This window comes from Homarus americanus, unplaced genomic scaffold (genome assembly GCF_018991925.1).
Source record: "Homarus americanus isolate GMGI-L3 unplaced genomic scaffold, GMGI_Hamer_2.0 scaffold29263, whole genome shotgun sequence".
NCBI classification, from domain to species: domain Eukaryota; kingdom Metazoa; phylum Arthropoda; class Malacostraca; order Decapoda; family Nephropidae; genus Homarus; species Homarus americanus.
Genome location: NW_024716386.1, coordinates 4,124 through 76,212, shown reverse-complemented (window position 1 = coordinate 76,212; position 72,089 = coordinate 4,124). Strand labels below are relative to the sequence as shown.

Genomic DNA, 72,089 nt, shown 5'->3' with positions numbered 1-72,089 from the left:
ACAAACTTACATTTGATTTAGACATAATAATATGCGTTGAATACATTTACAGGGTTGTACAGTACATAAATCAGGAGTTGTTTATTATTTTAACAATAGATGGGATGGGTCTATTCTTATATCTATCAGTGCGGGCTCTTATGGGCTGAATTTTGTTGTAATGGCGGACTGCGCGAGGTGGGCGGGAGGTGGCAATGACGAGGATGGTGCAGTAGTCCACTGCCAAACCTTGCTAGTGCTTGGTGGTGGAGGTCACTGAGGGATGGCATTTCCAAGGTGGAGAGAGCGTTGATGTAGCCGGAGTAGTCTGTGCCGAGCATGATTCTGCAGGCCCTTTTCTGTACCTTCTCTAGCCGACGTTGTTGGGTGGAGTTGAGAGAAGACGACCAGGCTGGTGACGCATATCTTAGTTTGGGGAGAATAAAGGCGTTGTAGATGGTCCTCAGCTCTGGCATGGGTGTCACAAGTGACCTAAGTCGTCGTAGCATGTAGAGTTGGTACGAGGCTGCTTTGATTGTGTTGTTTACATGGGCCTTCCAGTCCAGTTTGTGGTCTATGGTAACACCCATAGACAGTTGAAGAGGCTGAACAAGTGACGAGGTTACACAGGTAACGAGCCTAGACAGGTGAAGAGGCTAGACAGGTGACGAGGCTAGACAGGTGAAGAGGCTAGACAGGTGACGAGGCTAGACAGGTGACGAGGCTAGACAGGTGACGAGGCTAGACAGGTGAAGAAGCTAGACAGGTGACGAGTTTGAACAAGTGATGAGGTTAGACAGATGTAGAAGCTAGAGAGTTGACGCGGCTGGACAGGTGAAGAAACTAGACAGTTGGCAAGGCTGAACAAGTAGCATGGCCAGACAGGTGACGAGGCCAGACAGGTAAATAACTAGACAGTTGGCGAGGATGGACAAGTGACAAGGCTAGACAGGTGACGAGGCTAGACAGTTGAAGAAGCTAAACTTTTGACGAGGCTTAACAAGTGACAAGGCTAGACAGGTGACGAGGCTAGAAAGTTGAAGAAGCTAAACAGTTGACGAGGCTTAACAAGTAACATGGCTGGACGGGTGACGAAACTAATAAAAGTAATGATGCTAGACAGTTAACGAGTCTAAACAGGTGACGAGGAGGACTAGTGACGAGAGGGATCAAATAAATGAAGAAGCAGGACAGGTGACGAGGAAGATTGGGGATAAAAGGGATAAATGACGAGGCAGGACAGGTGACGAGGAAGGAGAGATGACGAAGCACGACAGGTCATTTGGAAAGGTAAGTGACGTGGTAGGACAGGTAAGGACGACTCAGGCCACTGCTCCGTCTCCTTTAAGTGTCGGTCCCCGGCGTCCGCCAGCCATTGATCTATTGCCGCTCCCCACCCCATCCCAGCCGCCCCTCTCTTCTCCACACTACCCCTCCCTGTTGTCCCTCATCCCTCCGCGCCGCCCCTCCCAGTTGCCCCTTGTCCCTACCTGCCGTTTCACATCCCTGCCTCTCGTCCCCCGCCCTTCCCAGTTGTTTCTCACCCCTACCTGTCGCTCCCTGCCCCTTCCTGTTGTTTCTCACCCTTACCTGTCGCCCCCTGCCCCTCCCTGTTGTTCCACAGCCCTACCTGTCTCCCCCTGCCCCTCCCAGTTGTTTCTCACCCCTACCTGTCGCCCCCCTACCTGTCGCCCCTATCCCCTCCCAGTTGTTTCTCACCCTACATGTCGCCCCCCCGTCCCTGCTGTTTCTCACACCCTAGCTGTCGTCCCCTGCCCCTCCCTGTTGTTTTCACCCCTACCTGTCGCCCCCCTGCCCTCTCTGTTGTTTCTCACCCCTACCTGTCGCCCCCTGTTGTTTTTCACCCCTACCTGTCGCCCCTGACCCTCCCTGTTGTTTCTCACCCCTACCTGTCGCCCCCTGCCCCTCCCTGTTGTTTCTCACCCCTACCTGTCGCCACCGTTCCCCTCTCTGTTGTTTCACACTCTTACCTGACGCTCCCAGTTCCTCCTTATCGCTCCCAACCCCTCCCAGTCGCTTCCAGCCCCTCCCTGTTCCTACACACCTGTACCTGTCGCCTCCAACCCCTCCTTGTTGTTGACACGCCCTACCTGTCACCCCCTGCCCCTCCCTGCTTTTCTACACCCCTACCTGTTGCCTCCAGCCCCTCCCTGCTGCTTTCCACCCCAACCAGTTGCCTCCTGCCCTTGCCTGTTGCTCTACACCCCAACCTGTTGCCCCATTGCCCCTCGCTGTTGCTCTCCTCCCCTACTTGCCTTCATGATTACTCTCCCTTATTCTCTGATCCTCTCCGTCCCTCTCAAGCTTCCGATCCCATATGGCTGCCGCTCATATCCCTTTTTATTTATCCTTTAAATTGTCCCGCTTTCAACTTCTTCCACCCCCACTCCATTACCCTACCCTCCCAAGCCCACTCCATCACCCTACCCTTCCACCCCCACTCCATCATCCTACCCTCCCGAGCCTACTCCATCACCCTACCCTTCCACGCCCCTCCATCACCCAACCTTCCCAAGCCCCTCCATCACCCCCTACCCTTCCACGCCATCACCCTACCCTCCACGCCTACTCCATCACCCTACCCTCCCAAGCCCACTCCATCACCCTACCCTTCCACGCCCACTCCATCACCCAACCCTTCCCATGCCCACTCAATCACCCTACCCTCCCACGCCCCACCCATCACCCTACCCAACCATGCCCACTACATCACCCTTCCACCCTCCATCACCACACACCCACTCCATCACCCAACCCTCCCACGCCCACTCAATCACCCAACCCTCCCACGCCATCACCCTACACCTCCCACGCCCACTCCATCATCATACCCTCCCACGCCCACTCCATCACCTTACCCTCCCACGCCCACTCCATCACCTCAAGGGTTTCTCGTTTTTCCTCCTCCATGGCTAACTCATGTGCTCTCTTTTCCTCATATAACCTTAACTCATGTTGCACCTCCAGCTTACGTAATTCTAAACTATTCCCAGTGTCCACTCTAGTTCCAGTGTCAAATACACCGAATTGAATCCTCCGAAATAATTTCTTCCCGCACCAGCTCTGTAAGCACAGCATTTTGTATACCTGACTTATGCTGACGCTTTTGGACGTTAATTCCATAATAGCTAGCAATGCTAAACCAGTCTGTTTAACGTAACTGATCAGGGCAAAGAGTCTCTAGTGAGTGATCATTAACGAATTCTTCCAGGGAAAACATGATGACTGACCAAATCAAGTGACAAGTCATTAGGTTACACACAAAAAATCACAGTAGCAAAACAACAGAACACTAAATTAATATCAGTCACAGTCATTACACATTACACAGCAATGTCATATTATAATGGTGTTTGTTTCCAGCTTGTAACTTGACAAATTACCCTTAGGATCCCGATCAGACCCCCGTTATTTGTTACGACCTTAGAGTAGATCGTTACATAAATGCAAATCACTGAAATCTTTCAAATATATCAGTGTAGATCGTTACATAAATGCAAATCACTGAAATCTTTCAAATATATCCCTTATCCGAAATCCTTGGGGCCAGAGGCATTTCGGATTTCAGAATTTTTCCGTTTTCAGAATGGTTAGGTTTTTTTTTAATGTGCATTAGCCCACCCGAGCATAGATCACTGACCCACATCGGGGCCCTGGGGGAACTATAATAAAAATTATAATAATAATAATAATAATAGTAATAATTCATAGTTCTAGGTCGTGTTTCTCATTTTTTATAATTTTTTCATTCTTGTATTTATTATTATTATTATTATTATTATTATTATTATTATTATTTTATTATTACAGTATTATTGTTATTGTTATTATTATTAATTTTATTATTATATTTTATTATTATTATTGTTATCATTATAATTTTATTTTAGTGTATTTTTATTAAAAATTATATTTACTCTGAATAATTATTATTATTGTATTTATTATTACTATTTCATCCCCCAATTTCCCAGGCCCTGATGTGGGTCAGTGATCTATGCCTGCAATAATCCTGTTTAAAAAAATAAAAAAAATAAAAAATAAATAAATAAATAAATTGTCTCTACAAAAAACTTTTCGGTTTTCAGAGCTTGGTTTTCGGATAAAGGTTGTCAACCTGTATATTATTATTCCCAAGTTCCCCTAACAAAGGTCAAGTAAACAGGTCAAAACCTAAACAAGTCAATAAATATATGAACATTTAATAACTTAATCCCATCACCACATGTGCACACGAAATAAAATAAATAGCAATAATAATAAGATGTTTGGAAGTGACTGTGTAAGGACTGAAGGTGCAACAAAATCACTCAAAATCAATATCAAGCAATAACAAATCTCAATAGTCAAATGCCAACTCCCAAAACACCAGAGAGAGAGTATACTACTTAAGTTAAGACAGCTATGCCTAGACTGACTACAGTGTACCAGCCTGCCACCCATATCAAGCTATGTACCGCCAAATACTGACGTATCATAGCCGGATTGACCAAATCATAAACTTGCTCTAAATGACCCTACTGACATTAGTTCCACTATCTTACCTACATACAAACGTATTACACTCAATATCACATGAGAGACAACTGTTTCATTAATAAATACACAAAGTGATAATGTAATAAAAAATTAATACTGGGGCTCAGCTATGGGCGAGTATTGAACGAAGCTATCCAAGGCACACACCATCCAAACCAAGGTATTCTATACTCAGAACAAAAACTTATGGCGGACACTCGTAACAATTAGTAACTTAAATTTCGTATTTTAACAAGTCCAAATATGCCAGGTAACCTGAACCAGGGCGATTTTAATATACAGTACTGGTCATAGCCATTCTATATTTTGTCTACAAGCATGGTAAAATCAAGTGAAAATACATTGGCCTTTGTATGTCCATGATTCCAACAAAAATGAAAAATGCCTTCCAAAACAAAAGAAATTGATGGTATTACCGTTTAGGTCATCCAGCAAATTTTAGGATTTTAAGCTGACCGATTTTTACCAGTTGGGTTAGGTTAGGTTAACATTTTGATGTAGAACATTAACATTTTAAAGGGCTATATATATTTTGTTATGAATTATTTAAAAATGATCACAGTTTTGGAATCACCATACAAATCTACATTAAAAAACAGTTTTTTCTTTAAATTTTTGAGTGTTGTATATGAAACCGAAAAATCTGAGTTTCCATCAGACATTAATTTTTTTGGATTATTTTAACAGACAAAATTACCCATAATATGTAGGTGTTGAAAACTAATAAACATTAACCCTCATAAACAAAGATGTTTCAGAATTCGCAAATTTAACTTACACAATATTAATGCCTTAATTTTCACTTACAGGTGGAGATACAGCTGACTATTCACCTTTCACCGAAACTGAAGAAATAATTCTTGTTGTCATGGATGATGTGGAATTTTTCCAGTTACTGGGAAGATTCTGGAAATTGCCACCTACCCTAACCTCGGAATTGGTTCCCAGACCCGGAACAGAAAAATTTGGACACTTTCCATAAAATCCCAGAATTATTCATTATTTTATCTTCGGATTTTGCTCACAGACCGGAACAAATGCAGTTTTTGGAATTTTCAGAAAATACACCTTGGAGAAATCCGAGCCAATTTCAATCCCGGGCCTTGGAAAGTTCCGGCTAACGGAGATGGACTTAAAGTTTCCAAGATCCCCGACCCTAACGCTCTTAAATTGCTTTGTACAGACGGTCTTAGCTAAGGCAGATGACTTAAGTGCACTAGTAGAAGGTTAATAGCACCAGCAGAGATTTAAGATATTGTAAATAAATTCTTTTAGTGTATTCATTGACATGCAAGTTCTGTTTTTCGTTTGTTATCATTAAGAGGTATGTAATATTGTGGATTGTTATATGAAATTTAATTTCATATATAACCAAATTGGCAATCTGTTTCATTCCTATCAGTTCAAAATAAATATATAGATATACAGAGAAATAATCATTTAACCATATGCATTTTCTTATTCATATGCTTTATTATCAATTTGGTGAAAAAAGATATAAAAGATATAGCTTATCTTTAAAAAAATATTTGACTGTAGTATTTACAGGTATATAAAGAAATATAATTTGACTGCAATACAAGGATACAATGAAAATTTGATTTATGTCTGGTTTGGTGAAGATGTCAAAATCTCATTTACAGATCTTAGGTAATATAAGAAAAGCCTAACAGAACTTACAGAAAATTTAGTAATTCTCAGCAGCACTGAAATGAACTACCCACACTCAATGTTGGTTGATTTGTTCTTGTAATGAAAGACAGGTAATGTTAAGCTGTGGGTGGAATGATGAATCACTGCTGATAACTCCCTTAACCTAATCTAAACAAAATATAAGGATTGTTTCTTTGATGTTACTTCAGAATTCATAAGCCACTTACATTGGTGCCAAAAAGGGGTATGTTTTTTCATTAAGTTTATGTGAAAATCCCTGCAATCTGATATTTTCCACTGACAATGAATTAATTCCTAATAGTGGCAGAAACAAAGTACAGTACTGCACTGTACTCTCGTAACATATATATATATATATATATATATATATATATATATATATATATATATATATATATATATATATATATATATATATATATATATATATATATATATATATTTATGTAGATCCACAATGAAAACGTGGATAAGATAATTTTATCTTCAGAGGCAACTGTTCTTGAAGATGTCTTGAATAAAGATTTGTTAAGGTGCCCGTTGTTTCCCCTTTTCCCGTGATTTATCAATACGATATATATATATATATATATATATATATATATATATATATATATATATATATATATATATATATATATATATATATACTTCATTTTTAGTCCATATAACACGCGGTTAAAACTGAGGCACAGAAAATATCGTGAATGATAATTATTAGTCTCTTTGGTTGCTATACCATTACTGTGACATTTATTTAGTATTTAAAAGTCTATCAAATTCTGTATATGACTCAGATGATGGTTTTGCTTACCTTATGTTATTCGGTCTCGAGTTATGTATTCTGTCTTGATTAGTGCTGGTAAACGTCTTCTCGTCACAAAACACGTCCCTAGGCCAGAATGCCAAATCCTCGCCCTCATATTGGAGAGCAAAGGCGAACCTGCCAGCCAGGCGTTGTTCTGTCAGCCGCTCCTTGGCAGGAATCCTATGATGTAGGCCCGCCTCGCGCAATTGTCTCCACACTGTCTCCATTGACACATTCAGGTGTAGGCTTTCTCGAACAGTGACGGCGTTTGTGAAGGGGTCTTCTCGGGAGCTCGTCGGATATTCTCGTCGCTCACAATTTCTTATATTTTCGGGATATTTAACAGTACCGCGAAAGCGACCCTTCCCACACCCTTCTCCCAACTGGTAGCTCACTAAATGACCGATTATAGGAACCACCAGTGGGGAAGGGGGTGTGGGCAGGCCCGCTTTGGGGGCACCGTTAGGTTATCCTAAGTTTAGCTCCTAACTGACCGTTGGGTAGAATTGGTCCCGGTTTGGGAATTTTATTCTGGCTAACGCCAGACCATTTTATTCAGTAAAAGTAACCCCTGGAGCACCTAAAGAGTTGAGGAATAGCTAATAAAATACGTTTAATAAGATGCCGAGAGCAATTATTGCATAGTTAGAATATTTTTCAGGGATATAAGTATCAGTATTGTCAGATCTTAACTATAATTGTATTCATGCTAACCCAGGTCTCTCAAAACTTCAGTTTCCCCGTGTCTCCTTATACACTTGACAACTGTTGTGAGGGAGACGGCAAGCCGCTGATCTATCACACTTGTCCAGAGACCAATGTTGTGAAGAGCAACGATCCGTGCTCGCTTAGATAATTCTGTCTATTGCCTGTTCATTTAATGAACATTCGATAGGGGGAATACCCAATCTAACATCAGGGTGGATACAACACCTCGGTCTACCCATAACTGGCTGACTGGAAACTGCTGACTAATGTTTTGACTGGCTGCCGACACCCTCCTCTCATCATTATTCAGTACTGTGTATATCATTATCATCATCATCGATCGTGTCCAGACTACTATATGACGTAGGATATAGACTCACACTTGCCCATTCACATCTCAGTGGGTTTTTATTAGGTCTTTAAAGGACAGCAGACTTTCTAACCAATGTTGTAAACCACCGACAGCTGCACTTGCTGCCTGCTCAAACTAGTTTCAATCTACGTCCACAGAGTGACCCACAATGACACCACTCTTACAATATGTAAGATTTATAACATAACTCTATTGTACAGTATAGTATGCGTTATCACTGATTGAATGTTGCAAGATTTTTTCTTCTTTTTTTAATTCTCTAACCTCAGTGTTTATATATATATATATATATATATATATATATATATATATATATATATATATATATATATATATATATATATATATATCATAAATCTTACATATTGTAACAGTGGTGTCATTGTGGGTCACTCTGGACGTAGATTGAAACTAGTTAGAGCAGGCAGCAAGTGCAGCTGTCAGTGGTTTACAGCGTTCAAGTAATATGAGTCAGATTCATGTGGGTAATGTCACTGTTCACTGCCATGCAGGACAGAGGTTCATACACAAAGAAAGAAAGAAATACATCATATTCATTAGCAGTATATATAGGTCAGTGGTTCACATACATTGGACGTTAGGGGGCAGTGAAATTTTGCTCAAAGTTGCACTCTTCAGGCATTGTTCCTTATACATACCTAAGACTCCATGCCAAATTTGAAGCTGATATGTCGAGGTTTAGTCTGCCGCATTTTCTACCGAAATTTTTTAATTTACCTACAGTACTAGCCAAACAGCCGCTGTGGCGGTGCAATGTTCTGTTCAGTGTTTATCAACTTTTTTCATATCTCTTATTTCATTTAAGTTGTCTTGTTGCAGATGAGTATGGTGCTATGTCTATATTGATTATCAGCCTTTTCTCATTTCATTTCTCAATGTTGTGTTACTGTACTGTAATGTAGGGGAGACCTGGGTAAGTTGGCGCACTTGAAATTATTCAAATAGTTACCGTTAAGCAGTTCACACCGCAGGGCCGATACTTGATTAGTGATTATGCTGGAGCTGCCATTGCTACTGCCACCTTAACTGACTATGGCATTATCACAAAGGATGACAAGAGTCAGGTTATTGGACCACATAAGCTGCGGGATGCGAGACAAAAATACCGATTTAAGAGGCAAGAAATTGAGGTGGCTAGTTTAGATAATTTGACGTCACTCTATTTTGATGGTAAGAAGACCGCCACTCGTGTGATGATAAAGAATGAGAAGACCGAGAAATGGAGTTCGAGGATGATGGTGAAAGATCATTATGTCATCATGGTTGAGCCTGGCAATGAATATCTCACACATGTGACTCCCAAGACTGGACACGGAAAGCAGATTGCCAAAACTATTCACGAGTTTCTGGTGGAGAAAAATCTAACCCAGCAGCCCATTGTGTGTGTTGGTTGTGATGGAACCAATGTAAATGTAGGATCAGAAAATGGAGTCATTCATCATCTTGAAATGTTACTTGGTCACCCGCTCCATTATTTCATATGTCAGCTTCACGGAAATGAGCTGCCTTTCCGCGCAGTTTTTTATCACTATGATGGTAAACCAAGTGGTCCTGAGCATTGGCGTGGTCCCATTGGAAAGCAGATCAAGGAGTCTTTGTCTGAGCTTCCAGTTGTCGCCTTCCAGCCAGTCAGTTTCCCTGATTTCCCTGTGTTTAATGATGAAGTGGAGAAAGATCTGTCCTGGGATCAGAAATACCTGTATAGGATTTGCAAAGGAGTTATCACAGGTGTTGTTGAAGATGACTTGGCTGCTATTGAGCCAGGTCCTCCCTGTGTGTCAAGGTGGAACACCTTATGGAGTAGAATCCTCAGGCTGTATGTAGCAACATCAAGACCCAGCCATGAGTTGAAAAGAATTGTCATTACAATAATAAAGTTCAGTGCTCCAATGTGGTTTTACATCAAGATACACCCTTACGTAACACACGGCTCAAGGAACGTATTCCAGTCCCTGCTATATATGAAACACCTGAATAGTGAGGAGGAGACGATAGTGAAGAAGGCTGTCCAGAGAAATGCATACTTCGCCCACACAGATCAACTTCTTCTTGGTATGTGTGCAGATGAGGACATGACTGTTAGAGAAAAAGCTGTCTCAATGATAAGAAAAATTAGAGAGGAGAATCAGCAAAAGGAAGAATGCACTGGCAGATCTGAAGAGGAGGAGGAAGATTCTGATGCTGCTGTTGACGAGAATTTGTTAAACTATACTGATGAGGAGGGTAAAGATGGAGATGGGAATGAGGATGTGCCTCCTGTAGTCAACATGAGAAAGGTGGTGACTCCGAAACTAAAGTGGCAAGCAAAAAACTATCATTCCATGATTAAATGGAGGAATGAACTCAAGACTGAGCCTCCTTACGTTGCTTCTCTGTCAAATCTACAGGTTAATGACATTCTTGAGACACCATTAGTGGTGCCCAAGTGGCCAAACAGCACTCAGGCGGTCGAGAGAGGCATAAAAGTGATGACTGAAGCTTGCACTGAAGTGACGGGATACGAATCGAGAGATGGATATATTAGGCAAAGATTATTGTCTAGGAAAATGATGCCAAGGTTCCGCACAAAAAAGAATTTCAATATGAACTTGTAATGATTTTCTATACGGTGTACCTGTAAAATAACATGTGAATTAAATCGATGTCACCCATGTAAAATTTATCATTATCCTGGAAAACATTAAATGACACCTAATTTTTGGTATACACTAAAAGTTGACAAAAAGTCGTTCGCGATGCGGCAGGGTAAGTATGCATGAAATGGCATGAAATTTTGCACAGGTGTTTGTTACAGCCATACAAACGATGCCTGAAAAGTGCAGCCTGCAACTCAAATAAAAGTGTTTTTTCCCTGCCCCCTATTGGACGTCATATTCTAATTGAAGACAAACCAGTGTGGCCTAGCAAATTTGGGATAAACAGCAAGAATGTCCTCAAACACCCCCGATTCAATGTTGTAATTACAAAGGTCAACCACGGAAAAATCAGAGAGGGAGACGGAGACAAAGAAACAACTATATAACGACACAATTCCTACAATATGTAATGGTCCGATCACAGCTGTCCGATCCGGCTCTTGAAGGCACCTAACCTAACCTAACCTAACCTAACCTAACGTCAGCGTTATATTTATGTTTATTATGCATTTATAAAAAATAAACGAATGAATAGATAAATAAGATACAAATTTATAATACACCATACACATTTTTGGAAAAAAAATTGAATTTTGTTTTTTAAAGACACCAGACTAAACGTGACGTAATCGACACAAGTCAGAAACAAGGATTTGGGGGGGGGGGGGGGGGGGGCAAAGAGTCACTCAACGAAAGAAATGCCATTTGCTGTTTACAATATTCATAGTCTTGGAATGACAATGATATTGCTAGATAATGGCTTGTAAAAGTATTAGGTATATGCTACAGTACTAATTCACACCATCAGACGGATGGTTCGTAAGATTAATTACCATCACCTTCAATTGAACAACGATCATTATTAAATACAGACGCAGACTGACACACACACACACACACACACTAGACATGCGCGCACGCACACACAGGAAAGTAAAACAGCATTTTGAGTTGCAAGAAATCAGCGTCTTTAGAAAGAAGTTTTGTTTAGCATCGGTTAGATACAACTGGATTAATTACCCGAAAGGGATTAAACGTTTGAAGACAATATTAGTATTAATTAATGATAAACAGGCAACCTCATAAGCAGCCTGCACACAGCTCTGCCCGATGCATGATGTTCTTTAACATACTTACCGATTTTTACTTATGTATATTTATCTAAATATAAATTCATATAGGTTGGCTCATTGCTCTATCCATTTTAAAATCAAGTTAACAGTATATACTAGCAGAAAGGCATAATATAATGCGAAACAACAAAGCCAAACCATTAATTAAGCAACGGGGAACTAAGTAACCAATCACCGATCACGTTTACATTCATTCATAAATTTTACTCCGTAGTATAGTAAACAAACGGCCTTGAGTTGCCAGCTGTCTCCAGCAGTGTTCGAAGAATCTTGAATGTGACTGTACATTATCCACTCAGCAATAATTCATACCACTTAGAGATTGGAAAATTCCACAAAAATCAGCTAAAAACTTAATTTCCTATAATACGCAATTCAGACTGAACATGTCCATGAGATACAGTGTTAAATGTACCAACTCGTTGGTCCCTGCTACTTGCCAGTGTCTGTATGTAAGAGTTTTCTTTGAAAACTCTCCGTCTCAGCAATTATATCTGGGAATTGTTTACTGTGAGGTTCAACAGTATAGTGTTAGTAATTCTTGAGGAATAACAGGTGTCGGGAGGGGTGGGGAGGCAAGAGGAGAGGGGAAGTGGTGCTGGTGGTGAATGTAAGGCAGTTGCACGAGGTGCATAGTATGTAGTACTATTAGGTTAAACCGACTCAGTAGCGTGTAGCAGCGAGTGAATCGTTGATGACAGGATAAAGAGCATAGACGGCAAAAAAACGGGTGGTGGACGGTTTGGGACATGTGCTGAGATGACAGCTGGGTAGGCCAAAGTTTTCTGGAGGTGACACACCACAAAGGGACGAAAATAGCTATGCCCTCCTTGTGTCTGATTTCCCTGGCGTCCAGCAGGCTATGAATATACGACCTTAGTGGTGATGGCAGGCACGGCGGCTTCCTTCCCTGAGGAGGAAGAGTGAGACCTAACGAGAGACCTGGGACTGTCATGGGTGACATGAAAATATGGATTCAGCTTTTTTTCTTATGTGATATTTGAATGTTAAACTGGCAAAGCCGTAGGCGGTGAGCATTTACAGTATAGTTATCTCATAAATTCGTGTCACTTTTTTTTAAATTCTTTCAACCAACTCCGAATCGTGGAATAACTGGTTGGTATATATATATATATATATATATATATATATATATATATATATATATATATATATATATATATATATATATATATATATATATATATATATATACAACTTCAGATAACACAATACTTCCTATATCAACACTTGTCAGTATTATAAGAGAATTCGACTTTAAAATAGTAGTCTCTGGTGAGAAAGGAATTTCAGCACAGGTACAGTACAAAGCGGGATTGGCAAAGAGTAAACACGTAGATTTTCTATGAGTTGTTGGTGATTTTTACAATAGTTGGAATGAGGTTGTTCTTGTAGTAATTAGGACGCTGTTGAATGTGTGAGTAGTTGTACTCTATATTGTATATTTAATGTGTGCATTACAAGAATATTTTTATAAAATTATGTTTGTAATTCCTCCTCATTAATTCCAGGGCCTAAGTTGGTCTTGCACTACAAACCAACATGAATCCGAGGCCTTGCAGTGCGGTACTTCACTCTGAAAATATGAAGACCAACTCTACAGACTCGTACTATGAATGCTGGTTGTGCACTGACAGCATGAAATAAATATGTGGCTCTCCACGGACAGACTGTTGACGTGTACTGCTTATTTAACTCCAAAAGAAAATATTTGGGACGCAAATGCCAAAGTACAGTGTTAGCACCAGTAAGGTATTGACTCCTGGGGATAATTTACGAGTTCTCGGTCTCTCTCCCATTGCCTTCGTATGTGACTGAGCCCGTCGCTTGCCGTTTATCCTTGAATGTAATTATTTGATGAATGTCGTGGCGGCATGGGTGTGTGACCAATGTGTTTGTTGTATATTTTGTGTATGCCTACATTTCCTACTCGGTCTCAACTTTTTGTGCATGTACTATTTCCCCGGTAAAGCCGTACATATATTGTAGTCGAAACATGTAGGAAATTTTTGTTAGGCTCACATTGGAGACGTTTTATATGAGCGGGGTCTCATTGTGAGTCAAAATACAGTACTCCTGCGGGCAACTTATGTGGTGGTTAAGGTTTTTCATATCATATTTCTTCCCTTTAAGCATCTGTCCTTAGGACCCGGGTGGAGGTTTGTGCCCACCTTATAGTAGACTAGGTAAGGCCTAAAAAAAAAAAGGGTACTCACTGCATTTCATAGTGCAAAGGTCCCACTTGGCATAAGTGTTCCTTGGGGCAAGAGGAAAAAATTTATCCGCAGACTCACTTTGTCTCTGTGCATAGAACTCACTAATTAGCATAAATTATGCTAATTATTACACAGAAGAAGACAATTTCTAACTTTTAAACCATTTTGCCTAGAAACATGTGTCATTAGTTGAACCTGGCTGATTTTAAGGTCGGGAATCCATTTTGGGGGGTTATTTTGACAATTGGTGGCCATTTTGACACTCAAATCAAAGATAACCACTGGCCGCCATCTTGAATGTAGGCATACTTAACAACATTTGAACCGTTTGCGTGATATATCAATTTCTAGTAATTTGGGGTTGAGAAAATAATTTCTAGCCCTGCAAGTGTGATAGGAGGTCAGTTAAAGATGAATTCCAGGAGAGTTACCATTAGCTATGTATATTAAAGAAAAACTTGATGCACATATCGGGTCCTGCAGATGAGACACACCAATGAAGGACTGTGCTGTCCCACTAGTGGCCACACCACTGTTCATTATAGCTGTGGTCCACCCACAGCTATTTAAAAAAAAAAAAAAAAACCACCACAACCACCGGTTATGGAGCGCGTACGCCCTCCTAACCGCGAACCCCGCCTGAACCGCCTACCTGACGACCCGAACCACGACAGGCTCCACACAGAGAAAGCGGACCAGTTACGCGCCTTCAATGAAGCCCTGAAAAGCAGGAACACTGCCGCCACCTCCAACAACTCCACCACCACTGCTACCGCCACTGAGGACGACAACTGGACGAAGGTAGAAAACAAAAAACGCCGACGTGCTTTTTCGGGAAACGAATGCCGTCAAGCAGCCCAAAAGGCACCCATCACCACCACCAGCTCACCTCCAACGACACTGCCAAAATTCCGGATCACGAAAATGGACACAAAAACGACATATGCCGCCATCACAGAGATGGAAAAGCTAAATCCACTGGCCAAGTTCTCAGTGCGGCCCAACCTAAAGGGGAAGATGATTATTCACCCCAAAGACAAGGACTCCGCCACCACCCTCGACACTTACCTGCAAAACACCACCACCGTTGCATCAACCAAGCTGGACCCCGCCCAGAAACTGATGAAGTCGGTATTCCTCGGGTACCCAAAGGAACTACCCTTCGAACCCCTCGAGAACCACCCGAAGATCCTAAAAGCCGAGAGATGCTCTCCCCCGTCCGACAAGACGGCCACCACAAAACAAGTGCTCATAACGCACTACGGTTCACCCCCCAGCACCATAGACCTCAAAACCTGGGGGATCTACGAAGTGAGGCCCTTCGTCCCAGAGCCCCTGCGGTGCTTCAGATGCCAGAAATACGGGCACCATCAGACAAGGTGCACGAACAAGGAAATCTGCGCAGTCTGCGCACAGAAGCACGGCACACACTCCTGCCTCACCAAGTTGAAAAATGGAGAAAAATTTGCCCCCAAGTTTGCCAACTGCGGGGGCAAACACCACGCCTGGAACCCTGGATGCTTCGAGAGGACAAAGACGGTCCAGGCAAACCGACCAGCAACAAGACCGGCCCCCACCGCCTGCACACCAGCCCCACCAAGTACCTTCGTGTGGGGAACCCAAAGGCCAAAACAACAAAGCCAACCTCCTCAGCCGGTCAACACCCAAAGTGCAGCCCAGTTTCCTGGCCTCACTACGGCCACACCTCAGCCACCCAAGCAGCAGACAACGACAACCACGAAAAAGACAAAAGAAGCACACACCAAGGCACCAGAAGGAATGATACACGTATCAGACCTAGCCAAGGTACTGACAACCTTCGCGGAGGGCCTAGCCGGACTACTGGGCCACAAGATCCAACCCACACAGCTCCAAATACTCATGGGGAGCGTCCTCGGGCAAGTCGCCACAGCTCCAGCCACCTCAGTGGAGGAAGCCACGCCGGTCCTCACACGAGTGACAGCCGAGGTACACTCTACACCGAAGAAGGCCACCAGAGAACCCAAGATACCGACAGCTCCCAAGATACCGACAGCTCCCAGAAAGAAACTGGACGTTTCAACTCCCCTGAACCGAACCACGGCCCAGAAGGCAAAAACCACAAAACAAGAAGATATGGACCTGATCCAGTCGGAATCCGACTTGAACATTTCCATCGAGAACCACTAGAAGTCCCCGATGAAACAGTGGTGGAAAACATCAGCACCTTGAACATCCTTACATGGAATGCTCAGGGCATCAAAAACAAGAAACACCTCCTACAAGAAGCAGCAGCCAAGGACAAGCTTGACATCATACTGCTACAAGAAACACTTCTACAAGAACACCACTGTTTCAAATTCAGTGGTTACAAGATATAGAGGAGGCATTTCACGCAGGCGTCAACAAGAGGATGTATGATCTTGGTCAAGTCAAGCATACCCTCCTCCGAGGTCACGCAGCAATTTCCATGTGGGGAAAACATCGAGATACAGGCCGTCAAAGTAACCCTCCAAGAACGGGAATTAACTGTTCACAACATCTACAAGAACCCAAGGGGCTCACTGGAGGCGACTCAATTATTCGCTTCGGCCGCTGACCACGCCACACTCATAGGAGGGGATTTCAACGCACATCATCCCTTCCTAAGCTCGGTAAGCCCCACAAATGAAGACGGCCTACACCTATACACCACCTTTCAAGACACACCCGAGATCTGCCTCCTGAACACCGGAGAGCCCACCCACACTAGGGGAGGAAGGCTAGATCTAACCTTCGTCTCCAGTGCACTACAGCCTTCGGCCTCCTGGCAGCTACACCCCACGCTGACCAGCGACCACTTCGCCACCCTAACAACGCTGAAGGTGAACAAACTCCCCACTCCACCCCCGCCGAGATGGAGATACAATACCCAAAAGGCAGACTGGGGACTCTTTAAGAAACACCTGGCTAAGTGGCGCGAAAAATCACAGCCGACCGGCGCAGCACCCGTGGACGAGACAACCCTCCACCAACAATTGGTCGAGGCGTTTCACCAAGCGGCAGAAGAGGCTATCCCAAAAACAAAACTCACATCAAGACAGTACAATGATTACTGGTGCTACTGTCCCAGGGTGAAAGAACTCAACCACAGAGTGAACATGGCCCGAAGAAACTACAGGAGACATCCCACGGAAACAAACAGACATCTCCTGCAAGTCATAGTTAAGGATACCAGGGAAGAGAAGGAAGAAATAAAAAACGTAAGCTGACTCAAGTGGTGCTCCGAACTGAACGAGCACACCTCCCTTGGCAAGATGTGGGCCCAGATCCGAAGGGCATCTGGGAAGGCAACACCACCACCACCAACCCATCCCAACCCAGAAGAGGAAGCCGAGAGACTTGCAAAATTGTTCTCTGACCGAGCAGCAACGAAAAATTTCCCGAGACAGGCGGAGGAGACACAACGGCGTCTGCGACAGGTCAGACTCCAGATGATCGAAGAGGCCTGCAACAGTGAAGATGACACTGACAGACCATTCAACCAGCAAGAACTCCAGAAGTCGCTAAAACGAAGCAAGGACACAGCTCCAGGGGCCGACAGGATAACCTACTCCATGCTTTCCCATGCCGGTACAGCCGGACACGAGGCTCTGCTACAAGTCATCAATGCTTCGTGGACAGCACAAAGACTCCCACCGGAATGGAAGAAGGCAGATATACAGCCCATTCCGAAGACCAGAGAACCAGACAAACCGAGGCCCATCTTCCTTCTCAGCTGCATAGCGAAGACGGGAGAAAGAATGGCTCTCAACCGACTCAAGCGGAAAGTAGGCAGCCAACACCCTCACATCTTTGCTTACACCGAGAACACCGGCACAGGCAACAACATCGCCGAGATACTCAGCACAGTGGACTACAAACCAGCTCTGGTGGTCTTCCTCGACCTGGAGAAGGCCTTCGAACTAGCAAATCCACTGGTCATTACAACGACGCTCGCTGAAAAAGGCGTCAAAGGAAGGTTGCTGGGGTGGATCCAGAACTACCTCACACAGAGAGAAGCAAGAGTACGCTTTCAGGGAGCAACCTCAAGCTACAGGGTCCATGAAAACGGAATCCCACAAGGAGGCATCCTCAGTCCAATGCTGTTCAATGTCCTGATGGAAAATCTTGTCAAACTTCCTTTCAGACAAACAGCCAAGCTCCTATGCTATGCAGACGACTTACAGCTTATAGTAAGAGGATCAAACAGACTAGCCAACACGCAACACGCACTCCAACTTATCGAAGAGGAGTGCAACAGAGTTGGACTCAAGATAAATCCAGCCAAGTCGAAAGCGATGGCCATCTGCACAGACACACCAGACAAGACGCTCTCCATACCAAACACGCCGGTAGTCTGGACCAACACCCACCAGTGTCTTGGAATCTGGTTTGACCAGAAACTCACCTTCAAGCCGCAACTCGAGTATCTCAGGCACAGGACGAAGAGCAGACAATATAATGAGGTCGCTCACCAGCACAACCGCAGGAGCAAACCTTCATGTGCTCAAAGCCTACTACACAGCAGCCATCAGATCCCTGGTAGATTACAGTGCTCCAGCACTCATTGGACTGAGAGAAGACCAAATAGCTAAGCTAGAAGTCATCCAAAATAATGCTCTCAGGACCATGCTCGGAGCACCCATGTGGACCAGAATTTGCAATTTGCAAATGGAAACCGAACTACCACCCCTGGCAGTACGAGTCAAGCAGGTGACAGCCGGTCTCCTCGCCAAAATCTGTAGATCAGATAAGCCCACAGTTGGCAAAATTAGAATCAGTGCCTCCCTCCACCTCGACCACAGAGCGCGAGGGGCCACCTGGTCGCACTAGGCAAGCGAGGTCATCCGACACCTGCAAGCAGAAACACTCGTGAAGAACAACCAAGACATACGAGACAATGGTTACGTAGTTCCTCCACCATGGAGCCCTCCACCAGCCACGTTCAAAATTACCGACCTAGGCGATAGTAAAGCCAACCTCCAGAAGGAGGACCTCAAGCTACAGATTTTAAATCTCTTAAATCTAATAAACGAAATCATAGTAATCAATAAATACATGGCTCTAAAGATTTCTTCATATACACTTATACCTGATAGGAAGCTCTGAGGATGTGCTGGTGTAATGCTGGGGAGGCATATGATCAAAGTCCCGACCCTTGTGGAAGAAGAGATGAGAGCGCACAGCATCCACTGTTGTTATGTCCTTATCCACAACACCATAGAGCTGCATTACAAAGTGATGGAAGACAGGGTGTGCCGCCCAATGTTGGGTTGGAACAGGACATCATTTGGAGCGGAAGGGTGAGTTCTGGGAGAGACTGCCACGCCGACCATGCAGACTTGCCTTTGCCATAAAACGTTGATACGGTGTCGCAAACTAGTGAGTGCATGAAATGCCACCGACTTGGAAGACCCAAGATTGCGTGCAATTTCATGAGCTGGAATGTACCTCAAGATACAATAAATGAATTATTAAACACCACTAACATATCAGCAATTCGTCACTGTTGAACTCAACAAAAGGGCAGGATGACGCTCCTCAAAGGTTACCATGTCTCGGAGATCGACGGATAGGTTCCGCGAGTAGTGCACATGGCCCATCACCATCATCCGGTATTAGCAGATCCAGGGTCTCGCAGTAAAGCGCAAAGTCTACAGTCCTGCAGGACTTGCCAAACTGAAAAGAATAGCTCATACTAAGAGGATTAAAAGATTTACATTACATCACAAAATTGCAGCCATTGGATTGAAAGTTAGACGAGTTCAAAATATATCAAATAGAAATGAGCTGAGTGACTATAAGTACATATTAAGTAAATGATAAGTTATATGACCTTTCTATATTTCTAGGCCTACCTGCAGGATGAGGAGATCAAGTTCGATGGACTTTAACCAGAAGTCTGCCTGGGGCTGGGAAATACACTTCTGCTTGATCCACTATTTGAAGGATTGATGAGCAGCAGCAACTGGAGCATCAGGAGAGGCAGCAGCAGCAACTTCGTCGACTCAACATATTTGGCTATAGGCCTTCTTCATTAGAGTGTAGAGATGTGACTGACACCTGGTGCACATATCGGGCCCTGTAGATGCCGGACACACCAATGAAGGACTGTGCTGTCCCACTAGTAGCCCCACCACTGTTCGTTATAGCTGTGGTCCACCCACTGCACTCCAGCCAGTCACCCGAGACTACCCACAACATCTTTTCAGTGTATGGCCCAAGCATGACCAGGTACTTGTCTTCATCAATGTCTGTATCTGCAAATTTCACTGCAGGCACTTTGCAAGTGTGCATAGGGGCTGATCATCCACCATGACTGGCGTCTTTTCTGGGTTCGGGTACTCAGTGGCACGTATGATGGTCTCCATGTTGTGCAGCATAGTTACTGGACTGTTTGCCGACTCGATCAACAGCGGAAGCATACAGGACTTTGTCATAAATGAGGAGGACCTGAACGCACTGCATAGTTGGCAGCCCAAGAAATCCAGTGGTCCCTTGCCAGTTGGTTCTCCAGACGGTAACCCACATAATCGAACCACTTGGAGGAACTGCTGCAGTGATCTGAATACAGGGACTGGGTGGCTGTTGATGTGATGCAATGGTGTAACATGAGCAATCTCATCCTTAGCAAGGAGACATCCTCCATCGTTGTGTATGACACTGGAGTGGCCACTGGCCACACAGTCTTTTGGCCCATTTCTGCTGCGTTCAAGATGGCTTCCTGGTGTTTCTCCTCCTGATTCGATGAGAAGTCCTGCAAGATGCTGCTGTTAGTTTCATGGAACACAGGCTGAGATGAGGCAGTGGTAGATGAGGGTAATCAATGTTGTTAATCCCCTGTCGTGAAGACTCCTTTGGTGGCCTGTGAAAGAACTGCAACACCCTGCGGTTCCCATTGAGCAATTATCGAATTGGTAATATCAGTGCTCAGGTCAGCTGACGCTGCTGTCTCTTTGTTGTTGTTTTTTGTTTTTGTATTTTAGTTTAAGGTGGGGAAAGGATGGAAGACATGTTGGGGATCAAGGCACAGCCAGACATGAAGGGTAGAGAAGTCACGACACATAGTAGTGGTGGGAGAAAGGTTGAAAAAATGTTTAATGAGTTAAACAGGGGAAGACACCCTTATTTTACATATTGCAGAGTTTGCTGGCTAACTAAGCTAACCTAGGATTTAGGATGAGGTTGTACAATCGTTACTTTGGTAGACAATGACTGGTTTGATTTTACTATTACATGTTTATTAAAATCTTATACTGTATTACGTTATGGACTCACTAGATTGTGACTTGTTAAATGTAAACTTATATCATCTAAGTTTTAATCTAAGGTGGATTACTGTGGCGGACATAGATGGGTCGCGGGTTGAGTTGTTGTAGTGCGGGCAGATTCCGTGGCCACCAGGCGTGAGGTCACTCTCCGTTGATGTCTTCCCCGCGTAGGTGAATTGGGCTGTGACGGTCGTCCAGGAGCTTGTCCCGAACATTCTTCCCTGGGCGATGGAACCTGACGTTGAGGGCCTCTGTTTTATTTCTTAGGTGGATGGTTTCCACTGTCTCCCGGTAGTGGCACTTGGCCACTGGCTGACAGCAAACACTTGTTTTGGAAGCTCTGTAGTTGTTGTAGTCTAGTCTTCCCGAGTGTGGCGAGTGGTATGTGGGTACTCCAACACAGGCCTCACCAACGCCTTGTAAATGTCAACTTGTATCGTCTGAGGCATCAATTTAAAACGTTTTAATTTGGCTGCAGAGACTTTGACTTTCTTCAGTCTGTCCTTCACGTGGAAAAGATGCCCGTCCGAGAGATGATGAGGCTGAGCAACCTGCCTTGTTTAGAGCACTCAATCTCTTCGTCGTCGATCATCAATGGCGCCGGCTTGAATTTGGCCATGGGTATGACCTCGAATTTCGTTTTGTTTGTTTTATTTTCCATTTATGTTCATACCCCGAGATCTCCTCTGTTGCCCGAGTAGTGAGTCGTGCCATCCTTGCCGTGGACCTTCCTGGGCAGGTGACGATCTGTGTTACATCGTCGGCAAACATGACCTACTCGCTGCCGACGATTGAGGGTGGCAGGTCAGCCGTGTAGAGCATGTAAAGGGTTGGTGAGAGACAAGTACCCTGAGGCAAACCGCTCGAGAGTGAGAATCTTCCACAACGTTCTTTCATCTTGATTTTGGCTCTGCGGTCCGTAATGAAGTTGCACAGCAGGCGCGCCGGTTTTCGGGTAGCCAGTTGTATGATCTTATACTGCAGCCCCGCGTGCCAAACTTTTCAAACGCCTTGCTGACGTCCTCAGTACAACGTTGCGCTGCAGGCGGCCAGTCATGGCGTTGGCGATCTGCTCGTAGGCCTGGGCTATGGCGGTGGATGTGCCTCGGTACTGGCGGAAGCCGAACTGGCGAGGATTATGCACGTCTTCGTCCTCCAAATACATCGGTAACCACTTGATTACTATTTTTCGAAGATTTTGGCAGGTACCTCTAGCAACGATATTGATCGAAAGCCCGACTTTGTTTGGAGGCTTCCTGCTTTTGGTATGGAGGCAGATAACAGCGATTTTGAACATCTAAGGGAAGTTCCAGAGGCGAGGCAGGCATTGCATTTATGAACATAAGAACATAAGAACATAAGAAAATAAGAGTCTGCAATAGCCGGTTGGCCTGTGCATGACAGCTCCTGTCGAGAGTTACTACCACTCTCTATCATCCATGAATCTATCTAGCCTCCTTTGAAACTTTCCAGAGTTACCGCACTTACTACAAAGTTGTTAGCTTATTCCACTCGTCCACCACCCTATTTGTGAACCAGTTTCTTCCTATCTCCCTCCTAAACCTAAACTTATCCAACTTGAATCCGTTGTCCGAGTCCTATCCTGCTCGGATATTATAAGAACTTTATCTATATCCCCTTTATTGATTCCTTTCACCCACTTAAATACTTCTATCATATATCTCCCCGCACTCTTCGTCTTTCTAGGAATGCAAGTTAAGTTTCTTTAACCTATCCTGATATGGAAGGTTTCTATGTCCCTGAATCATTTTGTCATTCTTCGCTGCACCGACTCTAGTGAATTTATATCCATTCTATAATAGGGGCGCCAGAACTGAACCGCATAATCGAGGTGCGGCCTAACTAGCGCAAGATATAGTTGCAATAAGATCTCTGCACTCTTGTTACTTACACTTCTAGATATAAAACCCAATACTCTGTTTGCATTATTTCGAACATTAACGCACTGTTTTCTAGGCCGTAGGTCCGGGCTTACAAGTACCCTAGGTCTCTTTCACAAGTCGACTTTTCTAGGTTGATGTTGTTCAGGCTGTATACATTATAAGTATTTGTTCTTCCAATATTAAGTAACGCTGCACTTGCTGGTGTTGAATTTCATTTGCCATTTTCAGACCACCCTGCAGTTTATTTAGATCCTCCTGTAATGCATTTGCATCCTGCCCTGAATTAATTTGCCGCCCTATTTTGGTGTCATCCGCAAACTTGCTTATGTCACTGCTGATCCCAGTATCTAAATCGTTTATGTAGATTATGAACAAGAGTGGGCCTAGTACTGACCCCCTGGGAACCCCACTGGTTACACGGCCCCACTCAGATTTAACACCATCTACGCTGACCCACTGCGTTCTATCGGTGAGCCATGATTTTATCCAATTTAAAACTTTCCCTCGATACCATGAGCCTTAATTTTTCTCAGAAGCCTCTGATGCGTACTCTGTCAAATGCTTTGCTAAAGTCTAAGTAAATAACATCGTATTTTCGTCATTATGTACTCGAAGACTTTCCTAAAAAACGTTAGCAGCTTTGTTAGACAAGATTTTCCCTTTGTAAACCCATGTTGAGAGTCGTAGATTAATTAGCTTTTCTCTAGATGCGATCGGATGCTATCTGCTATAATTGATTCAAGAAATTTCCCCACTACTGACGTCAAACTGATCGGCCGGTAATTTGTTTAAATTGAATAACCTACCAGAGATGATATTTCCAGAAAATCCACAATCCGAAAAACTATTTCAGGCAACATATGCAAGCGAACTGAGAGAAAGACTACATCTAGACGAACAAAGGTTTGAGCAAGGAGCAACAGCTGATACACAAGGAACACAAGCGACTGATAGAGATCCCAGACAAATGACTAGAAGTGACAAAGAGAAGATAGAAATAACAAAAGGACAGACTATAAGACAAAGGAGTAGGAGGAGAGAAGATAAGATGGAAGCTGATCACAATATACAACCTGAATCTGCTGAAGATATTGGATTAAAAGTTATCACTACAACAAAACATGGAATCCCAACATCGAGACCAACAGGAGGGACAATAGTAAAAAACTGTGAAGGAGGGATATACAAGTGAACATATCAAGAAAAATCCCTAAGTGAAGATTATGTCTGGTCACTAATTACTACAGACAAACTAAAGATTACGACCAAAGACTTTAAAATAGTAGACCCGTCAGAGTTTAGAAGAGTCAGAAGCGGGAAACAGGATGATAGGTCTCCACTTCAACAGTTACAATCCAAGTATAAGAAATAATGGACAATAGACAAACAGTAAGAACTTTAAGAATAATACAACACAACGTAAGAAACTGGAAGACCGAGAGAATTAACCTAAGTAATATATATCAAGAAATTGACCCTGACATTATACTAATAAACAGTCACGGTGAGACAGAAAACAACAACATAAAACTCTTTAACTGTTATGTAAACCAAAGAAATAAATCGGGCGAGAAAAATGACGGAGTAGCGATAGCGGTTAAAAGAAACTTAAAATTTAAACTAATTGATGACTTCCAGGATGAATTTCTAGCAATAAAAATAAATACAACTCAAGGAGACGTAATTATTGCTACTACTTATCTCCCACCGAGACGACCCTACTTACCTATAGAAGACCTATTAAAATTGGCTAACAATAGTCATCCGATGTACATCTTAGGAGACTTTAACGCCAGACATAGGATTTTTGACAATACAAATAATAACGTCGTGGGAAACGCCCTTAATCAATTAATAAATTTAGGGAAAATCAATCATCTGGGTCCTAACTTTCCAACCTGGAGAAATCACAATACACAATCGACACCAGACAAAATTTTTACCAACAACAAAGCCTTTTTCAATTACCATATAATACAGGGACCTCTTACAGGCAGTGACCATCTGCCAATTATACTAACACTGTCAACAAGCCCCATACAGATACCAATAAAAAAGAGACTGAAAATGAGTAAAACAGACTGGGACAGCTTCAAAGACGACTTAAGTAATCACCACTCGATTAACCTACAAAGGAAAACAACAGAAGATATAGACTCAGAAATGGACAGACTGCACTCAGCAATAAAAACATCTATAACCAAACACACTCCTACTTCACACTTTAGAACATTACCCAACAACAGACTACCAGAAGAAGTTAAATTAATCCAGACCTATTACAATGAAATAAACAGGTATATGGAAAGACACGGCAGTAACAGATGGCTATATACGACACAGATAGCACTACAGATAAAATTAAGAGACGCATGTAAGGAAGCAAACAATAAAAAATGGAATGATATTATAATGGCGGCTGACATGACTAAAGACACAAAAACATTTTGGACTTCCATAAACAAGATGATGGGGCACAACAAGCAAAAACACCATACATTAAAGACCAAAATGGAACAAAATTGTACGAGGAAAATGAACAAGAGTCAGCATTCAAAAGGGAATGGGTAAAAGTTTTTAAAATATCAGATGAGGAAAATGAAGATTTTGATAGTGAACACGAAGAAAGGATAGAAGACGAAATGGGAAGACATATACATAGAATCACCCCAAGGCAATATATAGACTATAACTTATTACCTAATAATCAAATAATAACCATGGGAGAAATGATGCACTGTCTGAGGAAGTTTAAGGAAAAAGCCCCTGGGCTCACAGGTATTACACGAAATATGATCATGAATCTACCTGAAAACATTTTAAAAACACTATTAAACATTTATAACGCATGCTTAATAACTGGTTACTTTCCAGACAAACTAAAATATGCTAAAATGATATTTATTCCTAAGGAGGGTAAGGACAATAAGGAAATATTAAACTACAGGCCAATATCTTTATTAGAAATTACCGGGAAACTATTGGAAAAATATTAAATTCAAGACTTATAGCCTTTTTAACACAACATGGGAAAACTAACAACAGACAACATGGATTTATGCCCAATAGAAATACCCTAACTGCAATAGCTACAATAACGGAAATAATTGCAATAGAAAAAAGCAAGGGTAACCAGATCAATATAATTTTAAGGGATGTTTCTAAGGCTTTTGATAAAGTTTGGCATTTAGGCTTGAAATATAAAATATTAAAACTGGGACTTAACGAATACTTGCTAAGAATATTGTGTAACTATTTAGATGATAGGAGAGCACAAATTCAAATTGGAAACTTTATGGGAACTATGTTTAATCTTGAGAGTGGAATACCTCAAGGAGGATGCCTTTCTCCAACACTATATACAATTTATACTTCAGACACACCTCAACCTACCCCCTTTAGCGAATATGTAATGTTTGCTGATGATATTACTCAAATAGTATCATACCCAGGAAAATCAACTCAATTTATGGCACTCTACACGGTAAGAGCGATAAAAAACATAAATGATTTTGAGAAAAAATGGAAAATCAGGACAAATAAGAACAAATTCAAGATAATACCAATAGCCAAGATTAAAACAAGTCCAGTAATAGTCGACCAGGAACTATACCCATACGACACTGAAGGCAGGATGCTTGGATTAAAACTAACAAAAAGAGGATATATAACATACTTAAAAGATAAAGAACGACAGGCAAGAATAAGATTATCAAAAATAAAACGCTTTAAGAACCTTAGCATTAATAACAAAAGAAAGATTTATATTGCCCTTGTCAAATCAATTATGGACTACCCACCCATCCCATTGAACACCCTTAGTAAAACGTGCATTAAAAGGTTACAAACAGTACAAAATATAGCCCTCAGATTTATATATAACATAAAATATACAGACCACATCAATAATGAACAGCTACACAAGAGAGCAAACCTCTTAGCAATCAATGTAGATATACACAACAAAGCTGTAAATATTTGGAAAAAAGTGACTGAACTTAACACAGAAACATATCAAAACTGGATAAATAATATAGACAACGAAGAATTCCAAGAACACAGTTGGTTTAAATCAGCCAGGAAGAAAGTAATTGAACCATCTCCTGCCCCAATATACATATAAAACATTAATAGAGAGAATAAAAGATGAGAGTGACCTACCAGCTCCAAGAACCTGGCAGGCCTCTCCATACAGTGTACCTTTAGACTAACATAACTAATATTTAACATTTAACATTGAACTAACATCTTAGTTAAAAAAAAAAAAAAAAATGTGACTACCCTCCCAGCTACACAAGGACCTGGGCGGGCTCACTAACTCAAAAAAAAATAAATAAATAAATAAATAAATAAATAAATAAATAAATATTAATAATATTAATAATAATAATGTGATTACCCTCCCAGCTATATCAGCCAGGAAGAAGTAATTGAACCACCTCCTGCCTCAACATACACATTTTTACATAAAACATTACTAGAGGAATAAAGATGAGAGTGACCAACCAGCTCCACTAAGAACCTGGCAGGCCTCTCCATACAGTGTACCTTTAGACTAACACAACTAACACTTAACTAACACCTCAAAAAAAAAATAAATAAAAAACAAATGTGACTACCCTCCCAGTTACACAAGGACCTGGGCGGGCTCACTAACTCCAACAATAATAAAAATAATAATAATAAGCAGCATTATATAAATAAACCAATATTAATACAAAGGTCTGACGACCCAAGGGAGCAGAACAAAGACAAAACACCAATAAGAAAGATGAAGCGATCTGGTTGAGCCCAGATTCTTTCTACTCCTACTGTATTTCAGTTTCACCACTTTTCCTTCAACTCCTAATAATCTTCTTTCACCTCTTAACTAAAGACTTCGTATCGTATCTTTTAAATGGTACTACATTCGCCTGTTTCCACAACTCTGGCACAACTCCAGTGTCTAATGATTTTGTAAATATGTTTACGAGGGGTCCGCTAATCTGTTCCTTACACTCTTTTAAGACTCGAGGAAAAATTTCATCCAGCCCTGGGGATTTTGTGTTCTTTAGTTTATTTATCTTCTTAAGAACATCCTCTTTTCTGATAGTGATATTCTTTAATTTCTCTTCTTCCTTTCCCCTTAAATATCAGTTCCACCTCCGGAATTTCATAGCAAATTTCTTCTGTGAAAACTGATAAGAAGTAGCTGTTTAATGCTTTGCTCATGTCTTCACTGCCATTTATCAATTCTCCCCTCCCTGACTTTAAAGGCCCAACTTTGTCCTTGACCTTTGTCCTATATACCTGGAAAAATCCCTTGGGATTCGCCTTGGATTCTCTTGCTATTTTGATTTCATAGTCTCTCTTTGCTTTCCTTACATTTTTCTTAACATTCCTAGATAGTTCATTATACCTGTTTCTGAGCTGCTCCTCCCCTCCCTTTAATTTCTTATATATTCCTTTCTTTATTCCTATGTCATGTTTAAGTTTTCTGGTCATCCACCTTGGCTCATTCTTATTTGACCTAATTTTTCTGTATGGTATATTTTGTTCTTGTGCTTTATGTAGTATACTGGTGAATATATTATAGTCATGATCAATTGTTGTGTCATCTATGACCTCACCACTTCCTACTGGGAACTGACGTGACTGTTCCCAGGTGACCTCACCTAGGTACCTTCTTAATCCCTGATAATCCGCCAACCGAAAGTTTGGGACTCTGACCATATTGTCATTATTTTTCGTTTCCCAATTTAGGGTAACCTGATTTCTCTGTGATCACTGTTACCTAGTTGTTCCCCTACTGTGATATCTCTGATAATATTTTCTTTATTTGTTAATACTAGGTCTAATATATTGTCACCTCTAGTAGGTTCTGTAATTAGTTGTTTCAAAAATTGTCCTGTACTGCGTCTAGGAAGTCTTCAGATTCATAGTCGCCTACAATGTTGTCCCAGTCAATATTTCTGAAGTTGAAATCCCCCATAATGCATAGGTTGTTATATTTTGCTGCCCTACTCATTTCCTGCCATATGGGCTGAGCTGCTTCTTTGCTAAGACTTGGGGGCCTGTAAATCACTCCCATAATTAGTTTTTCTCTTCCTTCCGTGATTTCTACCCACACAGACTCGGTTCCTATTTCACCCTTTATTGAATTATTAGTACAACATTTTAATGTATCCTTGACGAAGAGTGCGACCCCTCCCCCCTTCCTACCTTCCCTGTCCTTGTGAAAAAGGTTGTACCCTTCTATGTGGTACTCTGATAAAAAAATTTTGCTCGCCAGATTCATCCAAGTTTCGGTGATTGCTATGACGTCTACATTCTCGGTACATACAACCGCTCTCAGCAAGTCTATTTTATTTCTAACGCTCCTACTGTTTGTATAGTATACATTTAAACCTACTCTTCCCTGGTCCTGTTTTACCCCTTGTCCTGAGCAACTAATTTTACTTCCCAGGACCTGCTTGTTTTTTGATTCCCACTTTCCCCGACCCCTCTCTACTGGCGAAACCCCCCCTTCGGAGTGACAATTTCACGCTCCAGGGATGCAGACAACGTCTTTACCCCCTCACGAGACAAGTGTACTCCGTCGCGACAGTACAGGTAGTCGTTGCCATAGAATCGTTGCCAGCTATCAATGAATGCCCAACCATTTTTTGCACAAGCCTCTCTTTCATGTTATCGGAGAATTGAGCCAGGATCTTCTTGTTAATATGGTTTTGCCCAGGTGATTTATTTTTAAACCCTTTTATGACGGCTGACACATCTGCAGGCACTATGCGCTTCGTCAGGTAGCTTTCGTCCACCAGTCTAGTGAAGTCAGTCCATGCAAGCGGCTGGAGCAGGTGCTGATGGTCCTGCAACTGACCTAAGTTCCTCCTCAAACTCCCTGTCGAAGCCCTCGTTCTCCTGTTCACTAATGGAAAAGATCTTTCGCAAATATCGCCGATGTAATTGTTCTTGGTTTCCATCCTCAAATATTTTCACGTTGTTTTGGTCGAGAAGGTAAGGGACAGTGCTAGAGGTGGAACCCATCAGTCGCTTGATCCCTTTCCAGAAGGCAGCAGAATCGCGGTAATTGTTGGCTGCCTCCCACACCAAGGTGGCCCACATTTGTTCATGTAGACGTTTGCTCTCGTGCTGGATGTCCGTCTGAAGCAATCGGTACCGGTCTCTCAGCTCTTGCGTCCACCCGCTGGCTTCTTACAGGTTTCTCCCCTGCCTGAAACCGAGAGACTCGTTGAAGGAGTCCCAGTCTTCCCGTTTAAGGTTTGACCTGATGTTGGCGGGGATCATAATGGGATTGGATGAGAGCGTCACGACGACTGGCAGTTGGTCGCTGGTAGTGATGGGTCCGACGGTAACGTGCTTGTTCAGGACGGCCTCGTTGTTAGAGAGGATTATGTCCGGTGTTGTGGCACTGGCACGTCTGATCAATGTCGGGAAATCTGGCCCGAGGTGTTGCAGTTTTCCCCTTCTGATGTCATACAGCTCCACACCGACGTTATTCTCATTACCGTGTCCGAGTTTGACGTGGCGAGCATTTAAGTCCCCTATGATGTATGTTGGTTTTCTGTGGCGTAGCAACTGGTTGAGGTCTTGTTCGGGTAAGTAAGGACGTCTGGGAGGTAGGCACATTATGCATATGATAACAGGTCCCCTAGTTGTCTCCACCTGCACTCCTAGAACTGAATCCTCGAAGTCTACCAACACTCTGTGACTCAACCGTAACCTGATGGCCACAACGACACCATCGTTCAGCTCACCCGTCATATTCCTCTAGTATACAGTATAGCCAAAAATTTTCAGCTTACTTACGTCCTTTATGCCAGTACTGTTTAACAGAATAATGTCTGGGTTTAATTGATAGAATAAGTTAGACAGTTCGTTACGTCTATTAAGGGATCAGTGTAGGACATTATGTTGGACAATTTTCATCCTGCTAACAACTGCCATTTCGGAAACTATAGCTTGGGGCGTCGCTTGAAGTGTTTGCTCGGCTTCTGCCATTTCTAGGGGGACGGAACTTCTTAGCAGAACCTTCGAACATCTGTTTGTCAGTTAATGAAGGGCCCTCGAACTTTTGGTCACCCGTGTACAGGAAGGTGTTCAGGTCCTGAGCCTGCGTGTCGAAGTAATCTACTGACGCTGCAGCTCGAGGGTCTTGTTCCTCTGTGGAGTAAGTCGCCATCATCTGGTCGCAACCATTGACTGTGGTTGCAGTCCGATGGTCACTGTCGTCGCTGGGAGTACATGTATTGGGGTCACGGAGATTTACGGTGTTGTTGGAGCTGTGATCCAAGGAGGACTGAGTGGCCAAGTCGGGGCTACAGTTATACTGACTTTTCCCTAAGTCAGGGAAGTCATGGTCCATTTCTGGCGTGGGTTGAGGTCGTCGATAAGTCGTTGAGTGGGTTACATCAGGTCACTCTCACAGCAATGAAAGAAATCTATCATGATCTTGTTTACAAACATCTGATACACTATCACACACTATGGGGGGCCTCTGGCTCTTCATAAACACAATCTATGGTTACTGCACAAAAGAGAGTTGTACGGACAATGACCTACTTGACAAAAACAGATTACACAAACGAAAAATTTGTTATATTGAAATTTTTAAAATTCGAGGATATTAACACTGCCTGCTGTACCCTCTTTGATTACAAATCTATCAATCACTTGCTTGACAATAATTATTTCCAGTTCAGGAATACTTAGAGATGCAACTTATGGCACCCAGAGCTACTAAGACCACCCTCATGCGCTCCTCTCAGTCCCAGACCTCCATAAAATATCATGGTGTGAGGGTGTGGAACAACTTACCTCCACACATCCGAGCAAAGACTACGCTCCCTTCCTTTAAATCATCTCTAAAAAAATATCTATTGTCGAAGAATTTAAATTTCTTGTAACACCTACTATATTTACAGTACCTGTTTTTATTGTACCATCAAAACCGTTTTATCGGAAATTATCATGTAAATAAATAAGTAATTATCATTGCAATAAACCTTATTACTACAACCCATGTTGTACTGCTCCCCCATTATACTTACGTTTTCAATTCCACTTTAATTTATATGTATATGTGTATGTACAGTATGTGTGTGTGTATATGTGTGTATATGTATATATATATATATATATATATATATATATATATATATATATATATATATATATATATATATATATATATATATATATATATATATATATATATGCTGATAACCGCAAGGAAAGAAGAAAACACGAAGTTCCCAAGCGCTTTCGTGTAATTCACATCTTCAGGGGTGAGTACAGACGAGAGAGAGAAATATAAATCAAGGTGTATATATACAGAGATGGGTGAGACCAGGTCCACAATGGTCAGGTATTAGGTAATGACCCTACTAATCTTTAAATAGCACACAACGGTTGGTGGTCAGGTCAGATGGTCAGGTGACCCGGCCTTCTCACCTGGTCACAAATCTTCTTAATTACAAAATTGTCCAGCTTGTACATGCCGTTACTCAAATTCATGTTGAATGCTTCGGTATGTTTAATAAGACTAGATTCTATGATGTTCCTACTATCAATTGAATTACATGGCAATATTGAGGAGGCATTATCCCAGTCAATGCAATGCTTGTTATCCCTCAAATGAACAAACAGAGCATTGGATTCCTGGCCTGTCCTAACACTGTATTTGTGTTGTTTAATTCTAGTTGCAAGATCTTTACCTGTCTGGCCTAAGTAAAACATATTACATTCCTTGCAAGGAACTTTATAAATGCAACCAATTGTGTTGTTGGGGGAGTTCTTGATTAACATTTGTTTAACAGCGCATGAGTTTTTAAATGCCACATTGACGTTCCAGGTTTTTAGTTGTGAAGGAATGTGTGAGAAATTTTTGTGAAATGGTAATATTAAGATATTCTTATGGTCATGGGTGGGCTTGGGATCAGTTCTATAAAAAGTTTTCTTAGTAATGTTTAGGCATTTGTCTATGAAAGATCTAGGGTATTTAAGGTTTGAGCCAATATTATATATATATTTGTATTCCTCATCGATGAATTCCGGACTGCAAATTCTCAAGGCACGTAAGAACATTGTTGAAAATACTGACTGTTTGACTTTATTATGGTGGGCAGAATAATAATGAATGTATGAACACACATTAGTTGGTTTTCTATAAATACTGAACTTAAAAGTGTTACCTATTCTGTGTATCAGACAGTCTAGGAATGGCAATTTACAGTCTTGCTCTAATTCCACAGTGAATTTGATCGAGGGGGCTAAGTTGTTAAGTTGTGGCAGGAAAGCTTTTAGGTCCTCATTACATGGCCAGAGACATAATACATCATCAACATATCTAAACCAGACTGCTGAGGGTGGTAAAATATTACTTAATAGTTTCTTTCCAGGTATATGCTGATAACCACAAGGAAAAAGAAAACAATGTGTTTTTGCTCATAACAAGGCTAATAAAGTACTTGGGTTCATACAAAGGAGTGTTAGTTACAAGACTAGCGAGGTCATCCTAAAACTGTATCTTGCTCTTGTGAGACAACACCTGGATTAGGCAGTTCAGTTCTGGTCACCGTATTACAGAATGGATATAGAATCCTTGGAAAGAATTCAGAGGAGAATGACAAGACTAATCCCGGGCATTAGGAACCTTGAGTATAGAGACAGGTTAAAACAGGTTAAAGCATCTTACTTTGCACTCCCTCGAGAGACGTAGAGCCAGGGGCGACCTGATAGAGGTGTATAAGTGGAAGGCAGGGCTAAACAAAGGGGACCTTACAAAAGTACTCAAACTACCCAACCAGGAGCGAACTCGTAACAATGGTTTTAAATTAGACAAATTTAGATTTAGGGGTGTAATAGGTAAACACTGGTTTGGAAACAGAGTAGTGGATGAATGGAACAAGTTACCAAATATCATCATTAACTCGAATACGCTGAATAGCTTCAAACATAGGTTGGATGCTTATATGAGCAATAGGGGATGGGTGTAAACGGGACTGCCCAGTATGGGCCAATAGGCCCGCTGCAGTTTCCTCCATTCTTATGTTCTTAGTTCACATCTTCAGGGGTGAGTAGAGACTAAGGAGAGTACAAAACAAGGTATATATATACAGAGGAGTGTGAGATCAGGTCCACAATGGTCAGGTATTAGGTAATGACCGTACTAATCTTTAAAAAGCACAGCAACGGTTGGTATTCAGATCAGAGGGAAGGTGACCCAACCTTCTCACCTGGTTACAAATCTTCTTAATTACAAAATTGTCCAGTTTGTACATGCCATTACTCAAATTCATGTTGACTGCTTCGGCATGTTTAATGAAACTAGATTCTATAATGTTCCTACTGTCAATTGAATTTCAAGGTAATATTGAGGAGGCATTATCCCAGTCAATGCAATGCTTGTTATCCCTCAAATGAACAAACAGACCATTGGATTCCTCGCCCGTCCTAACACTATACTTATGTTGCTTAAGTCTAGTTACAAGATCTTTACCTGTCTGGCCTAAGTAAAACATATTACATTCCTTGCAAGGAACTTTATAAATGCAACCAACAACACTATTGGTTGCAATGCTGTTCCTGGTTAGTGTCTCGTTGAGGTGTTTCGAGAATGAACCTGGATGAACCATGTTCATGCGATGGACATGCTAGTAAAACAAGTATATAGTGGTTTCTTTCGACTCGTCCAGTTGTGGAGAGGAGACGCTCCTGAGGCTCTCAGCCACTGCGTCCCTCATAGCGCCCAGTGACTTAGTAACTGCCTGTTTTATTGAGTCCTTGATGGTTCTTTTCTCTGATAGCAGGACTTCCATGGTATCGCTGACATTGTTGAGTTTTGTGAGTCTGCCTGAGTTTCTTTCAGAGCTTCTTTTAGGGTTTGGCTGTAAGCCATGATCGTCGACTGAGTGGTCTTTTCTATGGTGTTAGAAATTTCCCTGATTTCTTTTTGCTTGGTTATTTAAGGTCAGTTTCTTCTCTGTTTCTTAAGTTACCTGTTTCCTGACCAGGTAAGTGGCAGAGAAGGTCCTGTGGCCACCCTCGCAGACGACAAACTTTTTGATGGTTCTACGGCAGTCTTTGTAGAAGTGCTGATCAGATGAACACCCAGAGCATATGACCCCTTGCAGGGGGCAGTTCCTGGTCATGTGGTCATTATATTTATAGCACTTCATACATTGTTGGATGGGCGGATACTTTTCATATTCTATTTGGTGTGATGAGATAGAAGTGCCATATGCATAGAGCCCCTTTTTCATTCTTTTTGCATCCGTTGTGTCTGCAAAAAGAATCATGATTATATTATGGGCATACATAGGATACACCTCCACAATCTTGACATTGTTTTGCTTTTGTATTTCATCTCTTATTTCTTCTGCATTATTTTTCACTACATCTTTGAACAACTTCTTACATACAAGGGTGAGCTTGGCGCCGTAGTCCCCTGGGACAATGACCTCGTAACCGTTAGTTTTCATTTTGTCCATGGCACTACACTTAAGTAGTTTATCAGCATTTTCATCTGTCTTTGTGAGGATGATGTAGCCATCTCTCAGATCCACAAGTCTATTTATTCTCACCCTTTGGTCGCTTAATAGTCTTTTTAGCGCTATCCGAGACCTCTGGGTCGGCGTTCCGAAGATCTTCACTCTCACTTTGGACATGGTCAGCAACATACATGAAAATCCTACCTATTCTGTCCACCTCAGGTAAACCCCATAGATGCTGGTCCTTCTGTCCACTTGCTGGGCGAGTAAAGACGGGTCTAGGGGTAGGGTGAACAGACAATACCCTGACGGGGCCTAGACAAGCCCTAACTCCTAACAGTGACAGGTTATGAAGCAGTGCAGAATCCCTAACAGAAAATGTTGCCGCCCTTACTGTTTCGACTCGGCAGCCCTCTGAGGGCCCCTCTTGTGGCCCAGGCCGCAGGGTTCGCGTCGTTACCAAACAGCAGGACTCCAGGCGAAATGATAGGATAGGGAAGAAACGCAGTGTACAAGAATAATTATATCGAAGTACAACTACAAGTTTAAGCAGCCAGAGGGAACCCAACGTGAAAAACAAAGCTGGCAGTCGTAACGGTCAACAATTTGAACATGAGCCAGGAGCGACGCGCAGCACGTCCGCTCGCTGTGAAGGTTGGATGTGCTGACGCTGCCGGTGATAAGACACACAGATGCCTCGTTCAGCCAGCATGTCAACAAGAATCTCCTTGCCAGTCTTCATATGCATCTTCATAGCCAGCATCAGAGGCAGTGGAGTCTCTCACTCACGCCAATGATGAGGCACACACTGTGGATTCGGTGACCTTTTCCCCACAGGGTTGTTCATGATGGGCCAGTGGTAACACGATCTTCTTTGAGGATGCAGGAGGGATATCGACATCAATATCAGGCTCATCTAACAGTATATGTAGGGAAGATCTCAGTGTGGGAACAATGGAGTCAGCTTCTGAGGTGCTTGAGAAAGAGCCTGAAACACCTGTTATTTCTCTAGGATACTTCGTCACAGAATCTTGGATGCCTGTGCCCAAATTCTCTTGTCTGTTGAGGTGGTGCCCTTCATCTCCTCAACTACCAGTTCCCAGCGCCTTAATGTCAAGGAGCATGCTAGCACTCTAATGACCACTGTCATACACGTCAGTTAACGTAAAATCAGACGATTCATATTATGCGCAATAGCCCACAAAACATGTAGCTATGCTTTCTTATTAGTGATCACCATCTGAGGAGTCCGTTTTCTCATCACTTCAGGACGCCTGAGTCCTCCGTTTTCTCTCAATCTTAGAATGCGCCCAAGACTTCATTATTCCTTAGTAATGACACAATTTGAAATTGCAACTGTGGTTGCAATTTGGTGAGGAAACCTAGATATGTCTGTTTACAGTTGGAACATTCAAGATCCATTGTGAGTGGTGTTGAAAGCTTCAACTGTCCTTATTGTTAGTAAACTTGTCAAGTGAGTGAGTGTCGAGTTTGTCAACTAGAGTGGCATAATTTATGAAGTTCATGGGGTTATCCGGAATTTCCTATCGCTACTGAAGTTATATTATTTTGTCGCCCAAACATCAGGGAATCTGATGTTTATAGTTTAGTTAGTGTCAGTTGTCTATTTTATTAAGTCAGTAATCTACTGAACAGTTTCTGTCAAACTCAAAATTCTCCGAGACTTAAAGGCTGTTTTGACCTGGAATGTGGTTTGCGGTCGGGCGAATAGAGTTGCTATTGCGTTTATAACTCCATTTCACCTCTTTCCCGACAAACTCAATCTCTGATTAGATCATAAAGATAGACGTAGAAAATTAACCTGGTCTGTGACACTAACGGTCACAGCTAGGTGTCCAGCGACTACTTTGAATAGAAGGTCTATTGTTAGTAAAATTAGTCTTTCTGGTAGGGATATGCCCTCAGGCTCGCATATATACCGAGGCAGAAGGAAAATCACTCTTTTGTGACTTCTCCTCAAACGCATCTCCAGGCGCTGTTTGTGTGTTGGCAACAGTACTGAGGTTCGGGAGCCGCCTATGGGCAAGATGGTTCTCGAAGGATGTCTTGGCGAGATTATTCTGAAGAGCGAGCCGTAAACAACTTTCTGATCCATTATATGTATGGAGCCGTATTAATATCCATGCTTGGGGATGACTAGCAGAAATATAGTCATTCCAGGTTAAGTATTGAATCCATGAATGTTGGTGGTACCAGGGTTATTGTTATTCTCGGAGTTGAGTCCACCAAACCACCGAATACTAGTTAAAATGTCACGTTAGTCATTCCGAAGTTACCTGTTGTTATAAAGAATATTTTAATTCGAGATAGTGTCAAGTGTGTCATAATACCCACTTGCAGTGACAATGGAACAATATAGTGATTGTTAAATGTTGTAACCAAGAATTGAAGATGTAACTTGTTACTTGTAAGAGTAAGACCTGAGGGTCCAGTGTTTTCTGACCGTGTGTAGTAACTCCTGAATCTTACTTGTCAGAGAAATAATACAACAGTTGTCTCATGAAGTAGTGAGTATTTGAAGTAGTTAAATGGTGTAATAAATACTTGAAGTGTTTAATGAATTTATAAGTAATTGTGGATCTATTTTGTCATTTGTACAGTAAGACCTGAGGGTCCAGTCATGTCTGAGTGAATTTAAGTAACATCTTATTCACTTACTGTGTTAATAATTATTGAATTAGTAATTATATGAGTATCACAACTCTATTCCTTCTAAACATTGGTTCCCAGAGAATAATACTTACCCACGTACCTATAAACACTCTACCACACTACCCAAAAGCTTTCCATGAGTTATGTTATATTCTAATAAAAGTCTGGGTGGTGGCAGTCTACTGGTGAAAGTATAAGTGTTGTACTAAGAATAACATGGTTCCACTGACTAATCCATGGTTGAGAATATAATAAAACCGAGTATACTTCAGCAAGGTAAGGACATATAAATTCAGAAAATATAATATACATTATATGAAAAGAAATGAAAGACTTGGAAACTATAAGCAGAGAAATATCAGAATTACTTATAAGAATATATGCAAGAATACAGATATATATAGATAAAGAATCAAAGAATAATAACAGAAAAGTATATCTGGATGATAAAATATGAAGTAAAGAAAAACGTCCCGTTACAAATGGTGACCAGCTAGTGGGATTATTTTCATTTGAGAGCCAATTTGAAGGAATGAGATGTGATACTTTGGTGAATTTGTTTTCTCAGAATATTGTATATAGTAATGTATAAGTTTTGTCATCAGTAAGGAGTACAAATAATTGTGTGATTTAAAGTACAGACATTGAGTGGGCAGTTTACATCTGCCATGTGAAGAGTGTGATGAACAAAGGTTATGTAATCTAATGTTTTATTTGTAGATGTGGCATTTATTGGAAGTATTGATGTGATTTCAATAGAAAATGTTCAGATTCTCACTTGAAGTATTTTTCTAACTTTAGAAATTTTTATATTACCCAAGTGAGTGTTATGTGATTTTTTTTTATGTGTATGTTATCATTTTTTCTTTTGCTAGTGACCTGAATTGTAAACGGACTAGAAAGAGTTTTAGTTCTCAGTTGGAGTCAATTGGTGACAATTGAAATTATTGATATAACATAAGTTTGGTGTTAAATTTTTCAGTGTGGCATTTTTCAACCTGTTTCTTTTAACTGAGAATTCTATTACCTACAGCATTACAATTTCTTACAGTGTAGACTGATATTCATTGTTGGAAAGGAGGTTATATGTATTTGAGAACTAATTCCGGTGTATTTTCAGCAATAGTATTGATTGGGTTGAGGACTTTGTGGTGATATGGACATCAATAACAAGGCAATATCTGAAAATGGATTGTTGGAAAAACATCTGTATATGGAAGGACCACCAATTGTGAGTAAAGCACAGAGTAAATTGTGAAGTGGTAACAGAGTGTCAAGATAATTTAAACAGATAGTAAATACTCGTTGAATACAGAAAATCTGTTTTTGTGTTAATCATTCGTGAAATCTAAAGAGTTATATTTTCTTGAGACATTCTCGTCAAGTATCATCAAGTATTTTATTTTGAGCATGGCTATGAGTACTTTGTGAATTGAAACTTTGTATTGTTCTCTTTAGAGATATTAAATTTTCTGGGTGACAATCTCTCATACTTTTACTGATTAGTTGTATGAATATCCATTTAAGAAGTATCCGAGGCATTTAGGTGTCAATGTTTACCCCCTTTGCTCTTGAAGTGTGGTAATTGAATTTCTCCCTGTGAATGCAGTTGTGTGAAGTTGTGGTGACATCAAGGCATGATGATCACAGTAGTTGTGAATAAGTTGCAACTTGTGTGAGAGTTCCGAGCAGAATTTACCAAAGCCATGGAGGCAAGTATTCAGCGGAGAATGATAAAGGTTCAGAGAAGTTGGGAGAAAATTAGGTTCAGAGGTTTTCCGTCAGGGTCAGAACCTGATGAAAGGAAAACTACCGGCGAGGCCGAGGAAGTTAGTTGTTGTCATGGTTACTAGACTTTGGGTTTGAGAAGGGGGAAGTCAGATCTTTTGATAAGTGTGCTTAGACTTACCCAACTTAGATGAATTAGTAGAGAGAACGGCAAGAAATGAATAGTATTCTACCTTAGACTTGCATATTATTAAAGTAATACTTAACAAAAGTCGAGACCTAACCACATTTAGTGATGGATATAACGTATCAAGGTTTACACGCTTACCTTTTGGGCTTTTCAGCCAATCTCGTTAATCTTTATATTTTTTACCAGAGAAGTAAACATAGTGGTAGCCACTTTTTGCAGCGAAGAACTGAGTTGAATGGAGCTACCCCGATGATGTTATAGTGTGGGGTATGGGATGTTTGGGTTCACACTCAGGATGGGATGGAGAAAGGAAACTCACAATGTGCTCTCTGTATACATGTTGTATTGGATGTACAATGCAGCTTGGTGCTGGGAAGTGGCAGCGTGGTTACAAGCGTGATGTAGAGAGCTGGTTGGTGAGGATGCTCAGAGAAGGACAGCTTGTGGGTCGCCATGCTCGCCGGCGGGAGCGAGGGCCGCCAGGCAGCGGCGGAGGAGGTGGTGTAGCTTGCTGCGGCTGTAGCTAGAAAAGAGAGAGGTCACCACGAGGTCAGGTCTTAAATAGCGGGGGTAGGCGTGGCTTAGTAGTTGACCTCCGTGATGTATGGCGGCACTGGTTGACCCAGACCACAAGGCATACACTGGGGAATTCGCGGGGTCGGCTACTCAGCGACAAACAGCGTTTGTAGGGGAGAAATCCACTACAATACTCCACCCTTCCCTCCAGGCGGTGTAGGAGACTTGTCTGCAGGGTTGCATGGCAAATGTGAGGCAGAATGGCGAGGGCGTGGATGAGCCGGCCGCTAGACGAGACAACTGTCTAGATACACAATATCTGTGGGAGTAGAGAGAGAGAAAAAGGGTGTGTGGAGGCGATGAATGTTGTGCTTCCCTCACGGCAGGTACAGAGTCGTCAGATGCGCCTTGTGGGGTGTGTGGGCCTGGGTGAGGAGCAGGGGCTGCGTCAGCAGAAGCGGATGAGAGCTCGTGACAGCAGCTGGGTCCACGACAGCAGCAGGGTGCAGGACAGTAGCAGGGAGTACCTGAGGGAGAAAAGAGGTGGTGTGTTGGTCCGCACTCAGGCGCATGGGCCGCGTCGGGAGCAGGGGCTGCATCAGGAGGAGCGGCAGGGGGTACTGCTGGGCCGGGGGCGGCGTCTGAGGCAGGACGGGTGTGCTGGGGTCGGTAGGACGTGGTGCTTGGGGCAGGAAGAGGAGCTGGTGTCTGCTTAGAGAAGCAGTGCTGCTCTAGGGTGTCTAACCTGCGGTTTAGAGACAGTAGCTGTAGAGCCGATGAGAGCTGCTTCTGGGTGGATAAGCATGATCTGTTTCTCCTCCATCCTGTGTGAGTGCGAATCTCCGGGGTCACCATTTGTGGGGTACGGGTTATTTGGGTTCACACTCAGGATGGGATGGAGAAAGGAAACTCACAATGTGCTCTCTGTAAACATGTTGTATTGGATGTAAAATGCAGCTTGGTGCTGGGAAGTGGCAGCGTGGTTACAAGCGTGATGTAGAGAGAGCTGGTTGGTGAGGATGCTCGGAGAAGGACAGCTTGTGGGTCGCCATGCTCGCCGGCGGGAGCGAGGGCCACCAGGCAGTGGCGGAGGAGGTGGTGTAGCTTGCTGGGGCTGTAGCTAGAAAAGAGAGAGGTCACCGTTGTTGTTGTTGAGATTGTCGGACCGTAGTCCGACACGGGCCTTTGCCTATAGGCGGCCCGTTTGGTGGTTCCGGCTGGAGCTCCAGGAGCAGCCAGACCGGATTGGGATTGGAGGTGGTCCCACCTGCAGATTGGAGGGATACTGCAGGTTGCAAGTGTGAGCGGACCCCCGATCAGTAGACGCTTACCACCAGCCCCCACTCTTGGACGTGGTCAGCTTCGGAGTGGCGCGCCCCCCGAACTGGGGTCCGCACTTGCTGGGAGAGGATGCTTTCTAAGCTATCTGGGTGGTGGGTATCGTGTGATGACCCGGAGTAGGTGGTGAATGTGGTCTGTATGGGCCTTTCGGGTTAGAGTGGCTGCTGGTGTTGTGTGTGTTTCTTGGGAGATTTGAGTTCTGTTTCGGAGGCTTTGTGTGACCTCGCAATCGAGGAGATAGTGTTCAAGTGGGTTGGCTGCTGGCTCCTGACAGTAGGTGCATTCCATGACGTCATTTCCGATCATCTGCCAGGAGCACTTGTACCCTAGTCGTAGTCGATGAAGGCTGACTTGGGTTTGTCTTGGAGTTTTCTTGTCAGCGAAAGGTGGTTCCCCTTTTGTGGCCGCCAGGTACCATTTGGCTGATTGGGAACCAGCGTTGAGTGCATGAAGGAAGCTCTTTTTGATGTGGAGCTTGGTAGTCTTTCTGAGGTGATTCTTGATCTGTTGCACACTTGCTGGAACTTGGATGTGTACGCTACTAGAACGTGTAGCTGCCTTGGCTGCTTCGTCTGCCACGTCGTTTCCTCCGATCCCTACATGACTGGGAATCCAGTGTAAGACGACTGGTCGGTTTTGGCTTTGGAATTCCTGTAGCTGTGCGAGGATCGAGGTGATGATGTGGACGTTGTCTCTTGGTTGACTGTGTTGCAGCGCCTGCATGGCCGATTTCGAGTCCGTGTGAATTATGACGGACTTGTTGTGTTGTGTTGCAGCGTGTTGTAGGGCCTTTGAGATTGCTACCAGTTCTGTTTGTAGGATGGAGCAGTCATTGGAAAGTCTCCATTGGAGGGTCTGACCTTGGGTGTAGAAGGCCGCTCCGGATCTATGATGTTTTGGGTCCACCGAGCCGTCTGTGAAGTATGATGCTGCATCAGCCGGTGTCTCGGTGGCTATGGCTTCGAGAGTTATTTTTTTGAGGTCGTCCTTCTGGAGGTTGGCTTTACTATCGCCTAGGTCGGTGATTTTGAGTGTGGCTGGCGGAGGGCTCCATGGTGGAGGAATAGCGTAACCATTGTCTCGTGTGTCTTGGTTGTTCTTGACGAGTGTTTCTGCTTGCAGGTGTCGGATGACCTCGCTTGCCTCGTGCGACCAGGTGGCCCCTCGCACTCTGTGGTCGAGGTGGAGGGAGGCACTGATTCGAATCTTGGCAACTGTGGGCTTGTCTGCTCTACAGATTTTGGCGAGGAGACCGGCTGTCACCTGCTTGACTCGTACTGCCAGGGGTGGTAGTTCGGTTTCCATTTGCAGATTGCAAATTCTGGTCCACATGGGTGCTCCGAGCATGGTCCTGAGAGCATTGTTTTGGATGACTTCTAGCTTAGCTATTTGGTCTTCTCTCAGTCCAATGAGTGCTGGAGCACTGTAATCTACCAGCGATCTGATGGCGGCTGTGTAGTAGGCTTTGAGCACATGAAGGTTTGCTCCTGCGGATTTGCTGGTGAGCGACCTCATTATATTGTGTCTGCTCTTCGTCCTGTGCCTGAGATACTCGAGTTGCGGCTTGAAGGTGAGTTTCTGGTCAAACCAGATTCCAAGACACTGGTGGGCGTTGGTCCAGACTACCGGCGTGTTTTGTATGGAGAGCATCTTGTCTGGTGTGTCTGTGCAGATGGCCATCGCTTTCGACTTGGCTGGATTTATCTTGAGTCCAAGTCTGTTGCACTCCTCTTCTATAAGTTGGAGTGCGTGTTGCGTGTTGGCTAGTCTGTTCGATCCTCTTACTATAAGCTGTAAGTCGTCTGCATAGCATAGGAGCTTGGCTGTTTGTCTGAAAGGAAGTTTGACTAGATTTTCCATCAGGACATTGAACAGCATTGGACTGAGGATGCCTCCTTGTGGGGTTCCGTTTTCATGGACCCTGTAGCTTGAGGTTGCTCCCTGAAAGCGTACTCGTGCTTCTCTCTGTGTGAGGTAGTTCTGGATCCACCCCAGCAACCTTCCTTTGACGCCTTTTTTAGCGAGCGTAGTTGTAATGGCCAATGGATTTGCTAGTTCGAAGGCTTTCTCCAGGTCGAGGAAGACCACCAGAGCTGGTTTGTTGTCCACTGTGCTGAGTATCTCGGCGATGTTGTTGCCTGTGCCGGTGTTCTCGGTGTAAGCAAAGATGTGAGGGTGTGGGCTGCCTACTTTCCACTTGAGTCGGTTGAGAGCCATTCTTTCTCCCGTCTTCGCTATGCAGCTGAGAAGGGAGATGGGCCTCGGTTTGTCTGGTTCTCTGGGCTTCGGAATGGGCTGTATATCTGCCTTCTTCCATTCCGGTGGGAGTCTTTGTGCTGTCCACGAGGCATTGATGGCTTGCAGCAGAGCCTCGTGTCCGGCTGTACCGGCATGAGAAAGCATGGAGTAGGTTATCCTGTCAGCCCCTGGTGCTGTGTCCTTGCTTCGTTTTAGCGACTTCTGGAGTTCTTGCTGGTTGAATGGTCTGTCAGTGTCATCTTCACTGTTGCAGGCCTCTTCGATCATCTGGAGTCTGACCTGTCGCAGACGCCGTTGCGTCTCCTCCGCCTGTCTCGGGAGGTTTTTCGTTGCTGCTCGGTCAGAGAACAGTTTTGCAAGTCTCTCGGCTTCCTCTTCTGGGTTGGGATGGGTTGGTGGTGGTGGTGTTGCCTTCCCAGATGCCCTTCGGATCTGGGCCCACATCTTGCCAAGGGAGGTGTGCTCGTTCAGTTCGGAGCACCACTTGAGCCAGCTTACGTTTTTTATTTCTTCCTTCTCTTCCCTGGTATCCTTAACTATGACTTGCAGGAGATGTCTGTTTGTTGCCGTGGGATGTCTCCTGTAGTTTCTTCGGGCCATGTTCACTCTGTGGTTGAGTTCTTTCACCCTGGGACAGTAGTACCAGTAATCATTGTACTGTCTTGATGTGGGTTTTGTTTTTGGGATAGCCTCTTCTGCCGCTTGGTGAAACGCCTCGACCAATTGGTGGTGGAGGGTTGTCTCATTCACGGGTGCTGCGCCGGCCGGCTGTGATTTTTCGCGCCACTTAGCCAGGTGTTTCTTAAAGAGTCCCCAGTCTGCCTTTTGGGTATTGTATCTCCATCTCGGGGGGGGGGTGGAGTGGGGAGTTTGTTCACCTTCAGCGTTGTTAGGGTTGCGAAGTGGTCGCTGGACAGCGTGGGGTGTATCTGCCAGGAGGCCGAAGGCTGTAGTGCACTGGAGACGAAGGTTAGATCTAGCCTTCCTCCCCACGAGGTCAGGTCTTAAATAGCGGGGGTAGGCGTGGCTTAGTAGTTGACCTCCGTGATGTATGGCGGCGCTGGTTGACCCAGACCAAGAGGCATACACTGGGGAATTCGCGGGGTCGGCTACTCAGCAACAAACAGCGTTTGTAGGGGAGAAATCCACTACAATAGTGTGGGCTAGTGATTTTACAACCTAGTCAGACAGGTTAGCCAGAGTATTGAGAAAGTCCTTCCCTTTCATACACTTGCCGGTGGGACGGTGTAATTGTACAGTTTTAATTGATACAGGCAGTGAAGTGCAGTTAATTTCTCTAAGTTTTGTCAATACCTTAGGCATAGGTCCCATTAGGCCTTGTAAGTACAAATACAAAGCTGTTACCGGGGATGAGCTGAATGTGAAAGGCACTGTAGAAGTAAAAGTAAATGTGACCACCTGTTGATTCTTTATCAAATTCAGAACAGGATGAAAGAGAGTGTGTGGGCAGTCACGGGAACCCAGTGGCAGTTCCTGCAGCTAAGTTTTCAAGGAGGAGTAGGAGACCAATGATCCATATGGATCTTTAGTGACAGACCCAGTTGGGCGGTCGCGTTTCTCGGTTGCCGTCAAGGGCACTTACATCTTGTTTGGATGTGTTGTTGATGAACATCAACTGTTGGTTTTGCCATTCAAGTTTGGCCAGCGTGAGACTTTTTGTGAAGGGATTGTCAGTATGTAGCATAGATAAGAGGAGTGAATAGATAAATCTTACTGCAGTGAGAACATCGTTTGGTGTGAGTGATCAGGTTCGCTTGGAGGTCCTATCTGCAGTAGGCCTGGGTTTGTGTAGGAGGTAGTTGTGCTGGACTTTAGTCACTGCTAGGAGTGTACAGCAGTATATGGGCCTAGTGCAGTTGAAGACACTTGCATTACGAAGTACAGAAGGGCACTGGAGGTTTTGGGGGTATCATGTGGACCGGGTCGCCTGCATTATAGTCTATTTGTGTCCATGAGCTCTGGCCGCTTAGATCTTGCCTCGTCTCTTGAGTGGAGAATGATCCTTTTTGTGGTAAGTTCAACCCGCATACCTCAGTGGCTCGATGGGGTCAGTCTATCTACTCAAAGCTTGAGATCTCGATTGTTGAATTTTGTGCTTGGGTCCAGTGTCATACATATCTGATCAATCGCCTAGATGGAAACTACTTGTCATCCTGGTGGATGTTGTAGTTAAAAATGTACAAAAATGTAAATGCGGCTAGCTTGTTTTTTTTATTATTATGTTCTATAACATTGATGTATGGTTATGTTCTTCTCTGTGTCACGACCAGTATTGCTTTGGTAGATTATTCATTTGAGGTGAAAAATTTTATGTATGTGAAAATTTTGTAACATGTAGGTTACCTGTATTGTTGACCATTACCCCAGTATTAAAGGGTGTTGTGTTTTGAAAATTATGTATTTACTGTGAATGTTTTGTTGACTATACCGCATAATATGAATTTTTGGGAGGGGAAAGCTTTGTAATGACCACGGTCATACACGTCAGTTAACGTAAAATCAGACAATTCATATTACTCTCAATAGCCCACAAAACATGTAGCTATGCTTTCTTATTGGGGTTCCCCATCTGAGGAGTCCGTTTTCTCATTGCTTCAGGATGCCTGAGTCCTCTGTTTTCTCTCAATCTTAGAATGCACCCGAGACTTCATTATTCCTTAGTAATGACACAATTTGAAATTGCAACTGTGGTTGCAATTGGTAAGGCAACCTAGATATGTCTGTTTACAGTTGGAACATTCAAGATCCATTGTGAGTGGTGTTGGAAGCTTCAACTGTCCTTATTGTTAGTAAAACTTGTCAAGTAAGTGAGTGTCGAGCTTGCCAGCTAGAGTGGCATATTTTATGTCCTTCGTGGGGTTATCCGGAATTTCCTATCGCTACCGAAGTTATATTATTTTGTCGCCCAAACATCAGGGAATCTGATGTTTATAGTTTAGTTAGTGTCAGTTGTCTATTTTAGAAAGTCGTTAATATACTGAACAGTTTCTGTCAAACTCAAAATTCTCCGAGATTTTTGCTGTTTTGACCTGGAATGTGGTCTGCGGTCGGGCGAGTAGAGTTGCTAGTGCGTATATAACTACATTTCACCTCTTTCCTGACAAACTAATCTCCGATTAGATCATAAAGATAGACATAGACAATTAACCTGATATGTGACACTGACGGTCACAGCTAGGTGTCCAGCGACCACTTTGAATAGAAGGTCTATTGTTAGTAAAATTAGTCTTTCTGGTAGGGATATGCCCTCAGGCTCGCATATATACCGAGGCAGGAGGAAAATCACTCTCTTGTGATTTCTCCTCAAACGCATCTCCAGGCACTATTTGTGTGTTGGCAACACTACTGAAATTCGGGAGCCGCTCTCGAAGGATGTCTTTTAGGTGGCGAGATTATAATCCCAGGATGAGATTCCTCTGGAGACGCCATCGACAACTCTGCGAGTCTGTCACGAGTCAACGTCCTCCGGCGCTCCGGGCTACCGAGCGAGCCTGTAAACAACTTTGGCCAGCTGACTCCGTTTTGTGATCGTGGTCCATCTATTGTTCTTGGCTATATGTATGGAGCCGCATTAATATCCATGCTTGGGGATGACTAGCAGAAATATAGTCATCCCAGGTTAAGTATTGAATCCATGAATGTTGGTGGTACCAGGGTTATTGTTATTCTCGGAGTTGAGTCCACCAAACCACGGAATGTTAGTTAAAGTGTCACGTTAGTCATTCCGAAGTAACCTGTTGTTATAAAGAATATTTAAATTCGGGATAGTGTCAAGTGTGTCATAATACCCACTTGCAGTGACAATGGAACAATATAGTGATTGTTAAATGTTTTAACCAAGAATTGAAGATGTAACTTGTTACTTGTAAGAGTAAGACCTGAGGGTCCATTGTTATCTGTTCGTGAATAGTAACTCCTGAATCTTACTTGTCAGAGAAAAAATACAACAGTTGTCTCATGAAGTAGTGAGTAATTGAAGTAGTTAAATGGTGTAATAAATACTTGAAGTGTTTAATGAATTAATAAGTAATTGCGGATCTGTTTTGTCAATGGTACAGTAAGACCTGAGGGTCCAGTCATGTCTGAGTGAATTTAAGTAACATCTTATTCACTCACTGTGTTAATAAATATTGAATTAGTAATCTACGAGTATCACAACTCTATTCCTTCTAAACATTGGTTCCCAGAAAATAATACTTACCCACGTGCCTTTAAACACTCTACCACACTACCCAAAAGCTTTCCATGAGTTATGTTATATTCTAATAAAAGTCTGGGTGGTGGCAGTCTACTGGTGAAAGTATAAGTGTTGTACTAAGAATAACATGGTTCCACTGACTAATCCATGGTTGAGAATATAATAAAACAGAGTATACTTCAGCAAGGTAAGGACATATAAATTCAGAAAATATAATATACATTATATGAAATGAAATGAAAGACTCGGAACTATAAGCAGAGAAATATCAGAATTACTTATAAGAATATAAGCAAGAATAAAGATATCTTTACCTGTCTGGCCTAAGTAAAACAGGTAACTAGACTTAAACAACATAAATATAGTGTTAGGACAGGCCAGGAATCCAATGCTCTGTTTGTTCATTTGAGAGATTACAAGAATTGCATTGACTGGGATAATGCCTCCTCAATATTACCTTGTAATTCAATTGATAGTAGGAACATCATAGAATCTAGTCTCATTAAACATACCGAAGCATTCAACATGAATTTGAGTAATGGCATGTTCAAACTGGACAATTTTGTAATAAGAAGATTTGTAACCAGGTGAGAAGGTTGGATCACCTTACCCTCTGACCTGACTACCGACCGTTGCCGTGCTATTTAAAGATTAGTAGGGTCATTACCTAATACCTGACCATTGTGGACCTGGTCTCACCCTCCTCTGTATATATACACCTTGTTTTGTACTTCTCTTTAGTCTGTACTCACCCCTGAAGATGTGAATTACACGAAAGCGCTTGGGAACTTCATACTAGGAACATCATAGAATCTAGTCTCATTAAACATACCGAAGCATTCAACATGAATTTGAGTAATGGCATGTACAAACTGGACAATTTTGTAATAAGAAGATTTGTAACCAGGTGAGAAGGTTGGGTCACCTTACCCTCTGACCTGACTACCGACCGTTGCCGTGCTATTTAAAGATTAGTAGGGTCATTACCTAATACCTGACCATTGTGGACCTGGTCTCACCCTCCTCTGTATATATACACCTTGTTTTGTACTTCTCTTTAGTCTGTACTCACCCCTGAAGATGTGAATTACACGAAAGCGCTTGGGAACTTCATACTAGGAACATCATAGAATCTAGTCTATATATATATATATATATATATATATATATATATATATATATATATATATATATATATATATATTTGTATATATATTATATATTATATATATACACATATATATTATATACATATATATATATATATATATATATAGTATATATATACTATACATATATATATATATATATATTGTATATATACATATATAATATATATATATATATACATATATATATACATATATACATATATATACTATATGATATATATACATATTATTATCATATATATATATATATATATATATATATATATATATATGTTATATATATATATATATATATATATATATATATATATATATATATATATTATATACATATATATATATATATTATATATGTATATAATATATATATATATATATATATATATATATATATATAGGGAAGGTGGGGTAAGACGGACCCCTGGGGTGAGATGGACCCTCCTCTAATTTGAATTATTAAGGGCATGGTTAAGATTGTTGCCACTAGATGTCCTTCACATCAACTGTAACTCACGCGGGTGCAACCGGAAGCCAGGTCCAGTACCGCATTGGCGCTCGAGTTGGAGGTTTGTGTTTTTTGACAGTGCTGATGTTATTTGGAGAAGGTAAGATAATTATTTTTTTGCATTGATATACTGGCTGTAATGATTTGGTATTTATGCTGCATATAGCCAATCGTGTGTGCATTATAGGTATGTGCCATAACATGATATATAAAACATAGATGTTTTATTAAAAAAAAATAATGCGAATATTTACGTATGGGGTGAGATGGACCCCGAGGGTTCCATCTCACCCCTTACTCTAAATATTTTACAAACACTTAGCATTTTCTTTCCTTTTTCCTTGTAGATGCCCCGGAAATACGTGAGAATAAGTAATAGAGGGGGATGGAATACAGAAGCAATGCAGAATGCAATATCTGCAGTTAAAGAAAAAAAGATGGGTGTGAAAGCAGCCTCCAAGGAATTTAATGTCCCCAAGACTACTCTACGTCGCCGCGTTAAAGAGAAAAATAAGATAGCAACCGGTTCGACAAAGGTAAGAAACTGTTTAGCATCTTCAAAACTTAACTATCTTGTGTAACATTTCCTGAAAGCCTAATTTTTTTTATTAATATTTATGAATTTGTTCCTTCTTTTGGGCTCGTTGTCCTGCAATATTATGTAGCCTATTAAATTTCGTTTTTGTTTCTAACTTCTAACATATTATGTCTTCCTCTATTTCCAGATGCTTGGTCCTCTCACGACGGTATTCAGTAATGAACAAGAAGAAGAGTTGGTTGCTCACATTTTATCGATGGAAGATCGATTTTTTGGACTTACTACAAGGGATGTTCGCTACATTGCATTCCAAGCAGCGGAGAGGAATAACTTGGACCACAAATTTAACAAAACGGTGAGATCTTTCTACAGAACAGGTTTCTTACTTTCATACTTAGTTTACATCCTGATTTGATACACATTGAAGTTTGATTTTATTCCAGTTACATTTTATCTGTTGTTTCTGTCTTTTTCCAGGTTGGACTTGCAGGTAAAGACTGGTTATTGGGCTTCCTACGGCGCCACCCACAACTTTCAATTCGGACCCCAGAACCAACTTCTGCTGCTCGAGCAAGATGCTTCAATCAGACAAATGTGGACAAGTTCTTCGACATCTTATCCTTAGTTCAGGAAGGCCACTTCTTTCCTCCACACAGGATTTTCAATGTGGATGAGACAGGTATTACAACGGTGCAGACAAAACCTACAAAAATCCTTGGTCAGCGTGGGAAAAAACAGATTGGCAGTCTGACTTCTGCTGAAAGAGGAGTTCTAGCTACAGCAGTTTGCTGTATGTCAGCTGGAGGGCAGTTTGTTCCACCTTTCCTCATCTTTCCACGGGTTCGTATGAAGCAAGAACTAAAGGATGGTGCTCCACCAGGAACCGGATTTGCCTGTCATCCATCTGGGTGGATGCAGCTCCCCATTTTTACAGAATGGTTTCAGCACTTTATTGCCCACACCAAGCCATCAGTGAATGATCCAGTATTGTTGATTATGGATGGACATATGACCCATATTAAGAATCTTGATGTTATCAATCTTGCCAGGGATAATTATGTCACGATTGTTGTTTTACCACCACATTGCAGTCACCGAATGCAGCCACTGGATGTTTCATTTATGAAACCACTGAATGCCTACTATGTGAGGGCTATTGAAACATTCCTCAGAAACAATCCTGGCAGGCTTGTGACAATCTACAAAATAAGTGCTTTGTTTGGTGAGGCCTATCTACATGCTGCTGTTCCAAACACAGCCATTAATGGGTTTAAGAAAACCGGTATCTGCCCATTGAATAAGCATGTTTTCGGAGAAGCTGCATTTTTACCTGCCCACCCAACAGACTTTCCATTAAATGCTGATCAGGAAGAGGAAGATCTGAACGACCATGTCGCCCCTCCTATCATGGTCACTGAGAATGAACCTGAATTGGAAGTAGCTGACATATCGGAAAACTCATGTGCTGTTCCTGTTCCTGAAAACCAAGTCTGTTCAGGCCAGGTAGTTCACCCAAGGAAATTGTTCCCTTGCCAAAGGTGACCATAACGACACGAAAGAAAAGACCTAGGGCTCAAAGGAGACCCCTCAACATGACAGGATCCCCATACAAGAATGAGCTCGAGACAGAAATTCAGAAGAAAAAAGAAAAAGAGGTCAGTCTAGCAAAGAAGCAAAAAGAAAGAGAAGCCAAAAATCATATCAAAGCAACTACGACGTGAAAAAAGGAAGATAAACCCAAAAACACAACAAGCAAAAGCTGGACCATCCTGGCTTCATGAAAGCAACAGCGAGAGTGAAGAGGGAGATGGAACTGTCTGCCTGTATTGCAGTGACACCTTTGGAAATTCTGCAAGAGGTGAAGGGTGGGTTTGTTGTGCCAATTGTAAAAAATGGGCACACGAGCAATGTGCAGTGATACTGGATGATGAGGATGATATTGAGTGTTTTGTTTGTGATCTATGCAAGGAATGATCAGGCAATTTGGCATAATATTTATAAAGTATCCCTGCAGGTGTAAAATGGGCACAGAAGCAAATGTATGTGGGTAAAGGATGCTGAAAGAAGGGTTTTCTTTGTAATTTGATCCAGGAAGGATCTGTTTTCATTATTTTTTGGTCGAGGGTTATGATGAACCCTTAGGAAGTACCCGAAAAAATGACGGGGTAAGACGGACCCGTCTTACCCCGTCATTTTTTTTCGGGTACAATAAAAGTTACTTTTTTATTTTAACCATAGTTTCAATTTTTCCCTCAAATAACCGTGCCTAGGTTGTGTATTGGAATCATAAGACCCCAAAGTACCACCACAACCCCTAAAACATGAAAAAAATATCAAAATGTGGCTTCTAGACCCGTTTATTTCTTAAGGGGTCCGTCTTACCCCACCTTCCATATATATATATATATATATATATATATATTTCATGTAAATCCACAATGAAAACGTGGATAAGATATATATATATATATATATATATATATATATATATATATATATATATATATATATATATATATATATTTCATGTAAATCCACAATGAAAACGTGGATAAGATAAATCTTGATAAAATCACACGGGAAAATGGAAACAACGGAGTACCTTAGCTTTCGTCTTTATTCAAGACATCTTCAGAGGCAACTGGATTACATGGACAGAGAGAGGCTTAAATATACAGGGTGACCTAAAAACATGAGGTCAGGTCATAATGATGACATCCACTAATCCCCACACCAACATACACGTAGAGGAGCTTAAGAGAAGGGTGATGACGTGACTAGACAGGTCAGGTCAGAAAAAAGGGACCCACAAAATAACTATCATACATCAAGATCAAAGGTTTTCAAAGCATTTTTAACCTTGGGCCACTGACAAATAAATTTATGTAACATATTATCAGTTTTGAACTGACCATCACTAAGGTTTATTGATTTTAATTCCTTAATCAAACTAGCTTCAACCAGAAGTCTTTCTGTGACACAAGATGATTTGAATACTTCTAAGCTTTTTTCCCAAGCAATGGGGTGATTATTATTCCTAACATGAACGAACAAGGCACTGCTTTCAGATGCAGTTCTGATATTATACTTATGTTGTTTGATTCTGAGCTGCAGTGTTTTTCCTGTCTGACCTACATAATTACAATTACATTTGCTACATGGAATACAATAAACACTTCCATTTACATTCAAACTTGGGCTATTCCTTATTAACATATTGGTAATGGTTGAGTCATACTTGAAAACAACATTAATATTTAGAAGCTTGAGGGACCGAACTAACGGGACAAATTCATCACGATAGGGCAGAGTCAAAATATTCTTAAGTGTAGGAACTTGTCTGGTTTGAGAGGAATGAAAGGATTTTTTAGCCCTTTTAAAGCAACGATCAACAAACACAGAAGGGTACCCAAGTTTCTGTGCAATAGAACGAATGTGTTTAAATTCATCGTCAATAAATTCAGAGTCACAAATACGCAGACATCTTAGGAACATAGCAGAAAAAACTGACATTTTGGTAGACTCAAGGTGATTCGATAAAAAGTGAATGAAACTGTCTACCTGTGTGGGCTTTCTATATACCTTAAATTTATAGTTTTGGCCATTTCTCATGATAAGCATATCAAGAAATGGAAGGGATTCATTTATTTCTCTTTCAATTTTGAATGTGATACTAGGGACAATATTATTAAGCTTGTCTAAAAATTCCAATGGGTCACTGTTTTTAGGCCATACACACACACATGCACTCACAGACCCACCTTATATTAAATTCTTGAGAATTACTTCAGACTTCTGTAATTCTGTGCATAGATTACGAGGGGTTGACCCGGTCTTTGCACAGATAGAGTACAGAAGCTGTCGGCATGTCTCACAGGGATCAAAATGATACCCTGGACGATGGAATTACGAGTTTAAGTCTGGGAGACCTCTCCCCACCCACACTCAGGCCCCACGCTCCCCACAGTGACAACGCACAATCACCCACAGAATCTCTTTGTTCGTCGCGAGCAAGCTCTCCTGCGGTGCCTGCGTCCACAGATCTCCTTCAACTGATTAAGTGGATGGAAACTTCTCGACGCCAGGACTATGTTGCAAGGAGAGAAGAGGAAGAAATTCGGTACAGAAAGTCTGAAAGACGACGCCACGAAGATGAACAAAGACGCTGAGAACTAGAAGATATACGTAGAAGTGAGGATGACCTGAGAAGAAGAGAGGATCAAGCCAGATTTGAAGTCTTGATTTCTCTGTTAGCCTCCCCACAACGATCTACCGTACAAGATTCCTCTGCTACTACTAATGCTGATACGACTAGAGGTACTAGTACCTCATTTCCCAGAGTCGATTCAACAATTCCTCAAAAGGCTGCAGCACAAACGCCTCCCTCTCTGAAGTCTGACGCTTCCTATCAGATATTTCGGGAACGGCGTCGACGTTGGCAAAACTATGCAACAATGGTTGACTTGTCAAGTTTACCACAGCCTAAACAGATGATACAGCTTCGTATGTGCTTGTCCTTAGAGACACAACGTACTCTCGAGCACACACTTCAAGTGCCTCCTACGACAACGCAACGAAGCGCTTAGAAGAAGAGAACTCCTCCAATGTAAGCAGCTTGATGGAGAATCTTTTGATGCATTTTTTGTAAGACTGAAAAGATGTTCAGAGGAAGTTGATGTTTGTCCTGGAAACTCTCAAGTCTGTGAAGAGACACAACTCAAGACAATTATTTTAACGGGTATTCGAGATGAAGAGCTAGTTCAGCGTCTCATTTCACTTGACCCCACTTCCTCCCTTCAAGATGTTATTACAAAATGTCGAGCGTACGAGGCCGCCAGGTGTGCGACTTCAGCTTTACGTTCACAACCTGACCAGGTGAGGGCGGTGTCTTCCTACAGAAAGGGTAAGAAGCAGCAAGGTAACCCCACCCCTCACCCTCCAGCTACACCTTCAGCAGCAGCTTTGTGTAACAGCTGTGCGAGACAGCATGATGCCTCCCAGTGCCCAGCTGCTCAAAGCGTGTGCAGAAGTTGCGACCGCCAGGGTCACTGGGCTTACACAGTCAAGTGCCCTGCTAGCAAAGTTCAGTGCAGACTTTGTGGTCGTGTGGGCCATTATGACAAATGTTGTCGTAAGAAGACACAGAAAGGACACCACCAAGGATCCAAGAAGTCATCCTCAGGTAGTGCTGGCGCGCCCCTTCCTTCTGGCAAGCATCAAGACACTGTGTCCAGTCGTTCCTGCCGTCATGTACATTGTTCCACAGACACGACGCCCCAGCACATCAGTGTCGTCATCTCTCACGGTAACTTGTCATCCAGTCTTCAGATGTTACCTGACACCGGTGCTGACGTCTCAGTAATTGGTCCACAGTACTTAGCAAGTTTAGGAATACCCCGGAGCAACCTACAGCCCCCTCCTCAGACAACGAAACTGATAGCTGATGGGCTACTCTTACCTTTGGTAAGCAGTCTTGCTCAGCCCGGATTGATGTTCATGATGGGATCCCGACTCCGCTTTTATCATATGGCCATTGTCAGGAGTTGGCCATTATTTCCAAGGAATTCCCCAAACCTATTTTAAAGGTCACCCATGTCAACAGGTTGAAGGAACTCCCTATCTCTACTAACACGTCCCCTTCTGATGCAAGAGCTTACGTTCTCAAGGAGTTTGCTGACGTGTTGGTTACGAAGAAATCTTTGGGATCCACACCACTCAAGCCGATGGTGGGTCCACCTATGAAGATTCATCTTAAGGATGGTGCCACACCTTTTGCCATCCACACCCCTCGTTTGATTCCTCATGCCTACAAGGAGCTAGTTAGACAAGAGCTTGACTCCATGGTTGCTCAGGGAATCATCAAGCCGGCCGGAGACGAACCTTCACCTTGGTGCCACCCTCTCGTCCCCGTCGCCAAACCTCGTGGTGGAGTACGAATCACCACCGATCTGTCAAAACTTAACCAGCAAGTTTCCCGTCCAGCCCCTCCCTTCACCCACACCCTTCGCAGCTGTTCGAAATGTGGACCCGAAGGCGAAGTTTTTTACAACGATGTACGCCTTATGTGGTTATTGGCAGATCGAGTTGGCCGAAGAAGACCAACATTTGACTACATTCATCACACCATATGGAAGATATCAGTATTGCAGAGGCCCCATGGGATTTGCCGCTACGGGCGATGCATTCTATCAACGTGGTGACGCGGCCCTTCAAGGAGTCAGGAATTGTGTCAAAGTGGTTGATGATATTTTACTCCATGACGAAGACTACTGTGCCCACCTCTCCCGAATATATGAAGTTCTCACCAGATGTCGAAAGTATGGGATTACCCTCAACGCTGACAAGTTTGTAGTCGCCGCACCATCAGTGAACTTCTGTGGGTACACTCTCTCAGCATCAGGTATCGCAGCTGACCCGGAGAAATTAAGTGGAATCAGGGATTTTCCAACCCCTGTCAACCTGACAGACCTCCGTTCTTTTTTGGGTCTGGTCAATCAGCTGGCTGAATTTTCACCTGACATCTCCGCCGCAGCCCAGCCGTTACGCCCCCTGCTGAGCCCCAGGAGGACATTCCTGTGGACCCCAGATCATCAAGAGGCCTTCCAGCGAGTCAAGCAGGCCCTCTTAAGTCCACCTGTCCTCGCCTGTTACGACCCAGCCCTACCCACCGTCCTCCAGACTGACACCTCCAGACTCTATGGCGTTGGTTACGCCCTTCTGCAGGACCACAGCGGTGGACAACTCCGCTTAATTCAGTGTGGATCCCGGTTCCTGACGGACGCCGAGACCCGATATGCCACGATTGAGCAGGAGATGTTGGCTGTTGTCTGGGCGATGGCGAAGTGCCGCTTCTACCTGATAGGACTTCAGCACTTCACCCTCTTCACGGTTCATCGCCCTCTTGTACCTAATTATCAATCACTACTCTTTGGATGCAGTAGAGAATCCTCGCCTTCAACGTTTGAAAGAGAAGCTCTCGCCTTATCTCTTCACGGCTGTGTGGCGTGCGGGTAAGCTGTTGTGCATCCCGGATGCCCTGTCCCGCGCCCCTGTCAGTCGCCCCACCCCAGAGGACGAGATGTTGTGTTCTACAGCTGCTGCATCCCTCAAGTCAGTAGTCTCATTGAAGGCCGTCTTCACATCAGAAGAGTCTACAGCACCGGATGCAGACAAGACCCTTGAAGATCTCCGCATCGCAGCCCGGGCCGACCCTTCCTACATTCGGCTCGTCGACTGTGTGTCCCAGGGATTTCCATCTAACCGATACGACCTTCATGAATCGCTACTCCCGTACTGGAAGATACGCGAGGACCTCTATTGTGACGGAGACCTCGTCTTGTATGGTCCACGAGTAGTCATTCCTGCTGCCCTACGCCGCCGTACCTTGACCCGCCTTCACGACAGCCATCGAGGAGTGGAGGCCACCAAGCGACGGGCGAAGCAGACTGTATTTTGGCCCGGAATCGACGCGGACATTGCAAGTACCGTCCATGCCTGTGAGCCGTGCCAGATTCTGCAAACCAGCCAGCAACAGGAACCTTTAATGTGCGACGACAACCCTTCAAGACCCTTCGAGTCTGTGTCGGCCGACTTTTTTGCAGTGGCAGGGAAGTCCTTCCTCGTCATTGCCGACCGATGGTCTGGATGGCCTGTTGTCGTCCCCTGTGGTAGTGATACAACGGCTACTGCTACCATCCGGAATTTCAGACATTACTTCAGAGAAGTTGGTGTTCCCCTCCGCCTCAGGACTGATGGAGGACCCCAGTTCACCAGCCACAAGTTCCGGGACTTCATGGACCGTTGGGGAGTCCGTCATGTCGTGACCTAGCCCCACTACCCCCAGGCGAATGGACACGCTGAAGCCGCAGTCAAGACTGTTAAACACCTAACCCTTAAGGTGTCACCCTCAGGAAATATCGACTGCGAGGACTTCGATCGAGGTTTGTTGGAGTTACGCAACACCCCGAACTTCACCGGACGCTCCCCAGCCCAGGTTCTATACGGACATTGTATAGATATGTACATACCAAGATATGTGAACACGCCTGACGCCAAGACTCTGTTACCATTCATTGTACCATTTATTCACATGTCTGTATTACTACATATTATTATAGCATGTCTGATATCTATGCTTATGTCTAATGCCTATGTCCATTTACTATGTCCCGATGTACTATGTCTGTACCGCGCTAGTCGGGTAATTAGAAGACCTCATTTATTGTCCTAGTAATGTCTAGCAACTCTCCTTGCCTAGCTAGCTAATTTCCCTCAGATCGGCTCCGGCCTACCTACGGTCCGGGGTCCCTTGTGCTCGCTCCTGTATCGGTCGGCTATCACGCCAAGTCTTGTACACTTATTGAATATACCTACTGCTCGTGCTCTGGAGTTTCAAGAACCTTGTCTAGGATTGCATCCACTACAGACATCATCTCAGGTCTTGTGTTCCTGCCCACCCGAAGTCTTTTTCTCAAGAATGGCAGGCCAAGACTGAAGAATGTGACCGCCATGCAGCAGAACGAGCCGCAGATGTCGCTGCTCGGTACGACTGTCATGCCCGCCCCCTTCCCAGGTTGAGTATCGGCCAGCAGGTCAGGATTCAAGATCAGGTATCTCACCGCTGGGACAAGGTTGGGGTTGTCATGGGTATTGGCCGGTCCAGGGACTACCAAGTGCGTCTTCCTAGTGGTAGAGTATGGTGGAGGAACCGTCGTTTCCTCCGACCTGTGGAGCTGCCTAGTGTTGACCCTTCCCCAGTTGAGTCCCCTAATGTTGATGCCTTTACAGTAAATCCATCCCCACCTTGTGTTTCTGCCCCAGTACTCCGCAGGTCCGAGCGACTCAGAAACAAAAGGTCCGCTCAAGATGAAACCATGAGCATATAGAGGGGAGGGAGGTGTATAATATGGACACGAAGTAGTACCTTAAGCTGTGTATTCATATATTACTCTATTAATTATGTATAGTAAAGTATTACAGAACATGTATTAATCCTATGTAATATTTCCATTTATTATGCACCATGTTATGTATATGAATTATCATATTTACATTTTATGTATTCAGCTTGTGAATGCTGGCATCTGCACATGCCAGCGCGCAGTGATACATAGAGTGGAGACCACCAGTCCTTAAGGTGTGGAAGTGCTCTGTCTTATTAGTTCCTCTGTATATCTCCCGTACGAGAATAAGAACCTATTTTTAAGATAACAAGTGTTTGTGTATACCCTCAGTAGTGTAGAACATTTTGGGGGTACCAAAGACAAACATAGACACATAAGTTTGTAGCTCAAACGGTTCAAAAGTTGTAAGGCAGTGGTTCTCAAACTTTTTTCCAGTTTTACAGGTTCGAATTACCCCACCGGAAAATTGTACTCCCTTCTTTTTATTCAATAAGGTTTATTATACAAAGCACAAGTTTACAAAATTAATGTACTTACATATTTTACTCCTTAATTCTACTCAATAATGTTTAATATACAAAACACAAGCTTACAAATGTACTTACAAATTTATTCCTCCAATAAAGTGTATTATACAAAACACAAGTGTACAATTCTAGTCTGTCTTATACAAAAATCAATAATAGTGCTACGGTTATAGTGCTGTTATAGACTTAGTCTTAGTGAGATGGATGAACATGTTTTGCGACACCAGATTTTGGATGCGTGGTTTAGTCTTTGACAAAGGCCGCCTCATATCTGAGCTTGGAACGAGCCGGTTTCTAGTCTTGGACTTGATGTGGTACATTGCCGAGAACCCAAGTTCAAACATATAGGTCGTGGGAAATGGAAGAAGTACGTCGATAGCCCGAGTCATTAGAGTTGGGTATCCTACTGCTCCTTGCTTAATCCAGAAAGATGCAATATCCTCAACAGTGTCGAATGTGTTATGGGTCACGGAATAATTTCTCAACTTCAGGAATTCGTTGTCAAAAATGACATCTTCGGCGACAAGAAATGGTTGCTTCATCCATGCGGTGTTCATCTCCAGAGCCTTGCCTTCAGGAAAATATTTCGTCATTGACGTCTTGAGTGTGAGCGGATGCTCGCCAATTTCGGTCGCCGGGCACTGAACCTCGCTACTTTGAAAAAATTGGTTTTGCCTGGTAAACATAGCGATGTTGTTGACGTTGACTTGCCTTGCCACAGTTCCATTTGTTGACAGAAGGCATTCATCTAATCTTGGACATCGATGATGGAAGCATTTTTTTCCTTGAAGAGAGCAATTCAGCACATTCATCTCTCGAACGATGTCCGACAGATAAGCTAGGTGTGCGATGAACTTGTCGTCACGAAAGGCAGCGTTGTCAGGGTGTGCCGAACGCGGCAAACGTAAGTGTTATAAGTGTTAAATACGAGGTTACCCCACAGTGCCAACAGAAGGATATTACCCAAGCCAAAATGTATTTTTGCCCCAGTTGGGGTAATTACCCCGAGTTTGAGAACCACTGTTGTAAGGTATGCCTACATTCAAGATGACGGCTGTATCTGAGTAAGAAATTTGCTAGTCTGTGTTTCATTGATTTTCCTACAGTTCCTTGAATTACCTGCTTGGAAAGTGCTTCCTTTACAATTCTAACTGATCTCTTAACTGCACCATTAGAGGCAGGATGATAGGGTGGGGTCAGTACATGCTTTACACCGTTGAGTCTCATGAAGTTTTTGAACTGTAACGATTGGAATGGAGGACCATTGTCAGATACTACCTCTTTTGGTATTCCATGTTCAGCAAATATTAATCTTAATTCATCAATGGTGCTACCAGCATTAGTACTGTAAATGTGCTTAACATCAATCCACTTTGAATGACTGTCAATTAACACAAGAAATTTGTCTGTTCCCTTATCACAGAAGTCAATGTTTAGTCTTTGGAAGGGACGGGTAGGTCATTTCCAGGTTTTCAAAGGTGTGCTGGGTGGCATACTCCTAACATTCTGACAAACAGAGCACTCACGTACCATAATTTCTATTTCACCATCCAGTTGAGGCCACCATACAAAACTTCTGGCCAATGCTTTCATAGCACATATACCTGGATGTTCCAAATGCATTTCATTCAAAATTTGCCCTCTAAAACGCTGTGGAATTAGCACTCTCATGCCCCACAACACACATCCCTGTTCTACTGATAATTGACATCTCCTTAAATGATACTGTTGAAAGTCTAGGGATGGACAAACCTCTGGCCATCCATTTAGTGCATAATCTAGGACTCTTCCTAACACAACATCTTTCCTAGTTTCATGAGCACTCATTCTAGAGGTGACTGGAAAATCTTCTGCTAACATGGTTACAGCATAAACCTTAGGCTCTACTCCATCAATTGATCCACTACATGGCAACCTGGACAAAGCATCTGCATTGGAATGATCCTCTGAAAGTCTGTACTGTATATCATAGTCATATGCAGATATATATTAAAGCCCATCTCTGCATTTTTGCTGCAGCAAGTGTACGAACAGGTGATTTAGGACCCAAAATTGCCAAGAGAGGCTTGTGATCAGTTACTAAGACAAAATTCCTACCATATAAATACTGGTGAAATTTCTTTACTCCAAATATGATTGACAAAACCTCTTTCTCTATTTGTGCATAATTTTTCTCGCTTTGGGTAAGAGTTCTCGAGGCATATGCAATGAGTCTTTCTTCACCGTTATCCATTACGTGACTTATGACAGCACCTAATCCATAGCCTGATGTATCACAAGCAAGCTGAAGTGTTCTACTGGTATCAAAGTGAACCAAAACATCAGTACTAGACAGAGCAGCTTTACAATCTTCAAATTACTTCTGAGTTGCACTGTTCCATTTCCATGGAGTCCACTAAAGTACCAGATTTCAGAAGGGCAAACTTTGACAGTTTAAAGAGGCAGCTGAGAGAGGGGGTGTCGCGCTTGGCTGTGAACCTGACAGATGACACCGACCTGATAACGAGATCTGAGATTGCCGAGTTCCATGACAATTTAAATAGTGAGTTACTTAATGCACAAAGGCAGAACATACCATACAAAAAACTCAGATCAGACAACAATGACCCTAAATGGATAAATAATTATTTAAAGAACATCATTGGCCAAAGGAAGGCTATAGGTAGAAGGATAAATCGTGGCGAAATTCACCTCTGGGACTATTATAGGGTATTGGCGAGTAGGGTTAAAACCGAGATAAGGAAAGCAAAGAGGAATAATGAGGTAAGGATAGCAAGGGAGGCGAAGACAAACCCCAAAGGATTCTACCAAATATATCAAACTGAAACACGAGAAAAGATTGGACCAATACGGTCAGACTTCGGCGAGCTCACTGATAACGACGGAGAAATGAGCAATAATTTGAATAAATATTTTTCAACAGTTTTCACCACCGAAAATTTAAACATGATACCCGAGGCACCGACTCTATTCAGAGATAGTGAAGAAAACAAATTAAGTGAGATAGTAGTGACTAGTAACGATGTTAGTAAGCAAATAGACAAACTAAAGCCTAATAAGTCACCTGGTCCCGATGAGATATTTGCCAGAGTATTAAAGGAATGTAAGGAAGAGCTTAGTATGCCCTTAGCAAAGTTGTTTAACATGTCATTAAAAACAGGTGTAGTACGAGAATCTTGGAGGATAGCGAATGTAATACCGATTTTCAAGAAGGGGGATAGATCACTAACCTCTAACTACCGCCCAATCAGTCTAACATCAATAGTAGGCAAATTACTGGAAGCAATCATTTCAAACTCTATTCGAAATCACTTGGAGAAGCACAGATTGATCAATGATTCCCAGCATGGCTTCACAAGAGGACATTCTTGCCAAACTAATCTATTAACATTCTTTTCATCAGTTTTCGAATCGGTGGACGAGGGGCACAATTATGATGTGGTATATCTCGACTTTAGTAAGGCCTTCGACAGAGTCCCCCACGAAAGACTAATTAGAAAGGTAGAAGCTCATGGCATCAAAGGTGACATTCTTAAATGGATTAGGGCGTGGTTACAGGACAGGAAACAGAGAGTGAGCATGATCGGCACTAAGTCCCATTGGAGCAACGTCACAAGTGGAGTTCCCCAAGGCTCAGTGCTTGGACCATTATTATTTATTATATACATAAACGACATAGATATCGGCATTGACAGCAACATAAGTAAATTTGCTGATGACACTAAAATAGGACGTGTTATCAAATCTGACGACGACTCGGCAAAACTACAGGAAGATCTAAACAAATTTTTCGAATGGTCTGAAAAATGGCAGATGAAATTCAACGTAGACAAATGTAAAGTACTCAGTATAGGAGATGTAAACAGGGAAACCAGATACCAGATGAACAACGATGCCATAGAGAAATCCGACTGCGAGAGAGATTTAGGAGTAATGATAAGTAGGAACCTTAAGCCAAGTAAACAATGTGTTTTTGCTCGTAACAAGGCTAATAAAGTGCTTGGGTTCATACAAAGGAGTGTTAGTTACAAGACTAGCGAGGTCATCCTAAAACTGTATCTTGCTCTTGTGAGACCACACCTGGATTACACAGTTCAGTTCTGGTCACCGTATTACAGAATGGATATAGAATCCTTGGAAAGAATTCAGAGGAGAATGACAAGACTAATCCCGGGCATTAGGAACCTTGAGTATAGAGACAGGTTAAAGCATCTTAATTTGCACTCCCTTGAGAGACGTAGAGCGAGGGGCGACCTGATAGAGGTGTATAAGTGGAAGGCAGGGCTAAACAAAGGGGACATTACAAAGGTACTCAAACTATCCAACCAGGAGCGAACTCGTAACAATGATTTTAAATTAGACAAATTTAGATTTAGGCGTGAAATAGGTAAACACTGGTTTGGAAACAGAGTAGTGGATGAATGGAACAAGTTACCAAATATCATCATTAACTCGAATAAGCTGAATTGCCTCAAACATAGGTTGGATGCTCATATGAGCAATAGGGGTTGGGTGTAAACGGGACTGCCCAGTATGGGCCAATAGGCCCACTGCAGTTTCCTCCATTCTTATGTTCTTATGTTCTTTCTTTAACAGTTTATGCAGAGGGGCTAAAACTGATGAAAGTCCACTCAAGAACCTTGAATAATACTCTTTCATACCCATGAAAGTTTTCAATTCACTGACATCTTTTGGAGCCGGTAAATTTACTATGGCTCTTACTTGATCTTCTACAGGTCTCAGCCCTTCTGCATTCACATGGCAGCCAAGATAAGTTACTTCTTTAGCTAGGAATGAACATTTGCTCTTGTTGAGCCTGACATTGTGTGCCAACAATCTTTCGAATACTGTGGCTAGGGTTTTGACATGATTTTGGATGCCACTGTTAACAATAAGGACATCATCCTGAAAACATAACATTGGGAAGACCCACAAGAATTTTGTCTATGATGCACTGAAATAACTTTGGTGCGTTAATGTTCGAAATAAGGCAAACAGAGTCTTGGGTTTTATATCTAGAAGTATAAGTAACAAGAGTGCAGAGGTCTTATTGCAACTATATCTTGCGCTAGTCAGGCCGCACCTCGATTATGCGGTTCAGTTCTGGTGCCCCTATTATAGAATGGATATAAATTCACTAGAGTCGGTGCAGCGAAGAATGACAAAAATGATTCCGGGACTTAGAAACCTTCCATATCAGGATAGGTTAAAGAAACTTAACTTGCATTCCCTAGAAAGATGAAGAGTGCGGGGAGATATGATAGAAGTATTTAAGTGGGTGAAAGGAATCAATAAAGGGGATATAGATAAAGTTCTTATAATATCCGAGCAGGATAGGACTCGGGGCAACGGATTCAAGTTGGATAAGTTTAGGTTTAGGAGGGAGATAGGAAGAAACTGGATCACAAATAGGGTGGTGGACGAGTGGAACAAGCTTAGCAACTTTGTAGTAAGTGCGAGAACTCTGGAAAGTTTCAAAAGGAGGCTAGATAGATTCGTGGATGATAGAGAGTGGTAGTAACCCTCGACAGGAGCTGCCATGCACAGGCCAACCGGCCTATTGCAGACTCCTTATGTTCTTATGTTCTTATGTTTTAAGGTCACCCTGTATATTTAAGCCTCTCTCTGTCCATGTAATCCAGTTGCCTCTGAAGATGTCTAGAATAAAGACGAAAGCTAAGGTGCTCCGTTGTTTCCCTTTTCCCGTGTGATTTTATGAAGATTTATCTTATCCACGTTTTCATTGTGGATCTACATGAAATATATATAAATATATATATATATATATATATATATATATATATATATATATATATATATATATATATATATATATATATATATATATATATATATATATATATATATATATATATATATATATGTATATATTGAAACAAGGATTGACGGTGAAAAACCATGAAATTTAATTGAAAATTAAGAACCTGTTCTTTTGATTTTTGTATTAATATGATTTTCAAGTAAAAATTATCTCTGGGTATTGTAGATATTATTGAATTAGGAATAATTATGTTTGGGCATAATTAATTGTTTTCTAGAGAGGAATCATCACTAGATAGTGTATGTGTGTATGAATTATTTAATAGTTATGTCTTTTTATAATTAATATGAGTATTAACTTAACCCCATCTTTGCAAGCAAGGAATTTCTAAATTTCATAATCTCATTTTTGTTCTCTTAAGGTTAATTATAGATTTATAATTTTTATAAGGTGGTTCTACCATTATCAACTATTTTCCTTATCGTCCAAAGCTAATTCCCTCACTTTGTCAGGATATTGAAAGAAATAATAGATCAAATATAGTTTTAAAAGTCATTGTAATGATAACTGCTAGTGTGATTTGGTCACACTGGTCACTACTGATGTGACATCTAGGTAATTCTGTTGTCATTTTTGTGGTAAAATTGTTGTTGTTTTTTCGAAGGAATAGCCCCCCCACCCCCCGGGCATAGGTCATCTACCAACAACGGGGACTAAGGGCGAAAAAATACGAGTAAAGATAATTTAGAAATAGACGATAAAAAATTTATTAATCTACACCACGAAGATGCCGGAACACCAGCTTTTCAAATCGAGACAGATTGTAAGAGTATGGAAACACAGAAGAATGCAGCGCATTCCACAGTTTGGCTGTCTGAGGAAAGAAGGATGTAATATAACAGGTTATTCTAGTGTGACCGACATCCACACAGAAATGGTGGGCACCGCGGGCAAGACAAGTGTTACGAGCCCACGGTCTTGCCGGTGGTACACAGGATGCCAAATTCACCGAACATTGCCCGTTAAGGTACCTGTAAAAGCGAGAGAGAATGAAGCAAAAAGGGAAGAGAGATTATCAACTAAAGGAGGAGAGTTAATCAGACGAAATGTCTTTGATTCCACCCTATCTAAAAGTTGGACAGAAGAAGAGCCATCCCAGATATGAGAGAAGTCCTCCAAGTTAGGACGAATGAACCCCTTATAAACTAGAAGCAACTGCTCAGGAGTGAAGTAGCTACTGCAACTGTACAGCATTCCCAGCTTTCGGGATGCAGCTCTAGCAATGTTGTGGATGTGTAGCTTTCCTGACATATTAGAGGAAATGGTGAGCCCTAGCAAATCTATTTTAGCATTTGGCAGAATGATTGCGTCCTGAAATGTGATTCGGGGGAGATCATCTAATTTGGAAAGGGTAATTGGTAAATTCTGTGTTTTATTACTGTTGAATTTAATCAAGTTTCTACCTCCCTATTCGTAGATGCTGCACATATCCGCATTGATAGATGGAATGATACCAGCTCTAGAAACAGATGTGGTTTAAGAATTAGGGGGAAGAATGGATAGATATCGTCGTAGTGTGAAGTAATTTATTTAAAACAAAGAAAGAGAGTAGGTGAAAGAACAGAACCCTGTGGGACACCACTATTGGTAGAGAAAGAGCGAGAGATCAATCTCTCGACAATAACTGCCATGGATTGGTTCTCAAGGAAACTAGAAATTAGAGAACAAAGTGGGGGAGAGAAACCATAAGAGGGAAATTTAGAAAACAAAGACTTGTGCAATACCCTGTCAAATGCTTTGGAGATGTCGAGGGCTACGACGAAAGTTCCCGATAATCCCTATGAGAGAGTGACCAAAGATGGGTGCTGTAGGAGAGCAGATCTCCAGTAGATATCGCCTGGCGAAAGGCATACTGGTGATCCGACAAAAGAGAAAAGCGTTCAAGGTGACGGAGAAAATGAGAGTTTAAGATAGTTTCTAAAATTATAGAGTGGGATGAAGTGAGGGCAATTGTCGATAGTTAGAGGGATTGGAATGGTCACCCTTCTTCAGGGTGGGCTTAACCTAGGCATGCATTCAAGAAGAAGGATAAGTTTGGGTTTTAAGGCAAAGGCGAAGAGGCGAACAGACACAGGGGCCAGAATTTCAGCACATTCCCTCAGACCACGAGGGTGTATTCCGTCCGGTCTATGCGCCTTACTCACGTCCAACCTGAATAAGACACAAGCAACCATACGAGTGGAGGTTATTGGAAAGTGCATAGGTTCAGTAGGAGGAGCAGAAGTAGGAGTGATGGGGTTGGAATCGTCTAAGGTGGAAATAGAGGAGAATAAGGTGCCAAAGAGATTGGCTTTATCTGGGATAGAGTTATCAGGTCAGAAGAAAGGAGGGAAAGAGGGCGTACAGAAGTTATTACAGTGATATATTTGCATAATGGATTCCACGTGCCACTTCTTCTACTTCTCTACAAGCTGCCCTGGACTGTCTCCCTTCGCTACTGATTGCTCCTCAACGATTGAAATTCCTTCAGACATACCTTAGTGAATAAGTCATGCCAAGATCAATCCTCCCACAACGTGTACTGCAGATGTTTGACAGCCCTTTTGATGAATTCCAGGAAATCATCCGAAAGAAACACATTGAAATAAAGAAGATTGAAATGGCTGAAGCTTTTCGTATTGTAAGACAGAAAAAAACAAGCTTTTAATAGGACTATGCCGAGTGAATGGAAGAAGTTCCTGTTGGATTACTCTTTTGATAAACTGAGATATGAGCGTTCTGATCTTCAAGCAAAGCTAGACCGCAGGTTAGCATTCCTTATTAAAAATAGTGATTGGACTAAGGATGCCAATCACAATTTTGTAGTGAATCTCTCCTCTAAACAACTAGACAATGATACCTTGTGCGCCCTCGGTTATGGTTTAAGTTTTGATGGCTCTAACAAGGGACTAACAACACTCCTAACAATCTTGTAAGTGGAATTATTTATAACAATATCTCAGATCACTTCCCAGTTTTTACCATGTATAAAACAGCCACGAGACCTGAAAGGTCTAGTAGAGTCTCAATACAATACAGACTACTGCACCGACAACATGCTCCTTTTTGAAAACAACCTAATGAATGCTAACAGGGAGCTTGTCTATGCCTCCAACAACCCTAAAGTGAACAGCTTCGATTTCTCTTGACATCTTCAATGCTTGCTTTGATAAATGCTTGAAGCTCAAGACTAAGTCAGTGAAAACTGTATCTATTTCCAAACTCAATATCGCAAGCTATTTGTTTTTTTGTTTGTTTAGTTTATTGGGCAACCCCCTACATCCTGTGCAAGGTGAAGCGCAGAAGCGCTTACAGCGCCCATCTGGGAAGCATGCTAAGTTCATGCTTGCCTTTTAGTCTCATGAGTTAAGGGCGTAGAAGCCTGAAGGGTCATAGGTTTTTTGTCAGGGGCCTAGAAACCTGAAGAGTCATAGGTTTTTGTCAGTAAGTTATTGGAAGCTCCAACAACCTTCCCTGAATACGAATTCGCAACTTTTCGATTTATAACAGAGTTACAACTTTACTGTTAGGTGAACAGGGACCAATGGGGGCTAGGAAGTGTGTCCAAACAACTTTGCACCGACCCGGGAATCGAACCTGAGACATCTCGCTTGCGAGGCAAGAGCGGTACCGCTCTACCACCGGCGCCCCCACAAGCAAAATTAAGATATTGATAAAAGAAAAACACCAACTCCAAAGGAAATTTGCAAAAAGATCCATAACTTTCGGTAATGCTTACCGAAGTATCAGAAATAGAGTAACTCAAGCAGTTAGAAACGCCAGACGTAGCTATTATACAAAACAGCTCCAGTCAGCATCAGGCGACAGTAAAAAAACCTGGAATGTCATAAATTATATTCAGAACAGGAACACTCAGCCTTCGGCACCCGACTCAGCTTTTATGATAAATGATTCAGTTGTAATGGAACACTCCCTCATTGCCAACCACTTCAATTAATATTTTATTAATGTTGGCAAAAATCATGCAGAGAGCATCCCTGATCACCATATGGAATTTAGAGCCTACCTGCAAAACAGACATGAAAATGAGCTGTTCGTATCCCCTGTCTCAGCAGATGAATTACTGGCCATCATAAAAATGTCCAAAGATGCAGCAGCAGGCGAAGACAATATACCAATGAGCATCATTAAGTTTTGTAGCCCACTTATTACTACCTGTTCTACTACACATTTGTAACTCCTCTTTCACTAGTGGTGTCTTTCCAGATAAACTAAAAATTGCTAAAATTCACCCAGCATATAAAAAATCTGGGGACAAAGGTCTCTTCAAGAAATACCGCCCCATATCAGTCCTCCCAGCCTTGAGTGAAATACTCGAGAAGCTAGTATGTAGTAGACTAAATTCCATCTGCAATGCCAATAACATCTTTACAGACTCCCAGTTTGGATTTAGAGCTAGAAGGTCGACTGAGAGTGCTCTGCTATCCTTTACTAATGACATCTTAAATTCCTTTGATGACAGTCAGTTTACAGTCGGTATACTCTTGGACCTCTCTAAGGCCTTCGATACTGTCGACCATACCATCCTCCTTTCAAAGCTTGAACATTACGGCGTTAGGGGCCTGTCCCACAATTGGCTTACCTCATATCTGTCCAACAGGATGCAGTATGTCTGCTATGATAATCACCAATCTGACTCCTCGCCAATCTTGTATGGCGTCCCCCCAAGGTTCCATTCTCGGTCCAGTACTGTTTTTGTTGTACATAAACGACATAGTCCACGCCAGCACACTCATAAAATACAACTGATTTGCAGACGATAGTAATATCTATGCCAGCAACTCCGACTTCCATTCCTTGATGTGAACTATGAACACTGAATTGACTAAAGTCATGACTTGGGTAATACGTAAGAAACTGACCTTAAACCTTGAGAAAACCCACTACACGATCTTTCACAGAAGAAAAAAACGTACCCCCAGACTTGGACCCTCTGTACCTTGGTAATACACTCCTTAAACGCGAATGAGAAACTTAACTAGAGAAACCACATACAAGCCATTCACAGTAAAGTCAATAAACATTGCGGTATCATGCATCACACTCGACAGTCACTCACTCTCACAGCAATGAAAGAAATCTATCATAATCTTGTTTACCAACACCTGATACACTGTCACACACTATGGGGGGCTTCTGACTATTCAAAAACACAATCCGTGGTTACTGCACAAAAGAGAGTTGTACGGACAATGACCTACTTGAAAAAAGCAGATAACACAAACGAAAAATTTGCGAAATTGAAAATGTTAAAATTCGAAGATATTAACACCTACTGTTGTGCCCTCTTTGTTTACAAATCTATCAATCACTTGATTGAAAATAATTATTTCTAGTTCTGGAATAATCAGAGATACAACATAAGGCACCCAGAGCTATTAAGACCACCCCCCATGCGCTCCTCTCAGTCCCAGACCTCCATAAAATATTACGATGTGAAGGTGTGGAACAACTTACTCCCACCCAGCCGAGCAAAGACTACGCTCCCTTCCTTTAAATCATCTCTTTAAAAATTTCTATTGTCTAAGTATTAATATTTCTTGTAATACCTACTATATTTACAGTACCTGCTTTTATTGTACCATCAAAACCGTTTTATCGGAAATTATCATGTAAATAGATAAGAAATTACCTTTGCAATAAACCTATTTGCCAACTAGACGTAATCCTGACAGCTCTGTCCTCTTGTTCAACCTTAATACTGTACAACCCATGTTGTACTGCTCCCCCATTATTCTTATGTTTTTCAATTTCATTGTAATTTATGTACATATTTATAATTTAAATACATAAAAAAAATGAATTGATAACCATGGTAACATTATGAGGTGTTCTTATTACCACCATGTTATTGTACTATTCCAGATGTTACTAAATGTTACAT

General features: G+C 42.4%; 2 protein-coding genes across 2 annotated transcripts; one reads left to right on the top strand and one right to left on the bottom strand.

The window, feature by feature from the left end:
* Nucleotides 1-50,329: 50,329 nt before the first annotated feature.
* On the top strand, nucleotides 50,330-53,079 carry LOC121858129 (MFS-type transporter clz9-like). The gene is made up of 3 exons (XM_042354358.1): nucleotides 50,330-50,931; nucleotides 51,121-51,288; nucleotides 51,411-53,079. Exons 1-3 carry the CDS (start codon nucleotides 50,743-50,745, stop codon nucleotides 52,473-52,475), a joined length of 1,422 nt encoding a protein of 473 aa, XP_042210292.1. The 5' UTR covers nucleotides 50,330-50,742; the 3' UTR covers nucleotides 52,476-53,079.
* Nucleotides 53,080-60,530: 7,451 nt separating this feature from the next.
* On the bottom strand, nucleotides 60,531-61,175 carry LOC121858130 (protein ZBED8-like). The gene has a single exon (XM_042354359.1). It carries the CDS (start codon nucleotides 61,173-61,175, stop codon nucleotides 60,531-60,533), a length of 645 nt encoding a protein of 214 aa, XP_042210293.1.
* Between the last annotated feature and the right edge of the window lie 10,914 nt (nucleotides 61,176-72,089).

Bases quoted from the DNA above. Each gene is read 5' to 3' on its own strand.
- LOC121858129 (XM_042354358.1), top strand. From the start codon at position 50,743: ATGCCCCGGAAATACGTGAGAATAAGTAATAGAGGGGGATGGAATACA. The intron at 50,932-51,120 runs GTAAGAAACTGT...CTCTATTTCCAG, and splicing joins TAGCAACCGGTTCGACAAAG to ATGCTTGGTCCTCTCACGAC. The intron at 51,289-51,410 runs GTGAGATCTTTC...GTCTTTTTCCAG, and splicing joins ACCACAAATTTAACAAAACG to GTTGGACTTGCAGGTAAAGA.
- LOC121858130 (XM_042354359.1), bottom strand. From the start codon at position 61,175: ATGAATGTGCTGAATTGCTCTCTTCAAGGAAAAAAATGCTTCCATCAT.